This window comes from Carassius auratus, chromosome 29 (genome assembly GCF_003368295.1).
Source record: "Carassius auratus strain Wakin chromosome 29, ASM336829v1, whole genome shotgun sequence".
Lineage (NCBI taxonomy): Eukaryota > Metazoa > Chordata > Actinopteri > Cypriniformes > Cyprinidae > Carassius > Carassius auratus.
The window spans coordinates 18186860-18258948 of NC_039271.1; the positions used below are offsets into that span (position 1 = coordinate 18186860).

The following is a 72089-nucleotide window of genomic DNA, read 5'->3' on the forward strand; positions in this document are numbered from 1 at the left end:
TTATGATCATTTATTGTTTTAATCAAATTTTAATAGATGCTTATAATTGTTTGTACATGAGTTTTATAGTGTTTGAGTCTAAAATTTGAAACTCTGGTTAATATGTGATAGAACTTTTTATTTGGTAAGAAATAAGTATTTTATGTTCTAACACATTTTATAGATAATTTCAGTAATTATAAACATATATACTTTTTAAATCTGTAATTTGATGATTCATCGAAACAGAGACAGTGTTATTTTAGCATTACCACATTTGTACACTATATTACCATTCAGACTTTTATTACATTTTTTATTTTATGTTTTAGTCATTTTTATGTTCTTTTGTACTTTTTATTAGTTTTTTTTCGCTATCTAATTAAACTTTAATTTATTATTTCAGTTGTACCTACTTCAACTATTATTATTAAGTTGGCTTGAAAAAGCCAACTTACTGATCTACTATTTAATCTTATTATTAGTGGTGCTTGCCGGAGGCAAGGCACTACTATTATTATCTCACATACTTATTATTATTCTTCTTATTCTTATAGATTCCGTACAAATTTCGGCGCGTAACTAGTCCCGCAGCTTTTGTCACAGACCCGCAAAAGTGACATCAAACCGTGCGGCCTATTCGGGAATGGTGTGCTATGACTTTTATAAGCGATCGGGTGTACGATGTTCGTCCGGCGGGCGAAAAATTGGGCGATAAAACCCATAGACTTAACATTGGGGTCAACTTTGACGGAACGTAGCTCTGAGAGAGAATTTCGCAGAAACACGTGAATCACCACATTTGGAGAAGCTATCAGGCTGTGCGAGAACATACCCCGCAGTGGGGTATAAGTTGTACCCCTGGGGCGCAAGAGCCCCCCAAAATTGCCCCTAATACAAAGTATAGGGAGGACTTTTCCTGCTATGGGACATTACAAAGGGATTTTGTATTGAACATAACTCTGGATCACAGTGTCACAGAAACAAGGGGGTGGGCTCATTTGAATCAGGCAACCAATCAGTCTCTCAGGATCACTGTGAATCTATCAAGCCACGCCCTAGCAACCATATAGAGCACCATAGCAACAAGCCCCATAGACTTCCATTGAAAAAGATCAAATGAATAACTTTGGATAGAAGTGTCATAGAAACATGAGGGTGGGCTCGTTTGACTCGGGCAGCAAACGGCCAATCATGTATCTCCTTCAAGACAACCTAGCCACGCCCTAGCAACCATTAAGAGCTACCTAGCAACCCAAAGTATAGAGAGATATCTTAACATCTGAAAGACATAGAAGCATGGGGGTTGGTTTATATTAGCAAGCAACCATTGGAGTATCATCATTGGCAGCTGCCAGGCCACTCCCTAGCAACCAAACACAGTACCCTAGCAACCGTTTTGCAAGATCTATATCTCTGCATCAGAACATCGTAGAGGCATGGGGGTTGGTTTATATTGGCGAGCAGCCTTTGGAGTATCACCATTGGCAGCTGCCAAGCCACTCCATAGCAACCAAACGGAGTACCCTAGCAACCGTTTAGCACGACCTATATCTCTGCATCAGAACATCGTACAGACATGGCGGTTGGATTTTTTGACTCATGCTAGCACACTGGACTTCCAACATGCTAGTCATGCTAGCAGTGATTAGCTACATGCTAATAGTGGTTAGCTAAGTGCTCAAATGGGCTAAGAACTCTATAATAACTACATAGTGACCATCTGTGACAACTACCAACCACCTAGTAAGAACATAGCAACCACCCAGGAGACCATAGCAACTGCCTAGCAACCAGCCGAAACACCCTAGCAACCGCCTAGCAACACCTTAGCAACCACCCCAAGTACCATAGCAACTGCCTAGCAACCACCCAGGTTACCATAGCAACCGCCCTAGCAACCACCCCGGTTACCCTAGCAACCACATAGCAACACCCTAGCAACCACCCCAATTACCCTAGCAACCACCCTGGGTACCTTAGCAACGGCCCTAGCAACCATCATGGGGACCCTAACAACCGCCCTAGCAACCACCCCGGGTACCCTAGCAACCGCATAGCAACACCCTAGCAACCACCCCAATTTCCCTAGCAACCACCCTGGGTACCTTAGCAACGGCCCTAGCAACCATCATGGGGACCCTAGCAACCGCCCTAGCAACCACCCCGGGCACCCTAGCAACCACATAGCAACACCCTAGCAACCACCCCGATTACCCTAGCAACGGCCCTAGCAACCATCATGGGGACCCTAGCAACCGCCCTAGCAACCACCCCGGGTACCCTAGCAACCACATAGCAACACCCTAGCAACCACCCCGATTACCCTAGCAACCACCCTAGCAACCATCCAGGGGACCCTAGCAACCACCGAGGGTACCTTAGCAACCATCATGGGGACCCTAGCAACCGCCATAGCAACCACCCAGGGTACCTTAGCAACCACCGTAGCAACCTCATTGCAACAGCGTAGCAACAGAGGGGCGAGTTTTGCCACTGCAAGCACCACTCACATTTTCTTCAGGAAATGTACCTTCTAGTTATTATTATTATTCTTCTGAGCCAAATTTTAAACACTATCTCCTCCTAGAGCTTTCAAGCTAGAACCACCAAACTCGGGTCAGACCTTCAGACTGGTCTGACTCGGGTTGCTATATCTTTTCTAACTGATTCTGCTTATGGTTTTTGTAAACCAGACTACCAAAACCACCTTAAATCCCATAGACTTTCATTGCGGGGGTACAAACTTTTGAAAAATAAGGCTTATAATATATTTAAGCTGTCTACTACCAGGGCAAACCTTAAAAACTCTCTACTGAGAATGCAGCTAAAACCAGCCTAAGCTGATCAGTTGTTTTGGCTAGTCTCCCAAACTGGTTTTTAAGTGGTTTTGACAACTCTCACGCTGGTCTTAGCTGGGTTTTAGCTGGTTTTTACTGAATCCACTGTTTTTAGCTGGTTTTTGCCAGTTTCGCATAGAAACATGCTAACAACATGCTAGTTACTCACTAATCAGACTAGAAACATACTTCTAACAAGTTTTAAAGTGGTTCTGGCCACTGTCACGCTGGCCTTAGCTGGTCTTAGCTGGTTTTAGGAGGTTTTCTTTACTGAATCAAATGGTTTTAGCTAGATTATCATAGAAACATGTTAATACCATGTTAGTAACTTGCTAATCAGACTAGAAACATACTTCTAACATGGTTTAAAGTGGTTTTGGCCACTGTCAAGCTGGCTTTAGCTGGTCTTAGCTGGTTTTAGGTTGTTTTCTTTTACTGAATCAACTGGTTTTAACTAGATTATCATAGAAACATGTTAATAACATGCTAGTAACTTGCTAATCAGACTAGAAACATACTTCTAACATGGTTTAAAGTGGTTTTGGCCACTGTCAAGCTGGTCTTAGCTGGTTTCTAACTGAATCAACTGGTTTTAGCTCGATTATCATAGAAACATGTTAACAACATGTTAGTAACTTGATAATCATGTCAAAAACATGCTTTTAACATGGTTTTAAAGTAGTTTTGGCCACTGTCACGCTGGTCTTAGCTGGTTTCTAACTGAATCAACTGGTTTTACCTGGATTAGAATAGAAACATGTTAGTCACTTGCTAGCCATGCTAGCCACATGCTAGTCACATTTTAATCATGCTAGCAACATGCTAGTTGTATACTAATCATTCTAAAAACATGCTAGAGACATACTAGCAACATGCTAATCATGCTACAAACATGCTAACGACATGCTAGTCACTTGCTAATCATGTTAATAAAATGCTAGCAACATGAAAATCATGCTAGAGACATGCTAGCCACATGCTTATCATGCTACTAAAATGTTAACAACATGCTAATCATGCTACAAACATGCTAGCAACATGCTAATCATGCTAGCAAAATGTTAGCGACATGCTAGCAACATGCTAATCATGCTAGAAACATGCTAACAACATGCTAGAGACATGCTAGCCACATGCTAATCATGCTAGAAACATGTTAGCAACATGCTAATCATGCTACAAACATGCTAGCAACATGCTAATCATGCTAGCAAAATGTTAGCGACATGCTAGCAACATGCTAATCATGCTAGCAAAATGTTAGCGACATGCTAGCAACATGCTAATAATGCTAGAAACATGCTAACAACATGCTAGAGACATGCTAGCCACATGCTAATCATGCTAAAAACATGTTAGCAACATGCTAATCATGCTACAAACATGCTAGCAACATGCTAATCATGCTAGCAAAATGTTAGCGACATGCTAGCAACATGCTAATCATGCTAGAAACATGCTAACAACATGCTAGCCACATGCTAATCATGCTAGAAACATGCTAGCAACATGCTAATCATGCTAGCAACATGCTAATCATGCTAGCAAAATGTTAGCGACATGCTAGCAACATGCTAATCATGCTAGAAACATGCTAACAACATGCTAGAGACATGCTAGCCACATGCTAATCATGCTAGCAAAATGTTAGCGACATGCTAGCAACATGCTAATCATGCTAGAAACATGCTAACAACATGCTAGCCACATGCTAATCATGCTAGAAACATGCTAGCAACATGCTAATCATGCTAGAAACATGCTAGCAACATGCTAATCATGCTAGCAAAATGTTAGCGACATGCTAGCAACATGCTAATCATGCTAGAAACATGCTAACAACATGCTAGAGACATGCTAGCAACATGCTAATCATGCTAGAAACATGCTAACAACATGCTAGAGACATGCTAGCAACATGTTAATCATGCTAATCATGCTAGCAAAATGCTAGAGACATGCTAGCCACATGCTAATCATGCTAAAAACATGTTAGCAACATGCTAATCATGCTACAAACATGCTAGCAACATGCTAATCATGCTAGCAAAATGTTAGCGACATGCTAGCAACATGCTAATCATGCTAGAAACATGCTAACAACATGCTAGCCACATGCTAATCATGCTAGAAACATGCTAGCAACATGCTAATCATGCTAGAAATATGCTAGCAACATGCTAATCATGCTAGCAAAATGTTAGTTACATGCTAACAACATGCTAATCATGCTACAAAAATGCTAGCAACATGCTAGCAACATGCTAATCATACTAGAAACATGTTAGCAAAATGCTAATAATGCTACAAACATGCTAGCGACATGCTAGCAACATGCTAATCATGCTACAAACATATTAGCAACATGCTAATCATGCTAGCAAAATGCTAGCAAAATGCTAATCATGCTACAAACATGCTAGTGGAATGCTAGCAACATGCTAATCATGCTATCAAAATGCTAGCAAAATGCTAATCATGCTACAAACATGCTAACGACATGCTAGTCACTTGCTAATCATGTTAATAAAATGCTAGCAACATGAAAATCATGCTAGAAACATGTTAGCCACATGCTAATCATGCTACTAAAATGTTAACAAAATGCTAATCATGCTACAAACATGCTAACAACATGCTAATCATGCTAGCAAAATGTTAGCGACATACTAGCAACATGCTAATCATGCTCGAAACATGCTAACAACATGCTAGCCACATGCTAATCATGCTAGAAACATGTTAGCAACATGCTAATCATGCTACAAACATGCTAGCAACATGCTAATCATGCTAGCAAAATGTTAGCGACATGCTAGCAACATGCTAATCATGCTAGAAACATGCTAGCCACATGCTAATCATGCTAAAATCATGCTCTCAACATGCTAGAAACATGTTAACAACTTTGCTAATCATGCTAACGACATGGTAGTCACTTGCTTATAATGCTAGTAATATGTTAATCACTTTCTTTTTTAAACTTCTTAACTTTTCAAACTTTTACATTTTTAAAACTTTTTAAGCTTTTCAAACTTTCTACATTTTTCTAACTTTCTGGCCAGGCTTTTTCAAGCCAACTTAAAGTTTGAAAACAAACTTTACTATCTAGTTATTATTTAACATAGTTGTTAAGGCGACATTTCAAAATTTATGTTCAAGCTAAGTTTTCATCTTAGTTTATTTCAGCTTCATTTCGATTAATGATAATGATTTTAATTGAACTTTAATGGGTTTAGTTTTTTAACAATAGCAACACTGAAGCCTAAATCTTAAATTTAAACTTCAAAATAATTCACCCTTAAATAAGATTCAGCATTATTAAATGCATACTTGCTTGTTCAATACTTTTGTGATTTATAATATATATATATATATATATATATATATATATATATATATATATATATATATATATATTGAAAAAGAAGGGGAAAAATAATATAGTGCCATAAAATTTGCAAATACTGTTTTTGATAAGAATAACAGTAACAATAGTGACATTTTGTCTGTTGATTTTTTTAAATATAAACTACATTATGCAAACATAGGGATATTTAATAAGATGTCTCATGTCCATATTTATGTGTAATATCAGAATATATTTTAAATACAATTATACGTTTTTAAAAATCCTAACTTTTTTATTTAACTTTTTATTTATTTTTTATATCTACTGATGACTGGAGCGATAATATTTGCCCAGCTGTAGTACCTCCCTAAATGGCTGTGACGTAGTGACGAACTCGCGTCCGGCTCCTCCCTCCTTTTCTCTCTCTCTTTGTTTCTCTCTCTCTCACCAGATAAATATGCATGAGGGTTGAGTTACTCAGTGAGTGAATGTGCGTCGCGCAGATTACAAAGAGGAATCCACGGACCGAGAGCGCGCGGCGGCGCCCCGCAACCCGCGACACAATGGTGCAGACCGTACCGCCGCAATCTCACACTGGAGTACAGTTTGTCCGGACCGAAGTGAACTGAATTATGCCCAGCGCCGAGAGAACTTTACCTGAACTCAAGAGGAACTCTTTCTTACATTGCAAAATGGTAGTTATTCTTGAGTCTTTTTAATCCATCCATGCAGCATGTTATCTAACCCTTACACTCTACATGATATGTGTGGATATCATATGATCAATGTGTTTCTGCTCTTCCTGAGAAGATGTTTTTCTTGTTTATCAGTCTCGTGCTTCACCGCTATCTAATTTTACTACAGTAATTCTACAGTAACCACTATTCTTTTGATGTAAACAATGCGGTTTTGCTTCACGTACAGCGATCTTATTTTTATTTACATACATGATAATGCACTGCTGCCATGTTGTTTTAATTGCATAGTTATCATTAGATTATTGTGGTTTTTACAATGTTTACATTTATTAACCGTCTTTTATTAATGCTCATTGGTTCTAAAATGTAACTTATATATTTATGTGTGTATATATATAGTAACTTATATAGTGATGTGTGTGTATATATAGTGATGTATATAAAACCTAATATAATGTCTCTGTTAAATATTTAAAAATGGCAACATATACCTAAAAAAGTATATATTTACCGCTATTTTCCGAAACATTGGGGCTCACTCTCCTAAATGTTTTCAAAATAGAGCTTTAATTTTAATATTATAGTTTGTATACCTTATTAAAATGACATTTACCTCAAGATTAGCTGACATCCTGTAGCATGCTACGTTACCATTCAAAAGTTTGGGATCAGTAAGATTTAAAAAACAGTAATTACTACTTCAGATGAAATAAATTGATAAGAAATACTTTTCTTTTGAACTTTCCATTCATCGATGAATCCAGAAAAAAAAGTATCACGTTTTTTTTCACAAAATATTAGTCAGAGCAACTGTTGATAAGCAGAAATGCTCATTGAATCTCAAATCCGCTTATTAGAAAGATTTCTGAAGTATCATGGTGAAAAGACTGCTGAAAATTCAGCTTTGCCATTAAAAGAATAGATTACATAAAAAAATATCTAATATAGAAAACAAATATGTTAAATTTCATAAAACTTTTTACAGAAATTTTCATCAAATAAATGCACAAGAGACTTTTGAAAATCTATTACCGACCCCACATTTTTGAACAGTAGTGTTCAAGCACCAGACATTTCAGTTATTTACATGATCTACGCATGTTTCTGGAGTATTCCTCTAAAATAAAGAAATAAATAGCATATAAATCCAAAATGAATGGCAATAGAATTTCTATCATAATTTGGAACCTTTCCTAGAAGTGTTAGATCAGATTCTACTTTATTTTTTTAAATCCTTGTTTATTATCGCTTTAAAATTGGTTTTCAAATTTTAATTGAACTTTTTTTGTGTCTAGGTCTGTTATAAACCTCATCGAAAATATAAGTTGAATAGTAAAGTACTTCTCTCTCCAGTGCTCAAACACCGTTGGATTAAATAATAATGATACTGAACACCAGTTTGACTGGTTACACTGGTGTTTACCATAAAGGAAAGAGTTAATGGTGATGCTTCAGCATTCTCATTAATGAAAATTCCAAGTATTTGTTGCACACACGCCTAATCCACATTGAAATGCATTGGAAACACTGGGGTGATGGTGGCGTGCTGGGGCATGTGCTTGGGTCTTGAGTCGGGCTGTTGTAAGCAGAACAATTGTTTCTGTGTCCGATGTACACGTGTGTGTGTGTGTGTGAGTGTGTGTAGACCGCCCCGACCCCTGGCACTAAAACAATGTGTGTACCAGACTGATGCTGTGCCACTTTGCTTTTTTAATGCGAGTAACCCCTGCTTTGTTTAAAAGAATGTGTTGGTTTGTCATTAACCTCAAGTGTGAACTTTTAAGTGAAGAAAACGAGTGCATTAGCAGCACTGCGTCAGTCTGTGTGTTTAAATGAGGCTCTTGGAGGAAACGCATTCACATGCTGTGTGTTAGCACAGAAGTGTGATTTAGTGAATGGAGGGGTCTCTGATAAACTCAATTGTTTTGAATGTGTCTGCCAATGCATTATTAAGCCTGGTGCTAATGGAGAGAGAGAATGTAAAACACATTCGATCGGCCTTCCGTAATTGAATTTCTTTTGCGTGTAGGGTTTGTTGTATCCTAAACGTGTTGTGTTAGTGAAGCTGCCTTTATGGATCTCCCCATTGGATGAAGTGATGCAGTACTGATTAAATGACCGATCAAATGGAAACATACACTGAGTTCTTATGACTAATACAGACCATTCTAAAGTGATGCTAAGCTTTGTATTTTGCCACCTTTGGATGCCTAAAAAACATACACTCATTTATAGATCTATCATCAACCCGTGTTGCATTTATATGCATTTTCTAACTTTTCAAAATTAAAATTAGATTTTCTCTTAACATTTCTTGGTTGATTTCTGCTCGACTAGCTTTAACCATATAATGATCTAGCTGGCAGATAGATGTTTTGTGGTAATAGCAAGAATGACTTGTGATAGTCTTGAGCACATTTCACACTGCACGTCGGACCAGTCATATTGCCGGAACATTGCAGAGTCGCCGTCTCGCTGACGCCGAGATCGTTCGCTTGCTTCAGTGAAAATATAACGTGCCTAGCGTTTTCGACTCGTACATTACACGTCATGCCCTGATGTCACGTGTTGTTATAGGATCTTTATAGGTTGTGTGTGAAAGCACGCACATATCCCGGGTAATCACTGGCAGTGTGAAAGTGCAAAATCTAGCTAGGATGCCAGAGTGCTGCCATTACTGTTTGCAATGTGTGGAATGATGCGCTGTGATTGGTTAAGTGGATGTATTGCATTTTGCAAAGAAGCGATTTGTCGCATTTGTAGCGGTTTGGAAAGATAGGGAGAAAACATGAACGAATAATAGCGGATATTGCATTTTGCATTTTCAGTACTGATTTTGGCGGAAACTCAATTTTTGAGTTGCCAGATATTTGTATTATATGCACTGTGATATGAGGGTAACAGAATGGAATGTGATGTAACCATCCACAAAATATAAAATAATTCAATTAAAATGATTTGTTTTCAAACATTTTTTTAATATAGATTTTCGGTGTTTGGACCAGTTGAAAATATTGGCAGGGATGTAGGACTTTGGCAGAATATCTCGTTATTGTTATTTTTAATCTTTGAAGATGTCTTCAATGGGAGATTTTTGCCATATTTATTTATTTACTCAACTTCTGGGGACAATATTGTCCACAAACTATAGCTACCACTTGCATGAAAGCGCATTCGAATATAGTTGTTGTTCAAAAGACATTCCTGTTGTTTCCAGGGTCACCCATACATTCCCCTTTCAAGCCCCTCACCAACATGTGAAGCATGTCTGTATATTGGGCTGATGCAATAAAAAACTAGATTGCTCCCATCAGCGGTGGTGTTGACATCAGAGCTTGTTTCGCTAATAGTTATTCGGGTTTCTGTCCCCGTTGAGACACTGTCCGTTGTGGCCATAACTTACTGCTGTAACAGCGTGTGTGTTTGTTCTACAAATAAGATTGTGGAACTGGCTGTGTCCCAGAATGCTCTCTGTGATGACAGGAGATTTGTGGATGAGCGTGCATCTGGTACTTCATCTTCCTGTATTGGAAGAGATGGAAAACAAATTAAAGGAATGTTCCTGGGTTTAATAAAATTGAAGACCCGCGGACAGCATCTATGTGATAACAACTTACTTCCTTTCCTTTATTGTGTACATGCTTATTTGTCACCGACCTATAAATGCTTTAACAACAATTCTGGTGTTGTAACTTGAAGTGCATTATTATGAATGTTTTTACAAACTGATTGACAAATCAGAATTATCAGCAGAGTTGTGTGGAGTCCATTACGTTTATTTTAATGTCACTTGCTTTTATGATGGCGTATAAGAAAGGTTTATTTTCGTTGTAAATGTGCATGTATGAAGCGTTTCAGTTTTTGAGCGACTCCAGATAAGGTACAGGAAGTTTCTCATGACATCATGTCATTGAATCTTTGATGTCTGTGTGCAGCTGCATAGCCATTGTGTGTATGTGAGACATTTACATGTGTGTTGTAGAGACATTCGAGTGCAGTCAAACAGTTCTACAGTGCGTTCTGTTGCTCACACAAACATGTCTTTGCCCTCTGGCCCTTGAGTTTCTAAGTACTTAGTCACATGACAAGCAGACAGAGCAAGTTTCTGCAGGGCCTTCATGCTGGAAACACCCTAGTATTTATATGTCTTCACACAGACACATGTGTTAGAAGTAACAGTATGATAACAGATGGCACTTGAAGTGTTTTCTTTACACAGAATTTAAGGCAGGGTTATTTCTTGTGTGACAGAATGATTATTTTTTTTTGTATTTACAGTTAATTTAAAGTTTTTACTTTTGAGGCTTCAGTTAAATGATCTCTTTAATTTATATGAGCGTGTTTCTCCTTGTGGGATTCAGTGTCAGATCCTGATGAGCTTGTTGAGATGAACTGACCTCATTAACAAGTGATATTTTCTAGCACTGCGTGAGGGAGGGCTTCATACTGCTCGGTATTTCTTTTCTCTACTTTTAACTGTGCAAGAACTGGTACATGTAGGTGGGGGTGTTTTAAATGAGATGTATGTTTGAAAAATGTAAATATATTTGAAGGGGAAAAAAATAGATATCATGCCCATTTAAACGTGATGGTGTTCAGTGCAGATTCCAATGGATTTTAGCAAATTGCAAAATGCAAGTTGACATTTTTATAGTAACAAAAAAAAAAAAAAAATTCATACTGTTACGTGTCTAAATTTAACATTTTCTCACAGTCTGCAGATATTTTACTGCAAAATATATTTGCTAAATAATCTGTTTATTTTTTCCAGCTCTTACAGAGCTATATATTGCAAATATATTATTAAAGTTGACAATTTTAAGATATTATTTATGTAGAGCACCTAGAGATTTATAATACAGCCAAAAATAGGCGCATGACCCCTTTGACCCCATCTTCTAGTCCCAGAAAACTTTTTTTTTTTTACTAATCTGCAAAACTAATCTGGTCCTCAGTTGGATACATTAACATACAAAGGCCTACATTTCCATGTCAACAGCAGCCATTCAGTTCTCAGACAGTGTCTCAACCTACCCAGTGAGGTAATATTCAAGCCCCTTTCACACTGCCATTCCGACAAATACAGGGGTAAAGTGTTCCGGCAATTGTTCCCGGTCGCTAGATTTTGCACTTTCACATTGCCAGTGATGACCCGGTATATGTGCGTGCTTTCACACACAACCCGTAAAGATCCCGTAACGACACGTGACGTGACTGAAGCAAGCGAACGATCTCGGCGTCAGCGCGGAAAGTGAGGAACTAACTGATCTGTGCTTCATTACAGTTTACACATTTTTTCGTCGCGAACGTTGATCTTCCTTCAAAACAGCCGGTAAAAGAGTCGCGCGATAACGCGCGTCATCACTTCGACATGGCATTAGATCTGGCTTTTGTTCACACAGCGCTCGTCCCGGCAATGTTACTATGTCCCCGACCTGGGTTCATTTCGGGAATCGATCCCGGGACGTGGTTGCTTTCACACAGAAGGCGACCTGGCAATGTTTCGGCAATATGACGTGCAGTGTGAAAGGGGCTATAGAGAGTAGGATAGATACTGTGACTTCTAAACACCATAAGATGCTATCATTCTACTCCGCATATGAATACCAATATTTAAGTCATTAAGAAAGTGCCAAACATTATGCTGTTTCTGGCTCCTTGGTTTAAAGACGAGTGGCTGATGTTTGTAAAACTATTTAAACACCGTTAATTCGCCATTTATGCGCATGCCAGAAATGTCAGTGATTGTATACACTCAAATATACAAAGAAAACTTGACATTACAGGAGAACATCTCACTGTAATTAACTGTGATGGTAGTATTCATCTGAATTATGTTAATTTAATTGTGCAGCCTACAGAGGAAAACATCCAGCTGACTTGAATGATACAGTACAAAATTGACTGCAAGACATCTAGTCCAGCAGTGATCTTTCTTCCTGTTACACTAGAGTGAACTTCCTCATTACAACATGTTCCTGCGGCACATTCCAGAGTTGGAGAAGAAAGCCCCAGAGAAACCAAGACCGATAGACATTTCAACGAGGAACTTTTCTGAATGTGAAACTTTCATTCAGAATGCAAGCAGATATAAAACCAGGTTAATGCTTGGCGGCCTTCGCGTGGAAAAAGGATTTGGCTGTGTATGTGGGTTTGCATATGGTTTTATCACATTAACTCTAAAGCAGGGCTCTTTTGACTGGATTAGCACTTGGCCAACACACACACACACACACACACACACACGTTAACACACAGCTGCACAACTCTCTCCCGCCTGGTGTGTGCCTCATTCCTAATGAATTTAAAGAGAGAACAAATCTACTCTGGGGATTTGGAAAAGAAGTCCGTAAGAACACATCCTTTCAGGCTTTTTGTTTGTGTGGGAATTATGCTGTGGACTTTGTTCTTAGCTACTAGGCTTTATGAATATAATCCCACTTCCATAGGTATGTTACGCCAAATCAAACTGAACAAGTGCAACCACAACTGGGTAATACAAAATAATAAAAACGACACATTACCATAAATTCACATCGTATCTTTCTGTTCAAAGACTGCAACCCAATTCAGCTACTTCTCTACTACAGTATGTGAAAAGAGCAGAACGTCTGAATCAAGACCTACTACTTCCAGTGAGACACTAAAGTCTGCTTTCAGTAGACGCATCGAATGAGGCCATAGGAGACGAGCTGGAAATGGCAGTGAAGCAATAAAACTATGTCGGTTATGTGACAATGAGAACATGAAGTCCATTTGTACAAAAGACATTCAGACTTTTGTAACGGTTGCAAAATAAATATTTATTCAAAGGATTAACTTCTTAAGACAGTATGTGATTTCGAATGAATTTGTGTTTGTTTTTTATTATTTGTAATAAACTGTTTTTATTACAATTTCCAGAAACCGTCTTTTAAGAAAACATTGAAATGTTCCAAACAGTGTTGTTTTGTTCAGTATGTAGGATGATACGGACAGAGATTTGTGTAGGAAACCCTCTAAAATATGCGTAGTCACATGGCCTGTGCATGCAGTTTAACCGGTTCAATCTTTTCGTTTATCTTCGGGGATTGCCAATAGAAAATCCTGTTCCACTACAATAGTCCCAGCCTTTAAAACGTATGATTTCCAAAACACTGGCTTTCCTATGAGGGCTTTGTGTTGTGTGTGTGTGTGTGTGTGTTTAAGAAGTTAAATGTCTATGCAACTGCATTTGGGATGTAGTTTAAACATGGTGTTAGTTACTGCCATCCAAGCACTTTGTCATTACAGCTATTTTTTATTTATCTTCTTTCATTTCCTCATTCTCTCCATCTGAAACTTAGACTCTTCACTGTAAAATGCAAACGAGGGCGATTTTCAGGGTTTGCTTATTAGTGTCTAACAAAGAAGTTTTGATTTCAGCTTCATGTAGGTAGTTACATTTCAACAGTATTCTTTTTGTAGACCTCAGCAATATGTAAAGCATGTGAACAGCCTTTTCACTCACACACACAAGGGCTTTTATAAGTCTTCTGTGTACAGAGCTGTTCTCCACTCAAAGGCTAAGAGCTCTTCGCCACATGCTAGCGCTAATCTTTTTGTCTTAACCTCTCTCTCGTAATAATCCAGCGTTGGATTATACAATCTCAGTACACACATTCCTTGTTCAATGAGTTTGGGTGTAAACCGTAGTCGGGCTTTAGTTTAGAAACAAAACAAGATGTACTTTTAATATGGAAACTAACAGGCTCAGTTTGTGAGAGCTGAGAGACATTCTTTGAGTTTCAGTTATGTTTATGTGCATGTGTGATTGGTTGTAACAATTTTTGTTGTCGTTAAGTAAAAAAAAAAAATAACGGGGGTGAGAAATATGAGCCATATATGCTAGACAGGATTAATTTAGCAGCTAATTAAAAAGTAAAATAAAAACCAGACTAATTCCAGATTGCAGAGATCACTGATGACATAAGTCTGGCGCCAGGTGTGTGTATGTCACAGGAAGGTTACCGTAGATTGAGCAGACGGCCTGTTTTTCACGTTTGATCTGACTGACCTTATTCTCCAGAGTAGCATTTCTGCCCTGAAGACACAGATACAGTCTGGTCAAAGTTAGAAGAGGTTCAGAGTCGCTTCAGTGACCCACACGGAAACATGATTGGAGCTCTTTTACATGCATTAATCATTAAATGCCATTTGGCAAGAAAAGCCATGTTCTTTTCACTTGTTATAAAGCAATATATTAGACGGGCCAATGAAGTGGACGGTATTGAGGTGTTTTTTATTGAGATGAATTTTAAGTATGTATTAAAAAATAATGAATGTATCTTGTGCTATCATCTAATTCTGTTTCATTGAATTATGTTGGCATATATTAGGTTTTCTTAACATAAAAGTTAACCCAATGACAGCTATTAAGACACTTTTGGTTTATTTATTTGGATGTATCAAGCTAACTTGCGCTTCCAAGCTGTAATGTTAGCTTTGGGACATTTGAGGCATTCAGAAAAATGTAAAAATAAAAACTTTGAGGCATTTCAAAACTACACATACACAAGACTATAAGATTCACTGACAGTGCAACATTCGTCAAGTTCCACTTCAGTCAACTGTTTCGAAACTCGCACGGTCTTCAAACCAAAGAAATGGTGAAATGAAACTAAGTGAACTGATGTATGACATTTGTTGAGCTTGCAGAAGTCCTTTGCCATCATCACGAAAGCGTCCAGTTTCCTCATATGCTTCCAGTCTCTGGATGTTTTTTATAGATTCGTTTCTATTCAGATTCGTGAACTTGAGTTGACGTGGATTTGCACCATGTGGCTTGCATCTGCTTGTCTTATCTTTCCTCTCCTCCACTGCAGTCAAGTCCTAAAAGCCTGTGTCCCTGATCTCTGTCGGCCTGTTACTGCTTGATGAAGAGCTGCCATGGGAACCGACGCATTTAATTTCATTGCAAGTATCTGACATTTGGACTTCTGAATAAAGTTTTACATGAGGGTACCCAGAAAATCCATCCATAACGGATGATAATAAGTGTTCTGCTCTGAAAAGAGCTCTTCTGAAGCCATATTGAGCGCTCATAACTTTGGAAATTGCAGCCTCCATCTGTCTCCTGTTATTGTTGTTTGGGCGTTTAGAAATGCTAATGTGGCTCTTAGAGAATGGCCTGATGAAAACTAACCATCTTCACAATCAAATAAAAGATTCATTCAGGTTCATTTAAAGGGTTAATTCAACTGAAACTGAACTTAGTGTTATCATCTATTCATCTTCGTGTCATTTCTGTATCTTTCATCTTGTTTTTAATTCATTTCTAGCTTACCCAAAAAATCTAATTTCTGCTTTTCAGGTTCGAAAATGAAATTTAAAAGACGTGAGACCTTTATGTACTACTTTTTATAGTCTTTTTGAGCTTGACAGTTTTAATCACCTGCACCAGTCATACAGTAAATATCTCATTTTGTGTTCTATGGAAGAATAAAGTGGGTTTGACATGATTGAGTAATAGTCAGTCTATCTCAAGATGGTTCCTTGAATTTACTGTTGTTGATGGTTCCTTGAAAAACGTTCCTTGAACTTTTTTTCTAAAATTATTTATCTCTAATTTGCAAAACCTGTATTTTTTATTATTATTAGTTAATTGTTTCAACCACAGCAACTTTCTCTGTGTCATGGTTATACAGAAATGCATGGAAACCTCAAAATCTTTAGCCATTCAAAAAAACAATCTTTAGAGCACATTTCAGAGTACATGTGCATATAAAACATTTTACTTGCATCGACTATAGTGATCAAGACAATTCCACTTTTAATGTGCAGTTGCATCAGTGAAATTTCAGCAAAGGTCAATTTTCACACAAAGCATGCAAGCTTTTGTTTACAGTAGCAAGTTGGCATAGCAACTGTTTTTATCTGTTATTGCATCACGTCTCAAAAGCGTGTCTCAAGCAAGCTACTTGTGTACTGTGCTGCACCTTTTTTTAAAATCCATTCCTCACATTTTAGATGCAAAGGTACTTTTTGTGTGAACGGCCCCTTACACTGTTTGCTCACTCCATGGCTGCAGTGCGCTGTGTTTTACACCAACTGGCAACCTGGAGTGTCAGAATATTATTGGGTTAAATGGCAGTAGACAGAGTAACACAGACCAAAAACTTAACATGTTTCCTAAATATCTGCAAATTTATTTTATGCTTTCGTACGGTCAATAAATTACATACCATCACGGACCTATAAATGTTTTGTTAGTCGGTACCAAAGTACAGTGCACGGTGGTCCATTGGAGCACTTAAAATGGATTGACCTGTAAATTATGATAGTGTTCAATTTTAGATGAACTGCCCTTTTAGTTTGCCTAAATGAATTTGATGTCCTTCAGGACCCTGGGGAATGGCTTATTATTGTCAGCCCATTTCACAGGCGCATTAAGTGACCTTATGAAGGGCTTCATTTATTTCCTCATTCTGAGAGGAATTCCTTCCACTCCATTTGGTCCAGGGCTTATTTCAGTCCAAAAAATGTTGACCCAAATCTTCGTTTACTACTAAGCCACAAAAGAACCATTCTCTTCATCAGTCATTACATTGCATTACATTCAGTGTAAATTATTATTGATAAAGGATAGTTTTTGACAGTAACAAACCAGTTGAGACTAGTGCATCCTGTCTCATGTGAGAGAGACTCTTATGAAAAATCAAAACAAATGAGCCAACAAAAATAATTTTTCAAGGTTACCGTGTATTATTATTCTAATATTATTCTAATGTTTTTTTTTCTTTCCGGACAAGTTAACTTTTTATTACTCCGACGAGTGAATCCTGAATTGTTGTGTAGCTTTTATATTTTTCAGTTCTAGGTGGTGCCATCATGTGACTCTGTGGCTGAAAATAAGTCTCCTTTGTTTATTTCCTGTTCTAATAAAGTATGCCTTCTATTGTCTTATGGTTGCTAAGGCAGTTTAATGCCTGGATATTGTCAAACTGTGTCCCTCTGTTATATCCATTTTAGAACTCCTATAAATATGCATATAAATATTATACATTTCTTATAATCTTGGACGCATGCGTAGCGCAAGAACTTAATAATAAGTGATGACGCTAATGATTTTCTCAACAAGCCTTTTGAAATTATTCACTGAAATGTGCAGTTCAAAAGAACTACTTTGTGGAAATCAAATTCTCAATTTTATCTGCATCGTTGTTGAGGTTTGGATACAGAAGTACATACCTCAAAAGTACAAAACAAAAACAATACTAATATATACTACAAAAATGAACACTTATATTGTATCCGTCCTGAAGTTATTAATTTCATTCTCTCGGTTTCTTCTCAGGCGGAGAAAGGTTGTGATGTGATCACCCTCAGCGTGCCAATGGTCATGCGTAGAGGAGGTTCAGAGACCTGTTTAGATCTGGATTCTGATCCGGTGGTACGGGACACCCCACGATCACGTACTGGTCTGGACACCCTGCAGCAGAAAGTGCTGAAAGTGAAAGAGCAGCTGAGAATTGAACAAAATCTACAGGATGAGAACGTGGCTGAGTATCTCAAACTCATTAACAGTGCCGACAAGCAGCAGAGCAGTCGTATCAAACAGGTGTTTGAGAAGAAGAACCAGAAAACGGCACACAATATCATTCAGCTTCAGAAGAAGCTAGAGCAGTATCAACGCAAGATGAAGGAGTGTGACCTCTCGAACGGGACAAAACACACACCGCCACACTCCAAAGAAAATGAGCTGCACAGATACAACCTCAAGGAAAGTGTAGTCACTGGAAGTGGGCGCCACCCACATTTGGACAAAGCCAAAACGATTGGCCCGGGAGTTTCACTGTCGCCTCCGTTCTTCTTCAGCAAATCCAGAGAGATTGCAAATCTCATTCGCAACAAGTTTGGTAGCGCGGACAACATCGCACACCTGAAGAGCACCATGGAGACGGGAAGTGGGCTGCAGGCGGAAGGGGGAGCCCGAAATCTGAGCGGCAGCGCCACGATAAGCTCTAAACCCAAATACCCAAGCGATGACGAGTGCTCCACAGAGACGTCAGTGTCGATTGAGAGCAACGGTCATGTGACTGGATCAGGTGTGACGGGGCAGCACTGTGTGTCGGGGAGAGAAGGAGGCCACGGGGAACACAGCAGCCGGCTAGTGGAAGCTTGGGAGGAGATCAGGGAGTTGAGAGAGAATCAGACTCTGCTTGCAGAAGACATCGAGACCCTGAAGACCCAGTTTAAATGTGAATTTGAGAATATTACACAAACACTACAAGAGGAGCGGTACAGGTAAATATTCCTTCAATTACATTTTGATATTAACGTTATTATGTCAGATTGAGTTGGACCAAATCAGCCTGCGCCATCTAGAGTTTCATGACAGAACTTCTGATTTATAACGTTGTTGTACATTCATAATGTTATTTCTAAAATTTACTTCAATCTTAAGTGTTCTATTAATTGTTTAGACAAAAGAAATATAAATAGTATACATTTTATACATTTCAACCATTTATCTTTCATCACATATCAGTCCCTCCAGAAAAACGCGTATTTTTTTGTGATTGTTGCGGGCAAAAATCCTTGATTTTGCGGCACGTTTTCTTAAAAAATGCGATGGAATATGCGGGATATTTTTGCAATTTTATGTGATGAAATTGCACGAACTTGCAAAAACTGCGGTTTGAGGAAAAAGAGAAAAAAAGGTGATTTCCCCCAACACCTTTTTCTCAAAATGGCGCTTTACTTGTGTGAAGTAAACTCAATTCTTTTTTACTTTCTGCTAATATGTATGTGAGTTTTTTGCAACGAAAATACAGGGATTATGAAATCATGTTAGCCCCGCATATTTTGCTTTCTGAAATCGGCAATTTATGCGGCAAAAGAGCCGCGTATTTGAAAAAAATGCGACCCCGCATAAATATGCAGCCTTTGGCTGATTATGCATTAAATCAGGCGATCGCATAATCGTGTTTTTCTGGAGGGACTGACATGTCATGCAAGTAATTATCAGCGAATCACTCGAATGTTAAAATATCAATAGGCTCCCACCTGTCTTTTGATCATTTGTGGCATGTTGGGAGATCATGCTGGCAACCAACATAAAAAAATGTAACATAAGCTGGTCTTTTCATCTTGGCAGACAGCGCAATTTCCTCTCTATATCTTTCACACACTTGTTGTTCTTCTGTATCAGGTGTGAGCGGTTGGAGGACCAGCTGAATGACCTCACAGAGCTTCATCAGAACGAGACCGCAAACCTCAAACAAGAACTAGCCAGCGTCGAAGAGAAGATGGCCTATCAGGCTTGCGAACGAGCACGAGATATACAGGTACAGACAAACACACTCACATACACAAGACACATGAAAAACGTATGCAAAGCACTCCATAAATGGAATCCCAGATTCATGTTACTCTGTGTTCTCACCAGCCACAACGTGATAATACATTGAAGGTATCTTTTCCTTTATAAGCTGAGCTTTATTCTAAACCAACCACAACAACCAAAACTAAAATCTCAGTCCACATAACTGTATTTTAGACACCAGATATGATTTGATTTTGAATTCAAATTTAAGACAAATACTTCAGTTTTGATGTGAATCCATACATATATTGAGCATATAACCAAATGCATAGTCAATGAAAGTATACTGAATTGTTATAGCACGCACGTACATATACACAGAATAATTAAGTCTGGAATAATGCAGGCAACAAATTTAATTTCCCTGTTCCAAGTGCTCTAAAATCACTCCAGGTTTCTAGTGGACGTTATATTAAATATCAGCAATTATGGATCAGATATGAGAACTGGAATTTTTGCATCTCTTTCTTTTCCTCTCCGCAGGATGCTTTAGAAGTTTGTCAGACGCGAGTGAGTAAGTTGGAGTTACAGCAGCAGCAACAGCAGGTCTTGCAGTTGGAAAGCGCTGACGCCAAAGTGCTGCTGGGAAAATGCATCAACATCATGTTGGCCATCGTCACCGTGATCCTAGTCTGCGTCTCCACTGCTGCTAAGTTTTCCGCTCCACTAATGCGGAGTCGACTACATATGTTTGGGACTTTTGTATGTGTGTGTCTACTGGTGTATAGCTGGAGCAACTGGGAGCATCTGCAGTGTGCAATAGAACGGATGCTGCTGCCCAGATGAGGGACATGAAACATGCGCCTGCATGCGCGTTCAGTGATGTTCTTGTCAGATAAAGTGCTCCTCCTGGGATATTCCCTTTATAATGTGACTGTCCCAAGATGATGGCTTTACCACTTCCTCTTTTTTTTTTTTTTTGGTCTGTTGTGTTTATGTGAAAGAGTATTCATGATGTACTGTAGAAACGGGTCCATCTCTATAACTGTGTTGTGTTATTTCAAACAGCTTTTGTGATGAAGGTCAACAACCTTTTTACATGCTTCATGTGCTTTTCTTTTAGGTGGAGATGGCTCACAAAAACACACCTTGGTAATATTTCATTCCATGATCATAAGAAAAAACATATTTTGCATAAAGAAAATGAAGACTTGTTAGAGACCACATTGTTTTTGTATTTTATTTTATTATTAATTTTGTATTTTGACATTATTGTCATTACATATTTTCTCATGGGTGTTTTACTTTTGAGTAATTCTCTCATTTATTATTACTATTTTCATTATTCTTGATTAACTCTCAGTAGTTTCTTATTACTGTGATGCATCGCATTCTATTAGGAAACGATTTATGATCATTTTAATAAGTAACTTTCTTTCTTACTTTAATTGCAGTAATGAGAATGTTTGGGAGATTATCATACTGTTAGAATGAAAAAAAAAAAAAAAAAAAAAGTAATGGTCTTAAAAAAAAAATGCTCGATTTTCTTTATGCACTAAAATGTGTACCTGATTTAAAATTTTTGAGTGACATGCAAACACGTTTTAGACATGCTTTGTTAAGTTTCATCCGTTTACTGTTGTTGTTGTTGTTGTTTTTAGCATTATTTGTACTAATGAAATGGCCTGAAGTTCTTTTCACTGGCACTTTAAACCCAGCACCCAGGTTTATGAGAATCTGTGTGTTTTTAATTTTATTTTGTATTCTTTAGTCTGAGCAGTGCTGCTCTGTACTGACCACAAAAGATGGAAACACTGTCTTTTTGTTTATTATGCAATAGAAATGCCTTGGGGTTCTAGAAACTAGCACATGAGACGGAAACAAATGTCTCTGTCAAGTTGATGTAACATTCTGAACTGTTCCTAATGGAAGTTAAAAAGACTATTTTTATATACATTTGCTTTAATGATTCCCACAATGGAAACCGATTTCAGCATTATTACCGTTGTCCCTTTGAGTGCATGCCTACCTGTGGTTTTGACTGAAGATTGTATAAAGCCACAAAATCTGAATTTACCCATCAACCTGAACTAAAATGTGGTGTTGTTTACTAGAGATGTGGCCTTTTACCTGTAAGCATGGGGAAAGTGATTTTATTTGTTTTATTCATGCTTCAGTGTCCATGTGGTAGGAGACTGTACAGGTCTTAAATATTATCTAAACTTAACAATAAACGGCCTCATTTTTACTGAAATTTGACTATTTGTCGATTCTTTATTTAATCAACCACCTAATGCATTTCTCATTAGATGGAAACAATTTTTTTCTTGTATTTTTGTTATGTAGTTGTTGAGTTCATTTTTAAAATATAATCTGTCTTTGTTGTTTGACGTTTGTTACCTGAAAGATAATCCTTCGCGAGACGTGATTCGAGGAATGCCTTTCATGATTTTCAAAGGTCACTGATGACGCTTATTTCAGACTTTCAGATGGGTGTCGCCCTCTTGTGGTTGATGAAGGAAACGGAGTTTGAATTAACTCTGGTATGAAACTACAGGGGGAAAAAGCTTCCATTAATCTCGTCGGACAAGTGGGATGATGAACTTAAACTGATGATACACGGGACAAATTTTGAGCAATGATGCCGGGCAACTTTGGCTAATGCTGTCATCAACGAGCAACCAAGGTAAGGCACAAGACCCACGAATGACTCGGGACCGATCTGAAGTATCCAGTAAGATATTACCCATTCTCAATGGGAAAGTGCCCGAGCAAAATTGCTTAAAAAGTTGCGGATATCATCAGCCTTACAAGCATTAAAGTCCACTCCGCTACATTTTAAAATAACTCCAGGCTAGATACAAATAAATCAGAAAAGACTGCCAAACATCGAATTTACCCCAAACGATTCGGAACTGATTCAGTCTGGTTCAGAGTAAGTTATTGATTAATTTAGCTGTGTGATGTATTCATTGAAGTACCGATTAAAAAATGTGCTAATAGGACATTGCTAGTACGTATTCTAGAAACAATGTTCTAACTCAATGGTTGAATTATTTAATTTTATAATATATATATATATATATATATATATATATATATATATATATATATATATATATATATATTGTACATACAGAGTATCTACTGAAAATATAGATAAGACAGCTAACGTTAATGTTACTTGTAACTTTAGTTAGCTACATTAACGTAACTACACAACGATGTTTAAAGATATTTCAGTCATGAATAGTCAGGACTAGTTCGTTTTTTTGTAAAATTAGTTATTCACGAACCAGTTTTCTTGAATCTTGAGTTAGACTGTCATTGTGTCGGTCGACTTACTTTTTTCAATCTCAAATGTCACTCTGCAGCTTCAACAATGAAATCGATTAAACCGACCGTTAGAGAAGATTGCGTCACAACGTAATTTACATATGAGACCCGAATGAGTTGGAGGTTGGAATGCCTAATTTTGAGCTAGAGGCAAAAAAATTAAACAAAAACAAACAACAAAAAGGGGAAATTGGTTAATTAAGCACTTTTCTAGTAGTCCCAAATGCTCCGAATTATAATTTTAGATGTTTCATTATTTTTATTTGTAGGTTTTCTGAGGCATACTTTTTCTCCGCTTGTTTCTCATGCAGACTGTCTTCCAAAGCGCGCTCGATCACGATAAATACACGTATCATAATAACTACAGTAGTCAAGTATTCACGCAAACATAATCTATTATGAACATTTGGTGAATCTTTGGGGAAAAAACATCTTAAACATTGTATAAGATCCGTGCATACAGTAGTTTAGGTCTTATATAGCCATCTGTCACATTGTTAATAATAAAAGGAAAGAGGGAATCACTTGCTGCTCTTTATTGAACTGCTTTATTTGTAATGAACAGACTTAAGGGATTTTTACATTTGATTACACCTATTTAGTTTTTTCTTTAATGCTTTTGTTTATATGTAAAATGAAAAAAGTAATGCATTATTTGCTTCTACAAAGTTAAAATAAAAAAAATATTGTGATTATTCATTGTAATTATTATTAAGAAAAGAACTGGAGGAAAAGATGCAACGTTGCTCAGTGATTTTGCATCGGCACTTTACTGGGTTCTTCTCAAAATTGACTTTGTTGATTCTATCAACTTAACACAGTGTAGCTCAGTCTCAGTCCATACATCATTCTGAGTCCCATTCAGGACTTTTAATAGAGAATGTGAAAAAAATAACTCCGTTTTGATAGTTTGCTCATTGTGACTCATTTTGCAAGCACAGGTCACATATGCAGTTGACTCAAGCTTTTTATTCTGACTAATAATAAATGGTTATTGTATTATCAATATTAATGCATTTAAATAGTTCATAAACAAGTTGTTTCGATCACTTTGCTGTTTCCACAGTTTTATGAATGTATTAGAAACCAGAAGCCACAGTGGTTTATCGCTTCATCACATAATTTAATGGATTTTTTTATTTTGGCATTTCATTGTTACCATGCTTAGTTTTATCAAGAAGATCCAACCTGATTTGCTGTTCACAACAATGGATGGGGCTTGATATTGCACACTGCAATATTCCTCATAGATATAGGACACAGTTAACTAGATGTGTTTCTTCATAGTTTCATAGAAAAGGCAAATTGACATGGTTGAAATCTGATTAAAGTCTGAGCTTATAACATTATCCATTCATCTTTGATCATATAGTTAAGCGCAGGTGCTGTAGATAGTGATTTTCTGACTGAGATCTTGCAGTACATCTCTGGCCTCACTCTCCAGCCCATCCATCTCCTGAGCTTTCTCCACCAGAATGCGCTGATATGCCACAAATGATTTCTCCAACTCTGGAAGAGTTAAAGAGGAAGAAAAGTGAGGAATCAAAGGCAAGTCTATAATCTAATATTCAAGTCAGTGAGCAGTTTTACCACTCAGTCTCTGTAGTTTCTTTGTGGCATCTTTCAGTAGATCCTTTGCTTCCTGACGGAGTTGCTCAGCTTTCTGATGAGCATTAAACACAGCTGCTCCCTTCTGATCTATGACACCACTGGCCAGTTTGTACTCATGTTGCATGAGTGAGTCAAACTCCTAAAATAGACAAATATACAAATGCTGCGTGTATGGGTCAAAAGCATTTAAGAGTGTCCCAAATAATAAAAATAATAAAATATTATGCCTAACTACTTGATAATGTTTTTTACTTTATTCTTCATGATAATATCAGGACAGTTGTATCACATTTTTTAACTTTATGTCCCCCAAAACATTATCAAAATGTATTTTAATATATACATAAATTGGAAAAATGTTCAAAATATGATTGTGTATTCAAGAATTTGTATTCTGAGTTTGATTTTCACTGCTGTACGTTTCTAGAGTTTTCTGTTGGAGTTCATTAACCTCTCTCTCAATATCCAGAAGTGTTCTTGTGCTCAAGCTCAGTTTGAACTCAGTGGCTTCAGTTTTTGATTGTACCTGTAGACACACATTTCATAAAATAAAATAAATAAAAAACAGATTATGTTTAAAGGACATCAGAGATATAAGAAATGTATATATACTCACATCAGCGATTTGATGTTTTGTTTGGTTTATGCCTTTCTCCACCTCTTTCAGTTTTTCGCTGGCAGCAGTCTGAGCACGCTCAGTATCCTCTAGAGTTTCCTTCACCTCATCAGTGGCCTGTTTCAGTGCAGTAGCTCTCTCACTGTGATACACACACAAAACACACGCCGTTATGTAATAAAGGAGGTTTTTGTGTTGCAGGGGTTTTATTAGAGTACATGTAACAGACTTTATGTGTTTTTGAAGGTCACATTAAAATATTCTTATTATATAGGCCCATAGCCATAATCTAAACATGGAATGAATTGTGAACCATTTCAATATCTACTGAGGGAAAATAATTTATAGAATTTTTACTAGTGCTGTCAAATGTTTAATTTTGTTTACATAATGTGTGTACTGTGTATATTAATTATGTATATATGAATACACACGTGTGAGAATTTTTTTTATGTTTATATATTCAATATATTTATAAATAATATCAATGATAGGAATATAAATATATGCATGTAAATATTTTCTAAATATATACACGAATTTGTGTATATATTTTACACAAATATTTTTATATTTACAGAATATATACACAGTACAGACACATTTATTATGTAAACAAAAACTTTTATTTTGAATGCGATTAATCGGTTGAGCGCACAGATTATGATTGTCCCTTAGATCCTGCATCATTTAGCCAAACAGACAGCAGAAGAGCATGCTTCAGGTCAAATAAGGGACTTATAAATCAATAAATCATCACTGAATAATATTTTTTATTAGTGCGTCATTTACAATCAAGCTGTAGTAGTCCTAAAATTAGTCATATTCAGTTATATTTGTCATGTTAACGTGAGACACTGCAGGTGAATAGGGTAAAAAAAAAAAAAAACTAATAGTTATCACCTTACTTAATCGGTTGATTACACTGATAACTGCAAACATTTATTTTGTACTGAATTACAAGTTTTAAAAAATGTTATGTTCAAATATGCAAATGAGGCATTGTTTAATAAGAAAATATGCACTAATTTGCATACATTTCTAGTTCAAAAATCTGAACACTGGAAGAAGTCAATTTCAAAATGTCTTTACACATGGAATTCTGGGTATCTCTTTTTGTCACTCCATAATTCAGAAAATACTTTGAACAGCCAGAAAACAATATATTTTCTTTTTTTTTTGGGGGGGGGGGGGGTGTAAAATTTTGTATATAATCAAGAAAATTATGTATAAACAAATCCCTCTGTAAAAACCTTCAGAATGTAGACAAGAATAAACGTAAAGTTTAGTGTGTGCAATTATTTGGGGGAATAAAATGTATATAATCAAGAAAATGATATATGAAAAAATCCCTCCGTAAAAACCTTCAGAATATAGACAGGAATAAACATGTAAAGTTTGGTGTGTGTAAGTGCCACTTAAGTGGAGATTTATGGCTCAATGTATGAGAAAAAAACTCATTATGAGAAAATGGCCTTTAGAAATGTGTAGTGTAACTGAAATCTGTTGACACAACTAGATAAAGTGCTATAAAAGAAACACTTAACAGTGTCTTTTGGATGTTTCTTTCCATGAGTCTGAAAAAATAAAAACTTTATTTAAAGCCAAAACGCCAAAAATCAAAAAATAGACAGGTGCATGAAAAAACTGTTTTTGCCTGCAGTGTCCCCCTTAAAAAGGTGAACCTAAAAAAAAACTAAAATTGAGATTTATTTTTATAATAACTAGCGGTACCGCAGGTAGATATCATCATACAATAGATAGCGCCTCTTTCTTGGACAAAACAGGGCCCTGGAGTCAAAAAGGCTGACAATCTTGTTTTGTATCTGTTTACATTTTGCATCTGTTTATTATTGTTAGTGTTTTAAAAGTATATTTTTGAAACTTCAATGTCTAAAAGTGTGTGATTACTCACTCGGCAGCCTCTGTGCAGTGTGTGCGTTCTCTGCCGTCTGGGCCAGAATATCATCCACCTGGGTCAGTCTGGCCACATGCTCGCGGATCTCTGTGGTCACGTTCTTCAGAGCACCAGGCACTGACACTGGCAAACTCAGTTTCATCAACTCATCAGCTACTTCCTCTATACGCTTTGGATCAGTTTCGTCTACACACACATGATATAATCAGTTATATATGATCTACCATGGTCTGATAGTAGTACTGTATATATCAATGGTTTGTAGCAAAAAGACAGTTGGTATAAGTTATACTTTTGACAAATATAGTGGTGTGTCATATAGATCTGCATACCTTGCAGACTATACATTTGTGTGTTTGAAGAAAGTCTGTTAGTATGCTATTCTGGACATAGCCAAAGTGTGAGTGTTTACTATATGTGACAATTCATACTTGTGAGGAAGTCTCGTATTTGCTGAATGAGGTCTCTGAGCTCCTCATTGGTCTGTTCCACTCGTGCCTTGCTCTGATTGGCTCTCACTAACACATCCTGAGCATTAAGCTTGGCCTTATCTGCATGTCCTTGAGCATCTGACACCTGCAAGAAACACCCATGCATGTCCTTATATGCACGTCCATACTTAAAATCGAAGTTATTATGAAAATTGAAAACAATTTTGCTAATTAATATTTTTGTGGAAACGTGATCTGTTTTTCAGGTCAAAGCCAATGTAAAAGTCTTTACTGTCACTTTTGATCAATTTAATACTTTTTTCGAAATAAAAGTATTAATTAAAAAAAAGTACTAACCCAAAACTTTCAAATAGAAATGTGTGTGTTTATATATATTTATATATACACACACGTTATATTTTTTAATTATTATTATTATTTTTTTATGTAGTTAAATTACCCGATGGCTTAGTTGTGAAAGGTCTGTGGAGTCCATTTCAGATCCAATTTTGTCCAGCCTCTGTAAATGCAGCTGATGCCTCCAGGTAAAATTCTTCCTCTTTGCTTTCTAGTTTGGTCTCAGCAGCTTTCTGTATCTGAGCAGATTCTTCAACCGTACTTTTTGGGTCAGAGACAGCTTTATTGACACAGAACTCTGCCTCGCCAGATTCCTTGCTATACTCTCTGATGCTGTCCGCCGCACCTACAGGAGATGATCACCACACACTTCAGATACAGCATGTGTGTGTTGAATTTAAACCTGTAGGTGTGTGTGCTCTGCTCACCTCTGGGATCTGAATGTTTGATTCTCAGAACCTGCTGCTGTTTATCAGAGGAGATCTCTTGTAGGTTTTGGGCCTCCTCTGTCAGGTTTTTAAGGCTCTCCAGAGCGTGCTGATGGTGAGCAGATACATTCTCCAGAACTTTTTCAGATCGGTCTATAGACATTCTCAGGACTGATGCCGTCTCACTAAGATCAGGAGAAAGAAACTGAAATATCTAAACGTGAATAGTCTGAAGAAAAAAAAAACCTTCGCATTCACACTGTCCCTGGTCTTGAAAGCAGACTTAGATTAGTTGTGATTGGGATTCAGTCCACGTTCCATTCACAATGTTGTTTTCACAAATGAAGATCAATGAAATATTAGTTAATAATTGCATATTTTCAAAATCAACTAGTCGGTGGGTTGCCTGGATGGATTTGAGTTAAACTGGCCCCAGTCTGAACCCAAGAAAAAATGTTTGTGTGACAATATTTTTAAATACCGTGCATGTCATATTAGTTACATTTATGTCACTTCTTTAAAGCTATTCCACAAAGGAATTCCACTGTTTAAATAAGGCAGACTGACAGCTTCAACAAAAGCATATATTACTGATTAACAACTTTGTAACTCTCAGCAAGTCTATCTTTAACAGTTTATAAGTTCTATTTAAAAATAAATGAAAATTTATTCATTTTTTTCTTTTGGAACCAGACTGCTGCACTGTGTTTTGAAGAAGAAAGGAAATCATTTTGCTTTGGAATAACATAAGGGTTAATACATTTTGTTAGAATGTTATTTTTTTTGTTGAACCACTCCTTTAAAAGATAGAGGAGAGTGCAGTATATATAAACACATGCAGAGGATGCTGCAGCAAGCCATGTATGTATTACACATTCACATACATATCACTCAATTGTTTTCTTTATATATATGTGTATATATACTTGACTTGCTGCAGCATCCTCTGCATGTGTGTGAGCATTTGCTGAACCTTGTCATCTTCCAGAATCTGTCTGAGCTGCCTGGTTTCATCATCCAGACTTGATATGATGTCTTAATAGGGCGTAGCCACACCAGTCTCTTTCATTTCCTCAACTGTATCCACCAGTTTCTGCGTGCGATTGGTCAGCTCTCCTACATTAACATCCCATTCGCCGAAACAATGATGACAGGGCTCGCAGTCAGGAAAGGTCCCAACGTAGCCACGTCTACATGAGTCACACCTCCAGCCGGCTACAGCCTCTACACACACACATTCGCCAGTCATCTTATCACACTGTTGAGTGGCAATGCCTCGTGGATCACAGTCACATGCTGGAACACAAACAGGCACAAATTATTTAAAAAATGAAATGATGCAAAAATTCTTACGGTTTAATCAATTGAATGAAATTGAATTAATGAAATTAGATTAATTGTAGATTGCAGAAATTAGAATCTAATAAGAGAAGTCATGGAGGAGAACCACAAAAACTCATTACAATGATGAGAATTTGGGGGTAAAATGTGTGTTGTGTTTGGTTCATAACAGAGGATTTTTTATTTTTTTTTTTGGCATTAAGAGAGCTAGTGTAACTGGAATTTCCTGGAAACATAAACACGATATTTTAGCTGTATATCAGGTTTATGATCTTTCTCCGATAAAAGAACTGCTTATTCGACCGAATTGAAAATTGCACATGTAAACGCAGTCATTATTGCCAAACCATTATAATACACTTGAATTAGTGTTCACTTAAGAGTGATAAAAATCAGGAAAAGACAAAAAAGAGAGAGTTGGTTATAGTTCAATAGGAATACTACAAACTTATGCTTAAAGTAACAGCAGACACTTATTTAAATAAATTCTGGGTCTCTTGAACTCTATCTGTAGAATGTCAGAGAGAAGAGAATAAATCACACTGACACAAATAAACACATATGCATATACTTTACAATCAGTTTAAACATTCTGGGAGTCTATTGCGTGCATGTATTTTTTGTAGCAGCCCAGTCTCACAAGGAAAACTTAGTCAGCTTACCACGGAAACATTGTCTGGGAACATTTTAGCCATGCATTGGAGGAATCCATTAAAGGGTTAGTTCACCCAAAAATGAAAATTATGTCATTAATAACTCACCCTTACGCTGTTCCAAACATGTAAGACCTCCTTTTGTCTTCGGAACACAGTTTAAGATATTTTAGATTTAGTCCGAGAGCTCTGAGTCCCTCCATTGAAGCTGTGTGTACAGTATACTGTCCATGTCCAGAAAGGTAAGTAAAACATCATCAAAGTAGTCCATGTGACATCAGAGGGTCAGTTAGACTTTTTTGAAGCATTGAAAATACATTTTGGTCCAAAAATAGCAAAAACAACGACTTTATTCAGCCATGTCTTCTCTTCCGTGTCTGTTGTGAGAGAGAGTTCAAATCAAAGCAGTCTGAATATCCGGTTCGCGAATGAATCATTCAGTTCACCAAATCGAACTGAATCATTTTAAACTTAGTATGACACCATGGTATAATGAGCATACTCGCACCCTTAAGAGAGCAGCCCGAAAAATGGAGCGCAGCTGGAGGAAAACAAAACTAGAGGTATTTCGTATTGCTTGGCGGGGAAAGTAGCATATCCTATAGAAAAGCATTAAAAACTGCTAGATCTGATTACTTTTCTTCTCTTTTAGAAGAAAACAAACATAACCCCAGGTATTTATTCAATACAGTGGCTAAATTAACGAAAAATAAAGCCTCAACAAGTGTTGACATTTCCCAACACCACAACAGTTATGACTTTATGAACTACTTTACTTCTAAAATCGATACTATTAGAGATAAAATTGCAACCATTCAGCCGTCAGCTACAGTATCACATTAGACAGTGCACTATAGACCCCCTGAGGAACAGTTCCACTCATTCTCTACTATAGGAGAGGAAGAATTGTATAAACTTGTTAAATCATCTAAACCAACAACATATATGTTAGACCCTATACCATCTAAGCTCCTAAAAGAGGTGCTTCCAGAAGTCATAGGTCCTCTTCTGACTATTATTAATTCCTCTTTGTCATAAGGATATGTCCCCAAAACCTTCAAACTGGCTGTTATTAAGCCTCTCATAAAAAAAAAACACAACTTGACCCCAGAGAACTTGTTAATTATAGACCAATCTCGAATCTCCCTTTTCTGTCCAAGATACTAGAAAAGGTGGTATCTTCACAATTATATTCCTTCTTAGTGAAAAATGGTATATGTGAGGATTTCCAGTCAGGATTTAGACCGTATCATAGTACTGAGACTGCTCTCCTTAGAGTTACAAACGATCTGCTCTTATCATCTGATCGTGGGTGTATCTCTCTATTAGTTTTATTGGATCTTAGTGCTGCATTTGACACAATTGACCACAACATTCTTTTGCATAGACTTGAACACTTTGTTGGCATCAGTGGAAGTGCATTAGCATGGTTTAAATCGTACTTATATGACTGCCATCAGTTCGTAGCAGTGAATGAAGATGTATCATATCGATCACAAGTGCAGTACCTCAAGGCTCAGTTCTAGGGTCGCTACTCTTCACGCTTTATATGTTACCCTTGGGAGATATCATCAGGAAACATGGTGTTAGCTTTCATTGTTATGCTGATGATACTCAGCTCTATATTTCCTCACAGCCCGGTGAAACACACCAATTTGAAAAACTAATGGAATGCATAGTCGATATAAAAAATTGGATGACGAGTAATTTCTTACTGCTAAATTCAGAAAAAACAGAGGTGTTAATCACAGGGCCTAAAATCTCTGCTTGTAAGAACCTAGAACACTGTCTAAGACTTGATGGTTGCTCTGTCAATTCTTCGTCATCAGTTAGGAACCTAGGTGTTCTACTTGATCGCAATCTTTCCTTAGAAAGCCAAGTTTCTAGCATTTGTAAAACTTCATTTTTCCATCTCAAAAATATATCTAAATTATGGCCTATGCTCTCAATGTCAAATGCAGAAATGTTAATCCATGCGTTTATGACTATTGTAATGCTTTATTGGGTGGTAGTTCTGCACGCTTGGTAAACAAACTACAGCTAGTCCAAAATGCAGCAGCAAGAGTTCTTACTAGAACCAGGAAGTATGACCATATTAGCCCGGTCCTGTAATCGCTGCACTGGCTCCCTATCAAATATCGTATAGATTTTTAAATATTGCTTATTACTTATAAAGCCCTGAATGGTTTAGCACCTCAGTATTTGAATGACCTCCTTTTACATTATACTCCTCTACGTCCGCTACGTTCTCAAAACTCAAAATCAACTGCGGGCGGCAGATCCTTTTCCTATTTGGCGCCTAAACTCTGGAATAACCTACCTTACATTGTTCGGGAGGCAGACACACTCTTGCAGTTTAAATCTAGATTAAAGACCCATCTCTTTAACCTGGCATACACATAACATACTAATATGCTTTTAATATCCAAATCCGTTAAAGGATTTTTAGGCTGCAATAATTAGGTAAACCGGAACCGGAAATACTTATAACACCGTACTTTCTACATCATTAGAAGAATGGCATCTACGCTAATATTTGTCTGTTTCTCTCTTGTTCCGAGGTCACCGTGGCCACCAGATCCAGTCTGTATCCAGATCAGAGGGTCACTGCAGTCGCCCGGATCCAGTATGTATCCAGACCAGATGGTGGATCAGCACCTAGAAAGGACCTCTACTGCCCTGAAAGACAGCGGAGACCAGGACAACTAGAGCCTCAGATACAGATCCCCTGTAAAGACCTCGTCTCAGAGGACCACCAGGACAAGACCACAGGAAACAGATGATTCTTCTGCACAATCTGACTTTGCTGCAGCCTGGAATTTAACTACTGGTTTCGTCTGGTCAGAGGAGAACTGACCCCCCAACTGAGCCTGGTTTCTCCCAAGGTTTTTTTCTCCATTCTGTCACCGATGGAGTTTTGGTTCCTTGCCGCTGTCGCCTCTGGCTTGCTTAGTTGGGGTCACTTCATCTACAGCGATATCATTGACTTGATTGCAAATAAATGCACAGACACTATTTAAACTGAACAGAGATGACATAACTGAATTCAATGATGAACTGCCTTTAACTATCATTTTGCATTATTGAGACACTGTTTTCCAAATGAATGTTGTTCAGTGCTTTGACGCAATGTATTTTGTTTAAAGCACTATATAAAGGTGATTGATTGATTGATTGATTGATGAAACTCCGCCTCGCCAGATTCCTTGTTATACTCTCTGATGCTGTCCGCCGCACCTACAGGAGATGATCACCACACACTTCAGATACAGCATGTGTGTGTTGAATTTAAACCTGTAGGTGTGTGTGCTCTGCTCACCTCTGGGATCTGAATGTTTGATTCTCAGAACCTGCTGCTGTTTATCAGAGGAGATCTCTTGTAGGTTTTGGGCCTCCTCTGTCAGGTTTTTAAGGCTCTCCAGAGCGTGCAGATTGTCAGCAGATACATTCTCCAGAACTTTTTCAGATCGGTCTATAGACATTCTCAGGACTGATGCCGTCTCACTAAGATCAGGAGAAAGAAACTGAAATATCTAAACGTGAATAGTTTTTAAAAAAAAAACCCCGTAGCATTCACACTGTCCCTGGTCTTGAACGCAGACTTAGATTAGTTGTGATTGGGATTCAGTCCACGTTCCATTCACAATTTTGTTTTCACACATGAAGATCAATGAAATATTAGTTAATAATTGCATATTGGATATAAGATGCATAAATCACAACTAAATGTTACTTAATATAATATATATGTTTCTGAGTAAAGTTACTCATTAATTACAATTTTCAAAAGCAATTATTAAAATTAATAAATGAGTTATAACAAGTAAACAATACATGAATAAATGAACAATGAATAAATTAAATGAAAAATGAAATAAACTGTATTATTAACATATTAATCTTCCTTTTATAAACACACACAAAACATTCCTCTTCAAAATAAAATTCAACATTGTGTCAGTTTTGACCTTTTGATGAATTCATGTAAATTTTATTATGGAAATAAATTTTCATTTAAATAAACGTATAATATAAACAATTATGATTACACAATTATGATTAACCTATGAAGCTTACAACAGAACAAAGCAGCAACTTAAAATTTTTCAAGGCACCTTAAATGCACTTGCAGGACGCATTTTAAATAATTGGCTTGTCAGAGTCCACTGAACTTTTGAATAAATATACAGCACACAGTGAGCATGCAACTTGTTTAAAAAACTGCTCGTCTTTCTGTTAAAATGTTGCACTTGCTCTCTTTTGAAACAACAACAATAATCAAAAATCACTTGATCACTATTTTACTTTTTTTTCCTCACTGTTTTGCTCAGACAAGTAGATTAAGTATGAGTAAACATGAATATTGAATGATTAAAGGACTAAGGTAGTTTATGATTGGTTGTGCTTTGCTAAACCACCCACTATAACATTTTCATTCTTTATACTGTATTTTTGATACCAAAATTTAGTGTTAAAGCCAGAAAAGTCTTGCTAACTGGTCTGGAGTAGGTTTTCACAATTAAAAGGTAAAATCCAGTCTTTACTGTGGATTTAAAAATATGTTAACCTAAGGTTAAATGTAGTGTGAAAAATAATTTGCCATCTAAGTGGCATTATACCACCAAATCATATTTATCAGACATTAAACAATATGTTTTTCTCTCTTACCTCTCACAGTTGTGGCCTGTGGTGTGACCCCTGCAGTTCAGACACTCGCCCGTAACCAGTTTGCCCGACTTACAGTTGCCACATTGGTGCCCATATGCCCCTGGCACACATAAACATTGGCCCGTCGTGGGGTGGCAGAAAGGGTTCTGAGAGCCAAGTGGGTTACAGTCACACCCTGATGATCAAAAAAACATTGTTAATGTTATTCTATGCATATGGCTATGCTGGTGTTCATTGTTTGTGTATATGTGCATATACATAGAGTTCACTAACGTCTACATCCTGAGGGTCCAAATAGGTAGGTGTCCGCGGCACAGGTGTCCCAGTTCCTACCTATAATATTGGGTCGACACTGACACTGTCCACCGATATTGTCACACACTGTGCTCAGAGAACCTTGGGGGTCACACTTACACTCTGCCAATGATAAATAATTGAGAGACAAATGGCATTTATTCAGCAAAACTATGATAAGTTTCCAGTCGATGCCTACTTTAATTAGAAAATTGGCTGAAGGAAAAAAAGTTTTAAAATAATGTACTTTTACAGCTGAAGTCTGCAATTTCTTCACCACCAACATTACCAAACTAAACAGCAAAATATTGATTGCTTTAAAACAGAATTCCCAAAGCAAATATTTGTGGGAAAAATAACCTCTAAATGCATAAACATGTATTACATAAAACATAAAACCTCTATTACTTGCTTAGTTTTACAATTGTAATTCTTCTGTCTTTCTTACCAAGAGCTCCATTGTGCAGTAGTGCCGACACACTGAAGATAAAATCTTTGCAAATATCCGTTAAGGGGATTTTAATAACACCCTGAGTGCGTTCCATACATCGGTATTTCTGGAACATCTCCCAGTTTTCCCACTGCTGGGCTCCACCAGAAAATAGATCCAGGTCTTGCACCTCTGGCAAAAGCACCATCTACAGATGTCCGAGGACAAGGTCAAAGTCACTGGTCATAAATATGGCAACAAACCGCTATGCTGTAAATGCAGAGCTAGAGGAAAAACTGATTTGCATTATGTGTAATTGCATATATGAGTTGGTTTATATTCTCTTTCATAGGTTCACTCAATGCTGCATAACTATGACACAATGGGAGCACCCCTTGGGTATGTAATGGTCCAATCATGCCAGTTCATTGGCTGATGGCGTGGGCATGGGCACCACTCTCTAATACTAGTGACCGCCCCTTAGATTTCCTTCCTTCAGAAGCAGTCATTAAAGCTTCAGGCTTTCTCCCCTCATAACCCATTTCCATTACGGGTGCTGCTTACATGATGGGAGATGCTTGCGGCATTCTCCATGCATCAGCCACCCTTACTCATAACCAGACCATGCCCCTACTCCAGTTTTCATGAGCCAACCCATCACCACAAGCCCTCTTCTGCCGCTGTTAATTCCATGCCCGTGTACACAGGTGCATGACCATCTTGGGGACCTGGCACTAGCAAACCCACTGGACTGCACCCATATACAGCCTCTATCATAATACCTACATGATGGAGGAGTGTTGACTTGGATTCTCCACATAATCCAATTCACAATCCCCCGTTTCGATAAGGTTCAACTTACTGCGGTAAAGAGGGCCTCAGAGGCTTCTGTTCTCCCGCAGGAAGTCTCCTCACTCCTCCTCAAGGGTTCGATAGAGGAGGTCTCTACAAAAGACTTGAATCACTTCTTCAGATGCTATTTCCTCCTTCTGAAAAAGGATAGCAGTCTGAGATATTATAGATATGCGCTGGCTGATTTTTTCTCTTTACAAAGCGATATTCAAAATGCTAACGTTGAAGGCTATTCTGGCTCATGTTCATGCGGGGGATTGGTTCATTACTGTAGACCTGAAGGATGCTTACTTTCATATTCAAGTTGTTAGTTTCTCATGTTTGTCTTTGGAGGAAAGGTGTACGAGTACAGGATTCTTCACTTCGGTCTGGCTTTGGCTCCATGGATGTTCACAAAGTGCATGGATGATGTTCTGGCCCCATTGAGGGACCAGAGCATTGGTCTGCTCAACTACCTGTACAAATGGCTAATCTTGACCCATTTCAAGGAAATGGTGAGTTGTCACAGAGACATTCTTCTTCACCAGCTTTGATCTCTTGGCCTCAGGTTCAACAGTAAGAAGTGTGCTCTCACACTTTCTCAGCGAACCATTTTCTTGGGGGTCCAGCTTGATTTAATTTCGATGGAGGACCACTTGTCTCCTGTTCGGATTTCCAGTATAAAAACTTATTGTGGCCACTTCAAGCAAGGCAATCATGTTTTGGTGAGAATGTCACAGACTCCGTGTCATGCTGTCTGGTCTCTGTATGTCCCTGGGTGTCCACTAGTGGTCTCACTTCCCCTTAGGCAGCTCACCGTAGGCACTACAATTCCCACTAGCCTTATCCCTTCATCACAGTAATTGCACTCCTTTTAATTGCACCTGGTGCCTTCACTTATTAGTCATTAGCCTCCCTATATTAACCAGTGTTTTACTGTTGTCTGCATTGAGTCCTTTCCTTCCGTACCCAGTCTTCTCATCATCCGAGTTCCTCGCATTCCGATTTCCTGTTCCCATTCCTGTTCCTTCTTTGCTTGTTTATTTGGATTGTTTTCAGGTTTTGACCCCAGCTTGTTGGATTACGATTTGGATTACCCTAAATAAACATTAATGCAATTGGATCTCTCGTTCCCTGTGTTTCACTGGGTCTCCGAACGTCACAGAAGGACTCCATCAAGCTAAGATCCAGCGATATGTTTTTTGATGTTTCCTCCCCAGCCACTGAGCGGGAGAGAAAGAGTGGTTTTGAGGGAACCCGCCTGGTCGTTTTTCGTGGGACCAGGGGAGGTCACAGAGGAGTGAGTGGTCGAGTGGAGGACTAGCATCGCTCTCCACCATGGCCCCCCTTCGACCCTGGGCTCGTGAGGGACGGATCGGAGCCGCCGTCTCACCATTGCGGATGGATGGGAGAGGAGGCGCACGTCTGCCAGCCCAGCGCCGCTGCACAAGATGGCCGCCAGCCCAGCGCCGCTTCGCAGAATGGCCGCTGGCCCATCACCGCTACCCAGGATGGCCACCAGCCCAAAGCCACTGCCCAGGATGGACGCCGGCCCAGTGCCACTGCCTAAAATGGCCAACAGTCCAGTGCCATGGCCCAAGATGGCCACCGGTCCAGAGTTATGGCACGAGATGAATGCTTGTTCAGCGCCTCTGCACAGAACGACAGCTACAGTTGACCTTCCAGAGTTGAGTCAGGTTCCCGTTGACCCTCCAGAGTCGAGTTAGGTTCCCGTTGACCATCCAGAGTTGAGTCAGGTTCCCGTTGACCCTCCAGAGTCAAGTCAGGTTCCCGTTGACCCTCCAGAGTCAAGTCAGGTTCCCGTTGACCCTCCAGAGTCGAGTAAGGTTCCTGTGGACCCTCCAGAGTCGAGTCACGTGCTCGAGGACCCTCCAGAGTCGAGTCATGTGCTCAGTGACCCTCCAGAGTCAGGGTTAGTCACCGTTGACCTTCCTGAGTCAGGGCTAGTCACCATTGACCTTCCAGAGTCAGGGCTAGTCACCGTTGAATTTCATGGACAAGGGCAAGTCACCAATGATCTTCATGGGCAAAGTCCAGTCACCAGTATTCTTCATGAACAAAGTCAAGTCACCAGTGATCTTCATGGGCAAGGTCAAGTCACCAATGTTCTTCATGGGCAAGGTCAAGTCACCGACTATCTTCATGGGCAAAGGCAATCACCATTAGCCGTGTTTCCACTATCGAGCTAAGACCGGGCGTGCTAGTGCGTGCCAGGGCCAGTCGCGTTTCCACTGTCACTTCCGGGGCTTGATCGTGCCTCGCCGGGGCTTCCTCGGGGCCAATGGCCAGGGCCAAAACCTTGGGCCAAAGCGGGCCAGCTGGGGCTAGAGGAGGGGTTAAGAACAAAGGCGGAGTTTCTCCGCGTCTGGAGAGCGTCAGCGCAGATCATTTCAGAAAGATAACAGCTTTAACACCAGTATTAAAGACGTTTTAAAATAAGTTGAGCTCAAAACTCACTCTTAGTCAGCAGCAAGTGTTTGAAATAACTTGATCCGATGTGGATTATAGAATCACTAAACATGGCAGAAATATTTATAAGCGATGTAAAAGACTATGCACGCTAAACATTAACGTTACCATATAAACATGGTAAATACGACCGCTTGGATAAATCAGACGTCAGCTTCTTATTCTTTATCACAATTGTGTATTTATTAAGTAACATATCTGTCGTCTTGTTTCGTGAGTTTAGATCCACGTTGCATATCATCAAAATATAATAATGATTTTTGTTTGGGAGCTTTTATAAAACTAGAGAGTCTGCACTGCGGATCATTTCAGAAAGATTTCATTTCAGCTTTAACACCAGCATTAAACACTTTTTTTTTTAAATAAGTTGAGCTCAAAATTCAGTTTCAGTCAGCAGCGAGTTTTTGAAATAACTTGATCCAAAGTGGATTATAGAATCCAAGATTATAGAATTATAGAATATAGCCTAATAATGTTTTTTGTTCGGGAGCTTTTACAAAAATAGAGATATTATCATTCATTCTAAATATGACGGCTACTGTGGCTAATAAACAGAAACAGACTCGACTGAATAAGCAGGCTATTTTCATGACCGTTAAAAATAAATAAATAAAATAGAAATAAGTGTATTTATGTGTGATTAATTTTGAGTCCTGATAAATTAAATCAATATGATCAATGTATCATGTTGTAACATTGAGTCAGAGACGTTGTGATCCATAAGCAGCTTTATTTCAATAATCCACAGAGTAAACAGAAACAGGTCAATCAGGGGCGTTAGATACCACGTAGACAAATCAGAATCATAAACCTTGACAGAGCGTAGAATCAGGGCTGGCAGCTGGCAGGCAGAGGCGAGAGAACAAGGCAGAGGTCGATAAGGCAGGCGGCAGAGAATCAGAGTCCAATAATCAGTCCAGGTCATACACGGAAGATCCAACAGTGGGAAAACGCTCGGTAATGTCTGCATGGGCAAAACAAGACTTCGCGTTTGAGTGAACAGGGTGAGTTCCTTAAATAGGGGATGAAGATGAGCGACACCTGTGCAGGTAATCAGCCCAGGTACGGGGTGTATGGGAAATGTAGTTTGAAGGAGGTTAATACTCAGGTGACGGTTCCCTCTGGTGGTGATCGGAGAGAGCCACAGAGGCTGTGTTTGTGACAGAGCCCTCCCCCTGCGAGCGGCTCCTGACGCGATGAGGTGATCGTCGCCGGGGTCTTCCTCGGGGTCTAGGAGCGGGTCTGTCTGGATGATCTCGATGGAAGTCCGTGATAAGAATGGGATCCAGTATGTCATCAGCATTGACCCAGGACCTTTCCTCCGGACCGTACCCCTCCCAATCGACCAGATACTGTAGGACTCGGCCCCGGCGACGTGAATTCAGGATTTCGTGTACCTGATAGGCCTCCTGGCCATCGATGATGAGGGGAGGCGCTCTCTGGTCACCAGCCTCCTCTAGGTTCTCCGATCCTCTCGGTCCACCAGCGGGCTTGAGCAAGGAGACATGAAAAGTGGGTGAGATACGGTAATGAGATGGGAGAGATAGTCTAAATGATACTGGGGTGATTTGACAGAGGATTTTGAAAGGACCCACATACCTGGGACTAAGTTTCTTGGATGGTAGCCTTAGGCGAAGATCCCGTGTGGACAGCCAAACCCATTGTCCGGGCTGGTAATCGGGATGAGCTCTGCGGTGTCGGTTGGCCTGAGTTCTGGTCCGACGAACTGCTCGGAGAAGGTGAACATGAGCGCTGTTCCAGGTCTCCTCACAGCGTCTCAGCCAAGCATCCACTGCAGGTAATTCAGATGGTTCGCCAGACCATGGGAAGAGAGGAGGTTGGAATCCTAGGATGCACTGGAAGGGAGTCATGCCAGTGGAAGGTTTTTGAAGGGAATTTTGTGCGTACTCGGCCCAGAGCAGGAAGCGGCTCCAATCATTTTGATTCAGATTGCAGTAGGAGCGGAGGAAACGGGAGAGCTCTTGGTTGAGGCGTTCGACCTGTCCGTTGGATTGTGGGTGGTAACCTGATGTGAGACTAACATTGATGCCCAACTGTTTGCAGAATGCCGACCATACCCTGGAGGTAAATTGGGGACCCCTATCGGAGACAATGTCCTCCGGGAGGCCATAGAACCGGAACACATTCTCACAAAGTGCCTCTGCTGTTTCGAAGGCTGTTGGGAGTTTGGGTAATGGGATGAAGCGGCAGGCTTTGGAGAAGCGGTCGATCACGGATAGGATTGTGGTTTTACCCTGTGAGAGAGGCAGATCAGTCACGAAGTCGATGGCTATGTGGGACCAAGGACGTTGAGGAATGGGTAATGGTTGAAGAAGACCAGCGGGTAATTGACGGGAGGATTTGTTAGTGTTGCAAGTGATACAGTTTCTAATGAAATTGATGGTGTCAGTTTGCATTGAGGACCACCAGAAGCGGTTAGATAGGAGCTGGATGGTGGCGGTTATACCCGGGTGTCCTGAGCTTGGGGTAGAGTGGACCTGATGTAGTACTCGTTGTCTCAGTGTTTGAGGGACGAATGTGCGGTTCTGGGGAGTCTCAGGAGGTGGAGGTTCGATGCGTTGGGCCTCAATGATCTCGGTCATAATGTCCCATTGGATGGGTCCAAGAATGATCGTGGAAGGAATGATGGGTTCGTGGTCTGGAGTTTGGTTGTTGGATTCGTAGAGACGAGAGAGTGCATCTGCTTTGGTGTTCTGGGAACCCGGACGATAAGTGACTTGAAAATTAAATCTTGTGAAGAAGAGTGACCACCTGGCTTGTCGGTGATTCAAGCGTTTGGCAGACCGGAGGTATTCTAGGTTGCGGTGATCCGTAAGGACTGTGAAAGTGTGTTTAGCCCCCTCTAGCCAGTGCCTCCATTCCTCGAAAGCTGCTTTCATAGCCAGGAGCTCGCGATCTCCAACATCATAATTCCTCTCGGCTGCGTTTAGTTTTCGAGAATAAAAGGCACATGTGTATAATTTAGGTGGATCTCCCTGACGTTGTGAGAGTACAGCCCCGAGACCTGAACTTGAAGCGTCGACTTCCACAATGAATTCCTGCTCTGGATCAGGATGATGTAAGATGGGTGCTGTGGTGAATCTATCCTTGAGGGCCTGGAAGGCGTTGAGGGCGGCGGAGGCCCAGTGGAGACGTTGAGAGCCCTTCTTAACCATCGAAGTCATTGGTGCTGCGATGGAGCTGAAGTCGCGGATGAACCTTCTATAGAAGTTAGCGAAGCCCAGAAAGCGTTGTAGTTCCTTGAGAGTCTGGGGTAGGGGCCAATCAACTACAGCGCGAACCTTCCCCTCCTCCATGGCTACTCCTCCAGCGCTGATTACATAACCCAAGAAGGAGATAGTCTGCTTGTGGAACTCACATTTCTCCAGTTTAGCATACAGTTGGTGCTGGATTAGGCGTATGTCATTCACAAAGGCTTGAAACACGGAAGGACTGTTGGCAAGGCCGAACGGCATGACCCGGTATTCGTAGTGCCCAGTGGTGGTTGAAAAGGCCGTCTTCCACTCATCCCCTTCTCGAATTCGGATCAGGTTGTAGGCGCTTCTGAGGTCCAACTTCGTGAAGTACTTTGCTCGGCGTAGTTGTTCTAGAGCCGCTGGGACGAGTGGCAAGGGATATCGGTACTTCACCGTAACGTCGTTGAGGCCACGGTAATCTATACAAGGGCGGAGGCCTCCGTCCTTCTTTTTCACGAAGAAGAATCCTGCAGAAGCTGGTGAAGTGGAAGGTCGGATGAATCCCTTGGCTAATTCCTCCTCGATATATTCCTTCATGGCTGTGGCTTCGGGTTGAGATAACGGAAATACTCGGCCCTTGGGTGGTTGAGCGCCTGGTATCAGTTCAATGGCGCAATCGCCAGGTCGATGAGGAGGTAGCTGCGCAGCTTTGGTTTTACTGAAAGCCTCCTTGAGATCGTCATACTCTGGAGGCAGTGGAGAGGCCGATGGGGAAGTATGAGTGATCGTGGGTCGGGTGCAGGATTGGAGACAATGTTTTTTGCAATAATCTGACCATTGTGATATCTGTTTCGTGGACCAGGTGATGATTGGATTGTGTTTTTCCAGCCAGGGCAGTCCCAAGATGATGGGGTTATGAGGAGATTGGAAGCTGTAGAGGTGGATCTTTTCAGAATGGAGAGCCCCGACGGTGAGTTCTAACTCCTCAGTGATGGTTTGGATGCGGCCGGAGCCCAGCGGTCGTCCATCTAGGGCTGCCACTGCCAAGTGAGAAGTACACGGGATACAAGGGATGTTATGAGTCTCCATGAAAGTGGTATCAATAAAATTTCCTGCAGCTCCAGAATCAATCAAAGCCCTCACCTCGATGTTAACTCCCTTAACATATACCCTGACTGGTATTTCTAACATGGAAGGAGAGTTAGAGGGATAACTCACCGCAGCTGGATGTTGCGACGGTCGAGTGGGGCATAAAGTCCGTAGATGTCCAGCCAAGCCACAGTATAAACACAGGTTGTGCTGTCGCCTGCGTGACTTTTCCTCCTCGCTTAATCGGGTAACTCCGATTTGCATGGGTTCTGGATCCGGGTTTGAATTGTTGACCGGGGTGAATGATGAGGTGCGGTAACGTGGCCGACGTGCCCGAATCAGATTGTCTACCTTGATGGACAGATCGATGAGTTGTTCGAGGGTTTTGCCTTCGTCTCGGCAGGCTAGTTCGGTCTGCAGCTCAGCATCCAGTCCCCTCCTGAAGTGCAGGCGTAACGGGTCGTCTGGCCAGCCAGTTTGTGCAGCTAGGGTGCGGAATGAGAGGGCATAATCTGCGGCCGATCTTCCTCCTTGACGGAGTGCGATAAGCTGTTCACCAACCTCCTTTCCTCCCGCGGGGTGGTCGAAAACCTCTCTGAATCGGAGTAGAAATGCTGAAAAGGTGGTGAAAAGTGATCGATCACCGTTCCAGATAGCTGTGGCCCACTCTAGTGCTCTCCCCGTGAGCAAAGAACACACAAACGAAATTCGGCTGTCCTCCGTGGGATATAACGAGGGCTGCTGGTTAACGAACATAGAACATTGTAATAGGAACCCCTTGCATCTGGCTGGTGAGCCATCGAACTTCTCTGGGAACGCCAAGCGCGGGCTTATTGAAGCGGGAGGTGTGACTACGGCGGCGGCCATTTGCTGAGGTTGAAGTGCGGCTGGAATGTTTCCCTCCGGGGCTTGCAGGCGGAGTGATTGGAGGGTTCGGATCATCTCTTCGGTGAGAGAGGTGAGTCGATTCAGCTGCTGCTGCTGTGCTGTCAGCGCCGCGGCTTGAGCGGATACTTCTGCCGTGATCTGGAAGAAAGCCGCTGGATCAATATCTGGCGAAGTCTTCTGTAACATTGAGTCAGAGACGTTGTGATCCATAAGCAGCTTTATTTCAATAATCCACAGAGTAAACAGAAACAGGTCAATCAGGGGCGTTAGATACCACGTAGACAAATCAGAATCATAAACCTTGACAGAGCGTAGAATCAGGGCTGGCGGCTGGCAGGCAGAGGCGAGAGAACAAGGCAGAGGTCGATAAGGCAGGCGGCAGAGAATCAGAGTCCAATAATCAGTCCAGGTCATACACGGAAGATCCAACAGTGGGAAAACGCTCGGTAATGTCTGCATGGGCAAAACAAGACTTCGCGTTTGAGTGAACAGGGTGAGTTCCTTAAATAGGGGATGAAGATGAGCGACACCTGTGCAGGTAATCAGCCCAGGTACGGGGTGTATGGGAAATGTAGTTTGAAGGAGGTTAATACTCAGGTGACGGTTCCCTCTGGTGGTGATCGGAGAGAGCCACAGAGGCTGTGTTTGTGACACATGTATTCTATAGTTAAAACATCAATGCTTTTGAATTTGAATATATAACAAAGCATGCAAACAAACGGCCTCTTTTATCATGTTCGTTTTGTGATCGCACATGTTCCAGTGACTTATTTCTTAGTTTTCTGATAACTTCTCTTTGATGGTGAAATTTTGAGGTTGCATAACGTTGTTCTGAGAGGCGTGTAAAGGGCGTGTTTTAGTGACGAGCAGCGGTGCTTCAAGCTCCACTGTGGAAACCCTGCGCTATGAACCCCGCCCGGCCCGCTTTAAGCCCTGGCTCGCACTGGCCCGACAGTGGAAAAGCGGCTATTGATCTTCATGAACAAATGCAAGTCACCAGTGAGCTTCATGAACAAATACAAGTCACCAATGATCTTCATGAACAAATGCAAGTCACCAATGATCTTAATGAGCAGTGTCAGGCCACCAATGAGCAGAGTCAAGCATTGATCTTCTGGAATCCAGTCTAAACACTGTGGGATCACCAGAGTCTGTCCACGTCTCTGTGGAACTACCAGAGCCTCTCCACGTCTCTGCTGAACTAACAGAGCCTCTCCACGCCTCTGCTGAACTACCAGAGCCTCTCCACGTCTCTGCTGAACTACTAGAGCCTCTCCTCATCTCGGCTGAACTACCAGAGTCTGTCCTCGCCTCAGCGGAACTTCCAGAGCCTCGTCACATCTCAGCCGAATTCTCTGAGCGCTCGACTTATCCTGTCATGGCCACGGAGGCTAACCTTAACTTGTTCATGTTCTCTGTCTTCTGCTCCGCCCTGGTGGGTTTCACGTTATGTCCATCCTGGACTTGTGTTTTGTTGTTGTTGTTTTTTTTTTTTGCTCCTCTTCTATCTGTTTTCATCTATGGACCTGGCCCTCCATCCCTCCTCCTGATCCTCCGCCGGTCCACCTCCCTCTTGGGGTCCTTGTATTTGTCTTTCTCTCTATTTCCCTCTAAGGACCTGGCCCTCCGTCCCTCCCCACATCCTCCGCCGGTCCACCTCCCTTCTGGGCTCCTTGTTTTTGTGTTTGCACTTCTTGTCTCTTTTTTTTTTTTTTCATTTTACCTGGTTTTCTTGTCTCTGTTTCCCCATTTTTCCTGGCCCTCTGTCCCTCCCCCTGATGTCGATGTGATGTCGATGTGTAGTCCGCGCCATTTGCCAGTGAATTGACGTGATTCCATATGTGCTTCAGACAATCGGCACACCCAAGGGGCATTCTTGTTGAGTAATAGCTACTGAGCATCACATTCCCTGTTCAGAAAACAAAGGTCTTGTGTATCCTGAGCTGTTTCTTTATATTTATTTGTGAATTGTTGCGTGAAAATAGTTCAAAGTAAAATGGCCACATTTAAAATTTCAATCAGCTTTATATAATTATAATGTCTTATGTCAGATCTAAAACTACTAGCTGCATTTGTTAGGCATTTGCATTTGGCTGCCTTTAGGCTTAATAAAAGTTAAGTTTCAATTAAAATTAAAAATGCAACAACATGTCTGGGTTTGTTTTGGTGATAGAGGTTAACAAAATATCAATAAAACCACTTAAAGTTAACGGAAAGTCATTACCATAACATAAATTTGTTTATTTATTTTATTTTACCTGACCATTTGATTGGTACAGTACATAATTTGTAAAGTACATCATGTTTTTGATTTAATTCTAAAAAAGCTGTTAATTAATACAAGCAATTAATAAATTAATACTTAATATATAAATTAAATAAACTTACTGAATCAACAAGTGTGTGAGGAGAAGTGTGATAGCTGTATGATGAGTACTGGCGGAAGTTAATCTTTACTGTGTAATTCTGACCCTTCTCCAAGCACAATGGACCAGGCAGAACTACATATCTGAAACACAGAAACACACAATCAGCAGTTAAATACACATAAACAAAACTTCACACACACTAATCCAACCTTACCTGGATCCAGGGTGCAGTGAGATGGTCTGCTCATCACTATATGTAGAAGTGCAGTGTGCTGATGGGTAAGTGTCCCTGGGGCACCCTATCTGTACTACAACCTTCTCCCATTCATCTGGTAACTATTTCAATTCAATTCAATTCAAGTTTATTTGTATAGCGCTTTTTACAAAATAAATCGTTACAAAGCAACTTTACAGAAAATTATGTTTCTACAATATTTAGTAGTAGCTAGTAGTTTGTGCACATTTGACAGGATTTTAGAAAAAATAATAATAATAATACAAGACGTAGTCAGCTAGACGATGAACTATCAATATTATTAATTAAGTTATTATATGATTCAGTCACACATTTAGCAATAATTGTTAGTTCTGTTTGTTGATTCAAGGTTAGCATCATCTGGGGTCCTCTGAGGGTCAGCATCATCTCTTCTACAATAAATGCATTGAACACATGCATTTACTTGTGTCTGCTTCTTGTGTCACAGATAAGTTTTAAACTGAATATAGTATTTGTGCTTATTACCAGTGGTTCATAGTGGATCATTAAGTTGTATTCCATAGATCGTGGTAAATTGTAAATGTTTAACCTCAGTGTTTCACCCTCTGCTATATTCACAAATCCATTACCCGTCCAGGTAGGTTTACGATCCAAAGGTAACGCTCTTTGAACCACTTTTACTTCCTGCATAAAATCAGTAAACACTTATCATAAAATATGGTGAACTCAAACACTCATTGGACATCTCTTATGGAAAAGTATAAAAAAAACTTCTGTGTATATCCTTTATAAAACAATTTTTCAAATTTTCTCAGTTTTCTCATGTATTCATAAAACCAAACATGCATTTGCTGCCCTAAATTTGTTCATAAAGCCATTCAAACAGCATTCAAATTGTGTAAATTATCGCTATTACCGGTAGTTTGTAAATCCATTCTTACAAAAACAAACCAATTTAATGTGTATTGAAAAATATACTTAAGTAAATTATTGCGCATAATTGGTTTATAAAATTCTTATTGTAAATTTTACAATCACAATTTACAGTCACAATCAATTAGTTTGTGAAGCCATTCTTATATAAATTATAGCATTCAGTTAATTTGTAAAAGCATTTTTACGTAAGACTGTCACTTACAGTTTGTTCACTGTTACACAAATTTTCACATTCATGAAAAAGTAAATTGTCATATGCATTCTTTTTCAAAATTCTTTGTTATATAAATTGTCAGATTCAATAAATTCATTAAACTATATTACCGGTATGTAAATTTTAAAATGCTACATTGAAAAAAAAAAAAATATATATATATACTTATGTTGGATGAATGAAGTCCAATGTTACACTTAGTGGTCCAAACGAAGCATTCCTCAACTTCATAAATATAGTGGTGTCGGAATGTAGTACCCGGAATGTAGTACCCAGAATGCACCTGGTCACAATGCCTACCAAACATATGTCTCTTACATGCACACTGCCCTGTCTCCCTAGAACAACTACAGAGCGAACAAAAATATAAGAAAGGATGTTAACTAAGACTGGAGAAAAACATTAGAAATTAATTTACAAAGTTATGAAAATCAATTAATTTTTCCAAAGCTGATATGGGTACTTACTTATTATTCAAAGCCCCACCTACGTCACAGTCACAAGGTCTGCAGCCATCCATATCCTTACTGAGACCCCAGTGCTGTGGCTGAAAGGGAAAGCTGTGTTACACACACACACGCACAAATACACAAACCAGATTACACAAACATATAATAACACTCTTTTACCAGACACAGGTCACAGTTTAGTCCGGTCACAAGAAGTTTGCAGTAGCAACTTCCTGTCTGTATATTACAGGGGCTTCCTTTTGGGAATGTACCTAGAGGATTACAGCTGCATGCTGGGTCGACCAAAACACAAACAATAAAAGCGTAAGATGAACATGATCATGCTCACTGACAATAGACAAGCAGGAAGCCAGAGGTCAAAGCCTTGAAAGAACATGAACAAAGCTGCTGGTGTGAATATGTGTGTGTTTACGCACGCTGACAGCCTAATGGGTCGTCACTGAGGCCATAGTGTCCCTTTTTACAGTGGTCACAATGTTGTCCCTCCACATTTGCAACAACACTGTCCGGCAATCATATCTCTTAGAACATGTGTAGCACTGTCACATAAGCCTCCGTTCAGAGAACCACGTGGGTCACAATCACAGGCTAAAATATAACAAAATAATTCAATTACTTTTCTTTTATCCCATTTTAATATGCAGAACAAGTTTACTATTATTTTTTAAGTCATAAGTCAGAATGAAGTTACTGAATTGTAATTAACCCACAACATGCGTTCAAGTAATGCATATCATAAAAAGATTAACAGCATCCCTTCTACATTGTATCAAAACATAATCTATCCACTTGAAAGAGTTAAACACACTTACGCTCACAGATCCTAGGGTCTCTGATGTCCCTGCCAGGGTGCTTGTAGTAAAAGGGATTGCAGTTCTCACACCACTGGCCCTCTGTGTTGTGCTGACAGTCATCACACACTCCTCCACTTCTATTTCCCGATGACAGATACGCCGCCATGTCGAAATGACAGGAATGCGAGTGATGGTTACACTCACATCCTGAGAGAAAGTAAAAAGACGATTGAACTAAGCAAATTTAAAGTATTTAATTTCAGAAGGCAGAAATGGCAGTGGGAAATAATGTTATGTTTTGTAATTAACTGTGGGCCATCATACTCTTGCAAGCATTTGTCTCTCGGCCCACTGCTGGTCTCCAGGGCAGATCTTGGTAAAAGTCCTCACACTCTTGACAGTTCAGTCCAGTGGTGTGGTGATTACACATGCAAATGACTATGAACCTGCACACACAGACACAAGTGAGCAGTGCAAATTAATCTCCATTGTCACTGTTGTTATTGTTTTTACTCACCATGCCCTCGACCCCTGGCTCATCGCCGACTGGCGCACACTTAGAGGTGTGGCCATAGCAGAAACAGTTTCCACGGACAACCATGTCATATAGAGCATAATAGTATTTCTTGTTCACCCCCTCTCGCTCATCAAACAGATCATCATCTAAAGTTTGCAACTTTTCCATCCGTATCCGCAAGTTTGTGATCTTCAGTAAGTCTACAGGCATGTAATACACACAGGCAAACAAATATCAGTAGTCACACCACAAATATATACACACACTAAAAGACAACAAATAGTATTTTTTTCTAATTCACTTCACACTATTTAATCAATTTAACTATAAATGTAAAATAAATAAATAAATAAATACATTTTTAAATGTTTGCTTTTTATTTGAATATCATTCTATTCCTCACCATTACATTTTTTTTATGTAAAAAATAAATAAATATTCAAAGTCTACCTAAATGTTCCTTTAGTTAAAATTGAAATATTATCCTTTCACTATGAAGTTTTTTTTTTTTTAAATGATTCACATTTTTTTTATATGATAAAGGCTTATTTTCTTTGTCCCTGACCTGGTGTTCGATGCTTTTATGCCATTGTGGCGGGGGAGGCGTGGTTTAGCGAAGTCTGCAACGGGAGAGCGAATGAAGAGACGAGCGGTGGTAAGTGGTTCAGATGAGAGACAATTAACAGCTGGGTCTCATTGCAGTGATTGGCATGGGTAACTGGTATTTAAGCCGCACGACATCCGGAGAAGGGCGAGAGAGCTGAGGACTCGTGGGGAATCAGAGCAGAGACGAGCTGGAGAAACCTCGAAGCAGACAGCAGTAATGTATGAGTGAAAAGACGTTTGAACGTGTGCGCATGTGGCGCGACTTTATTTTCTATGTCATTTTATGTTGTTCAATAAATACCCACGAGCCTCAGAACGCCGACCCCGCTCTATTTCCTTACTACACTGGTAACGAAACCCGGGTGGAAGGAGAACACTTCCACCATGCAGTCTCCGTCAGGACCATCGCCTACGCCATTTGCAGACATTTTAACATCACAAGGCCCTGCTGGATCTGCGAGCCGACCATGACCATCGCTTCCAGGCCATGATGCAGGTCCAACAGGAGGACCGCGAGCTGTTCCGGGGCTTGCTGGCCCGGGAGGGTTGGAGCCATCCTCCAGAGGGTCGGTCTCAGCCCCGAACAACACACGCAGCACTTCTGGTCGCTGGACCTGAGCGAAGTGGGCCGGCCCTTTGTATTGGCACAGCAGCTCCGAGACTCGTGCCGCAAGTAGCTGTTGGCCGGAGGCAGCGACGCCAAGACCATCATCAATGCGGTGGTGCTGGAGAAGTTCATCTCTCGCCTTCCAAAGAAGACCGCCCAGTGGGTCCAGTGCCACCTCCCGGCGTCATTGGATCTGACCATCCAACTGGCGGAAGACCAGCTGGCGGCGTGCTCCGGGGTCGGCGAGCCCCTTCCTTTTGTCTCTCTCTCTCTCTCTTCCCCTGTCTCCCCCTCCCCCCCACCCCGAAATCTGTCCCTCTCCCTAGGTCCCGTTGGGTGGGGCCACCAAGGCCCGGCCTCCGCTGGAGGATGAGGATAAAGCCCGCAGCTGGGGCACGAGGCCCTGAGCGCAGAATGGCTGCACCCCAACGAAGGGGGACGGAGGAGCCCCTCTGCTGCTTCCCCACGCCAATTCCCCGACCCACTTCCGGTCACTAGGGTGGCGGGGAGGCCTGGGCTGACCTGCTGGCGTTGCGGGGATCCGGGCCACTTTGTGGATAGGTTCCCGGTCATGGAGGTGGGGACACTGGTCTGGATTCCGGATGACCCGCAGGCCGCCCCCGATCAAGCCGGCTGTACCAAATACCCGTGAGTATTAAGGGGGGTCCTTATCAGGCTTTGGTGGATTCAGGTTGTAACCTGGCCTCCCTCCATCAAAGCCTGATACAGTCCGGGGCATTGGATACGGGCCGCATGGTTAAGGTAAGGTGTGTGCACGGGGATATAGTGGAATACCCCGTAAAGGGCATAGCCATTAAATTTAGGGGCCAAAAGCATAATGTGGAGGTGGCCGTTAGTCCGCGCCTCCAGCATCCGCTAATCTTGGGAACTAATTGGCCAGCGTTTCAGAAATTATTGGGGTGTTTAACAATGGATGCTGTCGGGGGGAAGAACCAGCCGGGGGGCGTGGCGAGCGCTCAGGTGGGAGAATCTGTACCAGGACCTAGCGGGGCAGTCTCAGGGGATCCGAGCGGCGTGGTGAGGCTAAACCTTTCCAGTCGCGATGACTTTCCCCTGGAACAATCCCAAGACGAGACACGCAAACATGCGTTCGAGCAGGTCCGTTCTATCGATGGGCAGGTCCTCCATCCTGGGCGCCCGCTAGCCCATCCGTATTTTGCCATTATTAAGGATCGGTTGTATCTAATGACCCGCGACGCTCAGACAAAAGAAGATACAACCCAATTGTTAGTACCTTGGAGCCGTCGGAAAATGCTTTTCCAGACGGCACACTGTAATCCTATGGTGGGACACTTAGGAGTAACGGCAACACTGAATTGACTAACGACCCGATTCTTTTGGCCGGGCATTCACGAGAACGTGTGCAGGTGGTGCGCGTGTTGTCGGGAATGTCAGCTGGTAAACCCACCGGCCACCCCAAAAGCGCCATTGCGCCCTATTCCCCTAGACGCGTCGGACAGGGGGCTGGGCACGGTCCTGTCCCAGGAGGTGGAGGGGGACGACCGCCCGGTGCTGTACATTAGTCGAAATCTCTCGAAGAGAGAGACTAAGTACAGCACCATAGAGAAGGAGTGTTTGGCCATCAGGTGGGCGGTTCTCACCCTTCGCGATTACCTCCTGGGATGGGAGTTCACTCTCTGTTCGGACCACGCACCCCTCCAGTGGCTCCACCGCATGAAGGATACCAACGCCACTTTACAGCCATTTAAGTTCAAGGTGATTCACAGGCCGGGGGCACAGATGGCTGTGGCCGACTTCCTCTCCAGGAATGGGGGGGGGGTCTGCAGGCTGGATGGGGGGGAGGCGTGGTTTAACGAAGTCTGCAACGGGAGAGCGAATGAAGAGACGAGCGGTGGTAAGTGGTTCAGGTGAGAGACGATTAACAGCTGGGTCTCATTGCAGTGATTGGCGTGGGGAACTGGTATTTAAGCCGCACGACATCCGGAGAAGGGCGAGAGAGCTGGGGACTCTATAAACACCCACAAGCCTCAGAACGCCGACCTCGGTCTCCTTCCTCTTTGATCGTTGAACCTTACTACGGCCGTTCTTCACTTTTTTTCACTTTTAAGAATCTTTCTTTCATAATAATTAAGCAAATACTACACCTGAACCTTTCTTAACATACTTGTACACTACTTAATAAGCAGAAATAAGTGAAATAAAGTTTCAAAACAAAACTAAAACCCTTGAATAAAGATAGGAAGTCCACTTCTAGCTATTCTGTAGCTCTTTCGAAATCTGCCCAGGTACCTTACAAAACACCGATCTTGTGTAAAAACAACCTATTTCTGTGTCACCATCAAACTCCAAGTCAAAAATAAACTGTACTATACATGAAAATAAGTGTCTGTTATTTACGTTGTGAATGGATGATACTGATAAACAAAACTTACATATAGTAAGAGCTGTGATCTGGATAATCCACATTGTTGCTCTCGTTCTCCATCAGTGTTTTCCAGAGCTGATTAACAGTGTGTGTGGAGCGTGGGAGAAGCGAGGAGAAGCTCCCGCCCATGACTTTAAACAACACTGATTCTCGCCTGAAGTGCTGCTACAAACACTGTATCACGCCAAACAATCTGACGGGGTCTCAAATCCTTGTGAGATGCTTAATAAGACAGTACTTTGGGACATCCTTTTAGAATAAACGTGATTTTATGACGCATCATGCAGGCGTGGTGCCAAACTACGTTTTAACTTAAACTACTTTTTAAAAACAGTTTTGCAAAAACAACAACAGCAACAAAATTAAATAAATAAAACTGCCTCTTAAATATTTTTCTGTCTGGCGTATGAACAATGTAAAACATTAATAATTATCCTATAGGCTAGTTCTCAGGCAATGTTAACGGCATAAAATTGTAAGAAAATTCTAGTATTTTTTTAATAAGAAAAAATTTACATATAATAATTGCTTCATCATTAACATTTGACATTGAACTTTATGGTGCAAAAATTAATTAATTAATTAATCAAATAAATAAATAAACTTATATTTGTAATTACTTCAACAAAAGCCTAAGTAATACACGCTAACGTAGGCTAAATAAAAAAATAAAGAAAATTGAAAGGATTTTTAAAGTATATTTGTTTATTAATTAGGCTATATATATATATATATATATATATATATATATACACACACACACACATATATATATATATATATATATATATATATATATATATATATATATATATATATATATATATATATATATATATATATATATACACACACACACACACACACACACACACACACACACACACACACACACAGGTGCTGGCCATAGACTGTGTGGTGCTGGCGCAGAAATGCTCAAATCTTCTCCCAAGCGTCCTCCTGTGCGTATGTGCACGGTTTAGTCTGTCCACCCCCACAGCATCACAAATGGGGCAACAACACCACATTCAGGTGATAGGTACATGCACATACAACCAGACATTTAAGAAGGTCTAAATATATTGATCCTATTATGAAAAATGCATGCTTACCCTTCTCTTTTATATCCTGCAGGATGAAGTTAGTTGCTCGGAAGTGAGGTGAGTACGGAGGTTCAATTAGATGACCAGCGCCAGGATATGTCAGGACCTTCAACAGGTGTTGATTTCCTACCTTCTCCATCATCTTCACCATCGAGGTGTAAAAGACCCATAACAAAGATCCAATTCAGATCAGAGGACTTCAGTCATAGGTGAGAACACTACACCAATATTAACTGCTGTAATTCAATTTAAAGGGACAGTTCAACCAAAAATATAAATTAAACTATTTATTTTATTACCTTGTGTGACTCTAAATGAAAAATACATTATTGCTTTGTTGTTCTTTTTTATATGGACTGGCATTTTTAAGTATTACCGAAAATCTTGACATCTATGTCAGCTTTCTCTGCCACATTCACATGATGTAATGATAGTAGTGTGGAAGAATCTTTCTATTAAGAATGTTCTTTTTGTGTGAATCAGTTGATCCATTTCACAAAATCAGTTAATGATCTCGTCACAGCTTATTTGGATAAGAATAACACATTTAAATTTGTTCCTCATAAAAAATGGTGTGACCTTTAATTTTTTTTCATATTTTAATGCATTGTTCATGTCCTTTTTGAAGGTTGAAGCTTATTCACCCATTCGCTGTAAATGTATTTCAAGTCCTAAACAGATTTTGTATTTAAAGTGTTAGTGGCACCTAGTGGTCAAGGTTGATACCGCATGTTAAAAGGACAGTTCAAAATATGAAAATTCCGTTATCATATATATTCACCCCCATGATGTACCAAACATGTACAGTGGGGAAAATATTTATTTGATCCGTTGCTGATTTTGTTATTTTTCCCCACTTACAAAGAAATGAATGGTCACTAAAATCGAATTTTATATTTTATTTAGGCTTTCATTAACACTTTTAGTAATCAATGATGCGCCCGAAGGTGGGTGTTGAAGACCCAGTCAGTGACGTCACGATATGCTAATTTGTTTAAATTCATACCGACGTCATCACAATCACAAAAATTTAATTTTTTTTTTTTTGAAACTTAAAAAAAAAGATATATATATAGGCCGACCTACCGACCCTTATTTAATAAAACAATTATTGTTACTGCAAACCAAAATATTTTTAAGGATGGCCTTAATATTCAAGTTCACAGCATGGCTAGCATGAGCATCATCAAGAGTGAGCAGCAGACATTCAAACAAACTGTTTAAACGTTACTACGGTTAAAAAATATATATAATTAGAAAGTGAATACTGCATCGTGTTAAATTTCAAATAATTTAAAACAGGTAAGGTTATATTAGATTTTAACAGTTAACGTTACCTTAGACCACCTCTGAGACTGTTTTTGAGATAATTGACGAAACAGAGCATTTATTTATTAAATTGAATGAGAAAACCTACAAAATACAAAACACTACTCCTCTTTGATGGCATTTAACATTATATCAGTTAAAATCCATGAATAAAAGTAGATTTATAGCGCTTACCTTTCCACCGTGACCATCCGCTGGAAGTTGACCATTACAAAATGATGGGCACGCGCACATCGCGCACTTCATTAAGAAAGTGTAGTGCGCTGCTAGTTTAAGGTTTAAATGTTCATTTGTCCTGTACTCTCTTTCATTAATAAACATTATCACCATTTGCTAAGTAAATTAATTATTTTTTTTGTTTGTTCTTAAACTGATGACAAATATATATATATATATATACATGATAGGTAAAAATTTCTTTATTTATGCATTAAATGCATAAATTTAATTTAATATACATACATATATATATATATATATATAAATTCATGCCATCTTTTAACATGCTTGATTAATTTTTTGTATAACTTATTTTCCAAAAAAATAGGCTGTTCAAAATGTATCTTAATAATAATAATAATACATGTATTGCAATAATATTAAAAGTTATCTGAAGACCAAATGACCACGTAGCTACAACGTCCCCAATCGGACTAACTAGCGACGTCTTTTGAGGACGTGCCCACAACGTTTCTGGGAAGTTAGCCGAGATTCCACAAAATGGAACTTTACCACGACGTCCTCACAACGTCGCCATAAAGTAATGACCAAATGACGACTAACTGAAGATGTCCTCACAATGTTCTGTTTTTGCTGGGTTATTTATGTTCTAATTCTGTTTTCTTTTTTTTCAGGACCATGTGGCAGCTGCTGTTTCTCTCTCTCGCATCGTGCGTTCTCTCTCGCACATTATTTGAATTTAAAAAAAATGTTTCTAAAATAGTTTTATTTCTTTTTTAATTAAAGCATTTTCTATTTCACAATGTTACTAAAATAAAGTGCTGATTTACATATTCACAAGTGTTATGGTATTTTATTCCCTTTTCTATTTTACATTAACAGGGCTCTTAGTAACCTGGGTTACATCGGCATCTTGAGTTGGATGATTATCCTCATGGTGAACCAGTCAATAAATCACATGTCATCAGAGAATCCTTGTGCTCATGAAATTCTAATTAATTAGAAATACTTTTTTAAAAGCATGATATTAATTGGCATTTACTGACATTATAAGGACAAGCAGGTAAAAAAAAAAGGATATACAGCATTAGAACACAAGTGTGAGTAAATGGTGACTTAAAAGGTTAGTTCACCCAAAAACTTAAACTACCCCATGATTTACTTACCCTCAATGTATCCAAGGTGTATATGACTTTTTTATTTCAGAGGAATTCAGACAGTTATATAAAAATGTCCTGGCTCTTCCAAGCTTTATAATTGCAGTGTGTGGATGTTTCTGTTTAACAGTCCAAAAGAAGTGAAATAAAGTGCATCCTTCCATAATAAAACGTTTCTCTAGCTTGCACTAAATGTTGTGCGTGGAAGACCTTCCAGGCGGATGACGTAGGACGTTGATGAAGCGCATGCATGGTGAGAAGTGACGTACACGGAAGAGTGGAGGAGAGATCAAAATGAGTGAATCCCTAATTAGAAATACAAATTACATATTTTAAATATAAAAACACTTAATTTCGGATTTTCCCATTTTGAAAAAAAGTCCTCGTCTGTTCCGCATTGTGAGTGAAAGGAAATGTCTCTGTGAAACGTTTAGGAGCATACAGCACATAAATATTGTTATAAAATGATATGATATTACAAAAGACATTTTATAAGACTAAACACTTTATTTTGCTGATTTACATTACTATACGCTTTGCATCGAGAGCAAAGAAAATGGCGTCTTTGAAAAGTATTTCAGATGGGTTAGGCTCACACATGAGAAAATGTCCCAAATGTGACTTATAAGACTCAACATTGTTAATAAGGGTTACTCTCCATTTTTACTCAGGCAAGAGGTGCCATTTACACCAGCTCGCATTAATAGTTTGAAAAACTCTTTACTCTGAGATTTTACTGTGTACTATATAATTTTTATTACTATAATATACTATTATAATTACACTGTACACAGCAAAAAGTCCATGTTAAATTAACTCTCACACAGTTATATATAGCTCCACACTCTCTGGAGTTAAAATAACACTTTCAAAATAGTTAGATATTTAACACAATGCCAGAGTTCCTAATTTGATTCCAAAAAAAGGTTACTGTCTGGTTGAGCAGTTTGGCTCTCAAATCTCTAACCCTGGGAGGCTCCTTCATTTTAACTACATCAATGTGTAAGTTCAGAAGTGCACTATCATAGGACAAATTGAACAAAATGTGCCCTGGAAAGTTCATCAGAGGCAAGTATAGTAAATAACATTTTAAAGTATCACATTAGACTCTGGTAACATAAATACAGGTAAGTACAGTGCAAACTCTATACTTAAACATTGAAAGTTACAATTTAGTATATAGCTACATTACTTCATTTATGAGTTGTATAAACTTTTCTTATTGCTCTTTTTATCATTTTATTAATTACTTTAAATCACAGTTTTAACCCAATAACGGTTTCTATATTGAGAGTGAGGAGTTGACGTCATAGCACAGAGCCCCTCCCCTCGATATCACAGTCTCTGCCATGTTGGCAGGATACTGGCAGCGAAAAATGATTGTTTACGTGTGTTGTTAACTCGGTAGTAGAGGAGGTTCTCGCAATTTTGCACTGTTTTACCATGCCTGGAAGTTACTGCTGCTTTAAAAACTGCTCCAGTACCTCACACGATACATATGGAACACATAGGAACAACGGAATACAGTTTTTTTTAGGTTACACCAAGCACAAAACAGCGGTATTTGGAGAAGCTCTCAGGCATCCAAAATATCGACGCTTACGAGCTCCCTGCAGCAGCACAGAGACCTGGACCATACCTCCACGCACATATAGGGACATTGTGAATTATCTTGTTTTTGGTACAAGTTACTACAAAATTCAGGAGTTTAAAAGCCACAAGTCTTTGGAAAGTTACGAGGGTTTCTGCTGTGGGTGAGTGCAGAATTTGGTCATCTACATGCCTCCAGGTGGTGAAAACTGCGTTATACTGTGTACTGTGCGACAGTGTTTTCTCTACTTCCTGTTGGCCTTCTGTAGCAAATCGTAGCTCCGTGTAGCTGTTATTTTATTTTTTTCTCTAGAATCTTTATCTTACTATCACTCTCTGTTTTTTAAAGTGGTAAAATATAACTTAATTCACACCATATTTCTGATATTATCGATCAATCTTATCAGATTAACATTGATTGTTCACTTTTATTTTATATCCGTGAGTGCAGTACACCTGCAAAGCGTTAGCACTAGTTAGCTTGTCATTAGCATTTTCATTCGAACCTATCGCTGTTTTTCTTTTCTCCTCTCCTCTCTCTCGCTCCAGTTTTTCACAAGTTGATCAAACAACCGCAGTAAGAATATTGGACCCACTTTATATTAAGTGGCCTTAACTACTAGGTACTTACATTTTAATTAATAATTTAGTACAATGTACTTATTGTGTACATACGTGTTTTTACATTGTACTTATATTTAAAAAAAACTACATGTAATTACATCAGTATTTAATTTCTGTAATTACATTTATAATTACACTGTTGACCCATACTTTACACCTTAACCCACCCTTAAACTTTAAAATCGATACTATTAGAGATAAAATTCACCCACTGTGACAGGGGTCTTCTCCTTTAATGCCTGCACCGGAGCCATCTCTGCAGGGTCCATTGTATAACCCTCTCCTGTCACCAACTTGCCAAGAAACTTCACACTCGATTTAAACAGCTCACATTTCTTTGGGGTCAGTGTAAGGGAAACAGGTCAATTGAACAGAATCACTGTTTCACGGCTGATCACTGAGACGCCCTGCGATTCACTGAACGAGCCGTTTAACATCAAATCTGCGCTGGATATTAATATCCAAACTATAGTGAAAACACTATCAATTAGTACAGTAACAAGATCGGCAGTTTAAGACATTGACTTGTAAGCACAAAACACAAGATACTTCTCTTTTCAATATGAATAAGGCTTTATTAGATAAATCTAAGACATATAAACTAATCTAACACACAAACGCACGCACTCACACATTCACACAAGTTGCAGGAAGATCGAAAGTTAGGGAAAAATGAGTTTAAGAGAATGGAAATGTGGAATCCCAAGTTTACAGCAATACGTTAAATTGCATAGACATGAACAACCATCAATCACGTAACTAGCCCTCGCATTGAGTTCCTCAATGAGGTTAAAATTATATTAGATACACCATGAAAGGTCACAGTCTGGAGGTAAAGTTACTTGCGTCTCCTGTGAAAAGGGTGTCCCCTTTGTTGTCATTGAAAGGGGTATCGTCCCCTTGGAATTATAAGGATCTATCTGCGTTCTGAGTAGTTTTGAGATATTGAGCTTTAACGTTTTTGTGTTCCATTGACTTCTGTAGATAGAACCTTTTTGTTTTTTCAATAAAAAATCCCAAAATGTACACAACTTTAAAAAAATCATCACATAATGTAAATAAATTGTCACAGAATAAGAATATGTGAATAACTCAATTTTGACAAAAATGTCAGATAGACCTTATAACTCCAAGGGGACGGTAATCCTGATGTCGCTGATTGGCTGGATTGGCTCAGTAGTCGCTGAAGTGACGTCTTGGGAAGCCCGTGGTTGGGTGTTGGCTGAAGCTGAACTCGACGTTACAAAACTTAACTCAGAACACAAAACTCTCAAACGGAAAAGAAAATAAATAAAGGTTTACGAGACTAGGTGGTGTTTCTTCTCATCGTGGCTAAGTAGCAGCAGGCGTGCACGCCAAAGCACGCTGGAACTGCGGTCAAAGAACAGCTAACAGTGATGACTTAAAGCATGACTAAAGGCTAAAGCTAGGTAGCAAAGCTACAAGCTAAAACCTAAAAACAAACAAAAAGCATACTAAAAGCTGGCATGACTGATAGCAAAAGCAAGACTAGAACTAAAAGCTAAAAGCTGGCATGACTAGTAGCAGAAGCAAAGCTAACAACTAAAAAGCAAGATTTTATGGTGTCCTAAATTTTTAAACTGGCCTGTTGGCCACACCTCAAATGTTGTCTTGACCAATCAGATATTGTCTTGGCTCGGGGGTATCATAAATCTTAAGTTATCTTACCAAGCATGTGGTCCGAATTTTCCCGCTCTTGCAGGGTCTAATTTTGGACATGATTCCTATAACAAGAATATGATACAAATAACTGATGGTCAGGACTATTTCAAGCAAGCAGATTCGATTACATTGATACTAGACATGAATATGTATCCTTAAGCTATCCCATAGTTATTAAAAGACATACACAAAAAGTGATTATAAAATGATAGTCAAATGTGTGGGTTACATATAAATGAATATGGAGTGAAGCGATGGTTTGATATTCATTTATAAGTAATTTTGAGTTCATTTTGGTCCATATATATCTAGAAAAGACAGTTTCTGTGGAGACCAGAGGTTACAAGCCACCCCCCCCCCCCCCCCTTAGGAATTTCAGTCTGGTTCTGCTATGCGGGGGAAGTGTTTAAGGAAGTGTTTAACTCTCGTGGGTTTACATGTGATGTCCGGCATTGCATTTCAATTACGAACAAAATTGCCAATAATTGTTCTAGTGGTGTTAATGTTGGAAGCATTGGTTGGTTGGTTATCTTGCTTGGGACTAGTGGCACAGAATGTTTTATGACTTCCTGTTGCCTTACTGAGGAATTTGGCTCATGTTTCAGCCACAGCCCTGATCGACTCTTTAACTGGTCTGGTTCGAGTCATTTCTGCTACTTCAGCTTCACCCCATGTTCCTTATAATGCTGGAGAACAAGACGGATGTGCTCCACGTGCTCCTCGAAGCTACAACTGTGTACCAGGTTGTCATCGAGGTATGGGGGACAACTCGTGTCTCTCAGCCCAGTCAAACAATGCTCCATGCTCCTCTGAAACTCTGCGGGTGCCGAACTCAGGCCAAAGGGTATGCACACCCATTCATAGAGCCCCCAGGGTGTGATGAAAGCTGTCCAGAGAACCCTGGTGGTACGCTTTACCCTGATCTAAGACTGAGAACCACGAGCTCCCACCTAGAGTATCCAACATGTCGGTCGGGACTGACTTACGATTCAGTTCTCTGAAGTCAACACAGAGACGAAGACTACCGTCCTAATTCCGGACACACACCACTGGCGATGAATAAGGGGATTAAGAAGGTGTGATCCACGCTCTTCTCAACAAATCCTGTAGATACTCCTTAACTTCATTGTGAAGAGGCTTTGGAAAGGACATGTAGGTCTTTTGAACAGGACTCGTATCATGGAGAGTGATATGCATCTTGGGTGATGGTATACACCCCACATCGTCACTGTCAAAGGAAAATGCCTCACATTCCTCCCACAACATCCTCCTCATCACCTCTTGCTGTCCTTCTGAGAAATGGCAGAAATCCACAGGAGGGTCCCATGAGATTGGTCTACGTGTTTGAGTGTTATCTGGTTGTGGTGTGTTACTTGCTGAAGCTTTGTCACTGTGCTGTCCTTCATTTCAGCTCCTGTATCATTCTCATTAATTTGTATAGGTGCTGTGTATACGGTCTTGACTGGTTCCAGATATCCAATCACACTGTGACGGTCCGGACAGATGGTGTGATCAGTCGTGTTGGTCATGGAGATGGGTATGTATGTAACTCTCCTTTCTGGGATCTGCACCAGTACATCATTGTAAATAATGCCTTTTGGGGGAGGATTAAGTAAGTCAGGTGAAAAGAAGATATGTTGGCCTTGGGCTTGTGAACTCACATGTGCTCTTATATAGACAGTGGTGACTTGGTTAGCTGGTAAGGGCACTCTTTTTCCACAGGTATGAACTACACCTTTTAACTTTTAACTATAACTTTTCACTGTTATTGCAAGGGCTCTACTTACTTTCTATGACAACTGCTTTCTTTCCCTTTTCGTCTTTTCCTCATTTCTGTTAATGATGGCCTCAATGACGTTGTAGCCGATGATGGGGTCACTGGCAACTGCTGGGTCACTGGACACAAGCATTGGGACTTGTACTTCATTCATTTTGGTGGGGTCACTGCCTAATCTGAAACTGACTTCAATCCCGCTGATATATGGAATGGGCGTGTCATTGGCAGCAAAGACTGTCAGTGTCTCATCCCCCAACAACTCTGAGATGGGTTTTACAATGGTGTGGGGGAGGTGGTTCAGTCGCCAGAGGTCATCCACAGGGCTCTAACTGGGCGATTGTCTATGACACAGTCCACTATACATTGGCTTCCTACAAGGCTTACTAACTGTGGCTGGTATTGAGGTGGTATATAGTTAACTACACTTACAGCTGATGAGGCACCAGATGCTCTCTTTCCAAGGGCTGTTGTAGTTTGAATGACTGGGCTGGGTGGTGGCTGCTCGTTTTGGGGCGCTGTTTCTTGGACTACTACTGGCCCCATCTCAGTAGTCCTTGCCCGTTTCCCGACGATGCTCTGCATCCGTGAGATAAATGAACTTCCTGCCCACATTTGAAACCCACCTGTCCCCTCATCCCTGCATTTCCTTTGTGCAACACATTTATTTCTGTATGAAAGTATGAGAAAGACAGTTTAGATCGGGAACACTCGAGCGTGTGCACTCAAACTCACTCGTTACATACTGATCGCTCTTTCACTCTACCAGCGTTAGTGATCAATCCTCAGCCTAGTGTACAGCTAAGGGTGCCCTCTATTGGTGAAGTTAAGTTTCACAACAGTAACACTTTTTCTAAAAATACATCACAACAGTATTATCACCAAATATCACCGTAATTCGTATCATCCAACATGATCTCATGAGAATACGTGTGTATTTTTACGTCAAATGTGGTTCTACATAAAAACGTACAACTTAGACATATTTATAGCAGTAAAACATACAAATACTTATGTGTTAGCAGCAGCTAAAAAAACTTAAATAATCTAACGTAAAGTGTGAATTTATATGAATTCCCATGTATTAATATTAAATTCATGGCTTTAATGATTTAAATCTGTTGTATTTAATTGTCATATCAATAAATGTTTTTATTGAATTTATTGAAAGCAGTTTACTCATCTACTTAATAGGAAATAACATTTCTGTGCATGCTGCAAACCATAGATACACAAAAGCACAGCATAAAATTACAAATCACATCCATTTTATTTGTTTGCTGTACTCCATATCTTTAGAATCCAGATGTTTGCAAGGAAAATATCCATATCAATCGATCTTCATCTTCATTCTCAGCAACAGCGTCCGTCAAAGCCCGCGCTCGTTATGATTTGAATTTGAAAATAGCACCAGTGCACCACAGGAACGTTACGACATGGTTTACGGCACTGATATCGAACTCTCATTGGTTCTCACACAATTCGTCACAGATTGCGACATGTCGTGTTTCAGTTGATAGACATTTGAAATCAGTACTGCGCCAGTGCGCCTTCACGGAGAGAAGACAGATTCCTAATTTCTCGGATTAATAAATCAAATTCTGCTCTGTACCCTATAAAAACTATTACCTCCAGAGAGGACTGCGACTGAAACTCATTATCATTTGAATTACTTTTGGTACCACTTTTGATATTTTTTCGCAAAAAATAAATGATTAACATTATGTTTGTTTGTCTGTTATTTGTTTATTTACAACAGTAATGTTATGTAGTTTTAAGAAATGGTTATGGGTAGGTTTATGGGTAGGTGTAAGATTAACGTTAGTGGCTCAAAATAACATTTTAATGTTATATTTTTACTAAAATTGTGTTTTATTATGTTTTATTCTTTTAACATTCTGTATAAAATGGGTAGGTTTAGGTTCGGGTGAGGTATAGGGATCTTACATTTATCAAAAAAAAAATTATAAAAAGGGAAAATATACATAAATATAAAAAAAAAATAATCCGCTACGCATTGAAAAGCAGCTTCATGAGCAAATTTCTATGGATAACTGACTGGTCAGAGAACATGTTCTATCTGTACGTATTTGAGGTTGTTTTTATGGCGTTATTTCCCTGTCAAATGTAGAGAGTGCATAATTGTAGAGCGAAAGTACATTAATATGATGCGCAAGCGTGAATCTCTCTGCTCGTGCGCGGATTATAATAATTGTAAGAATTTTTACTCTTCAATTTCTTTCTCTTTGCTCTTGGCACAAACGCTGTCAAAACGGCAACAACCAATCAGAAAAAGGCTTCAACGACTTCCCATGAAAATGCAACATAGTAGCCTACATGGAATCTTATTGGTTGATGTGCAATCAATACCTGTGCTCTCGACATTTGACAGGGAAATAACGCCATAGTTTTTACGTAAATTTCGATATGTATCGAACCTGTAATTACATCCAGATAATACGTAAATGACACTGTAAACACGTAAAGGCACATACGTATTGGACAGTTTTAATTTACGTCTAAATATGTAAGTTTTGATTTTGAGATCAGGCTGTTTGTCAATGGGTGATTCTGCATATTTGACACTTTCTCTGGTATGCAGATGGTTTAGGGATGTGGTCACTCAAGAAGTTTTTCGGAAAGTGGCACACTTTGCCTGGCTAGACAGTAAGATTTCCCCCTGTTTAATGCACATTCTCCAATTTAATTTTGTAGTACGAAGCTGTTAAACTTTTTTTATTATTATTATCTTTCCTGTATTTTGTCTTTGCGCTATAATTTGTGGCCAGCTGGAAGAATTTTACTCTGGTCTACCGGAACGAGTTCAGATGGATGAACAGCATCAGGGAATGCTTGCAGTGCAGAGCCCTTTTCAAGTCATACTCACCTGGGAACAGGGAAGATGCCAGCGTGGTGAACTTCTGGGCTTTTCCTCCAATGTTTACACAGGATTTCGTTCCAAGGACAGTTTTTTTTTTGGCATAATGAAACACATTGGTGTGTTAAGTTCATAGAAGGGAAAGAGAGAATGAACTGATATCAACTGGTTTTGATGTATTAATTGATGTCATTTAAAGTTTAACTTTGCAGTGTATAGTGTTTTAATAAAAAAGAAGAATATAGAAGCATATTGTAATAATAAAACCTTCATAATCATCGGCAAGAAGGAGGCGGGAACCGGCGGACAATCCAAATTAAATTTTAATTACAAAAATAAACACAAAACAGTGCATCAGCCCCTCAAGGACGACTGATTCGCACAAATAAAAACCAAAACACAACTAAAAGCCCAGGCCTGGTCCTCTCTCGTCCTTCACTGTCGTCGCTCCAGTGTTATATCCTTCCATCTCCTCTGTGGGACTCGAGACCGGTGGTGGGTCGCAGGTGTTGCTCATTTCCCCAACACTCCACCGGCCTCGCTCGTTCCCACATCCCTCGGCCCCGCCCCACTCGTCACACACACACACAAACACACACACACACACACACACACACACACACACACACACACACACACATATATATATATATGCATACAAAAACACAACATTTACATTTGCTTTTTAATTTATATTAAAAGTTTGGTAACACTTTAGAATAAGGTTCCATTAGTTAATGTTAGTTAACTACTTTCGTTAACATGAACTAAGCAAGAACAATCCTTCTACAGCATTTATAAGTCTTAGTTCATGTTAATTTCAACATTTACTAATGCATTATTTAAATCAAAAGTTGTGCTTGTTAACATCAGTTAATGCACTGTGAATTACCATGAACTAACAATGAATAACTGTATTTTCATTAACTAACATTAACGACGATGAATAAATACAGTAATAAATGTATTATTCATTGTTTGTTCATGTTAATTAATACATTAACTAACATTAACTAATGGAACCTTATTCTAAAGTGTTACCAAAAGTTTATTCATTTGAATTTCTACTTCCGCATTCCAATCCTGCTCACAGCGTCATAATTCTCTATACCAATAAGCTGTAAAATCGTCACTTATCTGTACACCAATAAGCTCATCTTAATCATAAACCAATAACCGCTGAGCTGGGTGGGGCGACAGTACCAGAACCCTCCCAAATATGTTTGCTTTGCCTTTAGGTACAGATTATATAAAGTACAAAGTATACTATGACATTTCTTAGGTGGAGTTTGACCTGTATTTTGGAGCAATACCTACAGTTTTTTTTATGAATAATTATGGTTTATAAAACATCATGTCTTAATATAATATATTTGTTTACTGCTATGTGATTGTCACAATTTAGGCTTTGAGTGGTTTGGATTACAATATTTATAGTATGAGAGATAAATAAGTTTACGTTCATTATTAATGTTTAATTATTGTTTAGTTAAATGGATAATTGTTGTCAAGTTAATTGACTGAGTTTATTGAATAAATTCAGTTGCAAATTTGAGCATATGGCAACAACACTGCTTATACATTCATCTAAACATTTATTTACTTCACTTTGGCAAAAACGAGAAGAATCAAAAATAAGAATCATATAAATAAAATGTTGTTGTAATGGCATCTTTTTATATTATTCCTAGAGCATTATTTTGTCCAACTTTAAATTTTGCATTTAAAAGTTTCTCCAAATTGTGTTTTATTGAATAGTTTCGCTTGCACTCACATCTTGGCTGGCCCAGAGACATAGCGCCTTCATTTGGCTCTCCGTTTTGGCTATTATTGTGTTTCACTCTGAATCGTGTCTCTTCTTTTGTCAGCGGTGGCAGTTGTGGTCTAATGGTTGAGTTGGACTTGTAACCTGAAAATGGCAGGTTTGAGTCTTGGTGCTGGCAAAGGTGTTGTAGGGGGGAGTGAATGAACAGTGCTTTCTTCCACCGTCAATACCCATTGCCCGGGTGCTGGATATAACTGCCCACTCCTTCGGGTTCATGGTGTGTTCACTATTGTGTCTGTGCAATTGGATGGGTTAAATGGACAGAACCAATTCTGAGTATGGGTTACCATACTTGGCAGATGTCAAGATTTTCACTTTATTTTTATGTTATTTCTGCCACTTCTGAGCAGGGAACTCAATTTTCTACAATTGATTTACCATGCCATACCTGCTGGTGTATTATCTTTGGGGCAGTGATGCACAAGTGCTTGTTCTCTCTGTTTTATCTCAGTATTTTCACTATTACTATTTTCTTTTAGCATATACCCTAATTGTCTAAAGCTAAATGTAGACTTTTCCATCTGTTCAGATGTTTTGCTTCTCATCATGCTCAGACACAGACCTTCACAGACTGAAGTGAGTTTGATGTCTTTTGTAGGTCTCACTTTGCTGCTCCCCGGGCGCCGCAGCATAAATGGCTGCCCACTGCTCCATGTGTGTGTTCACTGTGTGTGTGTGTGTGTTCACTGCTCTGTGTGTGTGCACTTCGGATGGGTTAAATGCAGAGCACAAATTCTGAGTATGGGTCACCATACTTGGCTGAATGTCACGTCACTTTCACTTTCACTTTACAACACTGTCTTTAATAAAAGCTCAAATTGGGGAATATCCTTTTGTAAAATTCTTGTAAAATGCTTGTAGCTTAAATTATTGGAGTAGTCAAAATAAAATGTTCTGTCATTGTCTCTCATGACACTCTAAACCCATATAATTTTTGTGGAGCACAAAAGGAGGAGCTGGTTGCCTTTTCCAGTTATTCTAAAAGTACTTAATAGGAGTACTAGTCCATAGGACTAACATGTTTGTGAAGAGTCTGCATTTGTGTGGGATAATGGAAGCTGCTTATTGCATGTACACGTTAGTTAATAAAACTGCTAACAGCATATAAACACAAATGCCATTTTCTTATGCAAATTTCTTGCAAAAAAGTTTTTATTGTAAACATTGTAAACACTACTCAGTGTTTCGGGCTCAGTGGCTCTCAAGTAAACATCTGAACTACTTACATTTTGTTCTTAATGTCACATTAATCTATAACATATAAAAATGTGGAAGAAGTACTTGTATGCTGCTTATGCAGTCTTTATGATGATCAATAGATCATTGTGTTCACATGAGTAAGAGTGACCAGTAAAGAGTTGTGTTCCAAAGAAGAATGAGAGAAATGCAGATTTTTTTAAAAGGAACATGAAATTTATTAAATGATGACAGAATTTTAAATATTTGGGCCAACTAAACATGTTTAGAGCTATTTTAATGTATTACTGTTATTATAAAAATGCATGATCCTGTCTCTTGTGGAAATTCAGTATCTTTCCTTGACTTCTGTGCCTCTCCTTTTCTTTTGGTACTTCTACCGTAACTTTAGGCTTCATTCTGCTGTACTCCTTTCTGCCCCACAAGGAGCTCCATTTCATCATCTACACCAGTAGTTTTCAACCTGTTGGCCGCGGCCCCTTAGTGGGTCGCGGTGGTATTGCAGGTGGGCCAGTTACTATTAAAAGAAATAATAATATTGTTTATATATGTAAAAATATCTGAGTCATAACATCATTTAATATAATTAAATAACAAAAAATAATTTTAAACTGTAACTAAGCTTCCACTATTCAAGTTTGATGATTGGTTTAAGAATAAACTGCCAATTTATCTTAGATATTTTTGCTGCATATACTACAGAACAACAGCAGTTGTGCCAAGCGGTGCCATGCAGCCCTAGTTATTTTCTCTTCATTGCCAGTTCATTCAATAAAGACAGTTAACAATCTAGCTTCTGAGTACCAAGTTATTATCCCAACAATAGCAGGGTCAGTTAATTTTGTTGCAGTGGGCCGCACAAACATATGTGTTGAAAAAGGTTGGGAACCACTGATCTACACCTTCCTTATGTTCAACATTATTGCCGCCTGCGTCTGTTCCTACATGTAAGTTGAACATATTTTGACAGAAAATATAGATTTGAATTTCCCTGCATGAAACCCATTTTACTTCCGTAATGTGATGTATTTCAGAGTTAAACAGAATAGTGAAAAAAAAAACACCATTAAGATGAGATTTTATTTTAAACCTTTGAGAATTTTGATAGGAAGATAAAAAAATTGGGTGTACCTAATTAGAGCTAGACTGAATAAGAGTTTGTTGAAACATGAGAGTAAAAGGAAAGAAATGTAAAAAGAAATGTACCACAGTCCCTTAGTAGCAAGCCATACACAACACTGACAAAACATAACACAGACAAAATACCTATGATTTTTAAATGTACGAGAAAGAAACTATTACAATCCAAAACTCACCTGGAAAGCCTTATCATTGACACAAGATGTCCTGCTAACTGAATATGTAAGAACATTGGAATTTTTTTTTTTTTTTGATTTACAAAAAAGATTAAAGGGGTAATGAACTGCTTTTTTTTATCATTATTATAATGTTGAAATATAATGTTTTTTATAATCTTAAAGGTACTCAGGGCTTGAACTTCATTGTGGAATTTGAAATATTGCACATCATTTTTTTCCCTTTGTGTTCCATGCATCAAATATGATCAAACAGATTTATGTAATATGTAATTTGAAATCTTTCTGTCAGACTGTAAATTCATAAACATTTTTTTTTTTAACAACAAACTCTGCAAACTTTATGAACTAACCTCTAGAAACATATTTTCACCTGTGATCGGTGTAATGTTGGGGTCATATTCAGATGTACTTTTCCACAAAATGGTTTAATGCTTTTATGCATTGACGAATCGAGCCAGTGACTAAATGTCCAACTACACAAAGTTCCCTTAGTTGTGTGTAAACCATCTGTTAACTATAGGACTGTTGTGTTTTTTTTAAATATATACATAAATATGAAATATGTAATTTGAAATTCTTCTGTCAGACTGTAAGTTCATAAACAATTTTCAACAACAAATTCTGTAAACTTTATAAACAAACCTCTAGAAACATATTTTCACCTGTGATCGGTGTAATGTTGGGGTCATATTCAGATGTTCTTTTCCAAAAAATGGTTTAATGATTTTATGCATTGTCGAATCAAGCCAGTGACTAAATGTTCATCTACACACAGTTCCTGTTAGCTGCATGAAAACTGTCTGTTAACTTATATGGCATTTGTGATTTTTTTTTTTTTGTGATTATAAAGACAGAAAAATCCTTGTCTTTATAATCACTGGGGCAGTGCAAGTCTATCAGTATATGAATTCTGTATTTTCATCAAACTCTCATTAAAATCAACTTGACAGGTTATACCCTTTAACAAATCTTTTTTTCACTGTTAGTTATAGCAGCAACAAATGGGACAGACAAAAACTCTGATGTCAAAATGTGTAAATTCAGACTGATAGACTTACTACTTGTTCTATATAATGAGTTTATTTTATTCATTTTATTAAATATATATTTTTAATCATTTTACAGCTAATGTAAAGCATTACAGCATTTGCTTAATTGAAAAATATTTGAAGCTAAATGCTGATTTAATGTATTATTTACTTAATTACCCTTAATATATTTTCATTTTCAAGTAGTTTTCAAATAGAACCTTATTTAACCATTAAACTTCATTTGAACTTCATTCTACTTCAAGCTGCAAATTGAAGCTTGCTGGATGACACCGTCTCAGACTCAGGCAGCCTGAACTGGCTGTTTGTTTTCTTTTCAGCTTTTCTGAGCTGGCAAACATTCAAGAAACCAATATAAATGCAAAAATATTTATTACATTTCCCCTTTAAGTGGTTCTGATGTTACCCATTGTGCACATCCCTATTTAAAACCTGTATTACATTCATCTGTAAAACACAAAATAGACAATTATAGAATACATTAGAGTACATTATCTTGTTCATTTGTATAC

At 39.2% G+C, this 72089-nt stretch overlaps 1 protein-coding gene, 1 long non-coding RNA gene and 2 pseudogenes across 2 annotated transcripts; 2 read left to right on the top strand and 2 right to left on the bottom strand.

Moving 5' to 3' along the window:
* Positions 1 to 6623: 6623 nt before the first annotated feature.
* Positions 6624 to 22408, top strand: tmcc3 (transmembrane and coiled-coil domain family 3). The gene is made up of 4 exons (XM_026209975.1): positions 6624 to 6866; positions 18184 to 19133; positions 20041 to 20176; positions 20698 to 22408. Exons 1-4 carry the CDS (start codon positions 6804 to 6806, stop codon positions 20998 to 21000), a joined length of 1452 nt encoding a protein of 483 aa, XP_026065760.1. The 5' UTR covers positions 6624 to 6803; the 3' UTR covers positions 21001 to 22408.
* LOC113048266 (uncharacterized) lies at positions 9459 to 23609 on the bottom strand. Its single transcript, XR_003276431.1, has 3 exons — positions 23500 to 23609; positions 22555 to 22705; positions 9459 to 10391 (listed from the first exon to the last, which is right to left on the bottom strand). It is a non-coding gene; the product is annotated as an uncharacterized LOC113048266 (long non-coding RNA).
* A 1008-nt stretch (positions 23610 to 24617) lies between these two features.
* LOC113047752 (laminin subunit beta-1-like) lies at positions 24618 to 55123 on the bottom strand (annotated as a pseudogene).
* Positions 55124 to 69596: 14473 nt separating this feature from the next.
* The window catches only part of LOC113048631 (dol-P-Man:Man(7)GlcNAc(2)-PP-Dol alpha-1,6-mannosyltransferase-like), a 5224-nt pseudogene continuing 2731 nt past the window's right edge, over positions 69597 to 72089 (top strand).

Excerpts from the sequence above, each read along its gene's own strand:
- tmcc3 (XM_026209975.1), top strand. The coding sequence starts at position 6,804 with ATGCCCAGCGCCGAGAGAACTTTACCTGAACTCAAGAGGAACTCTTTC. Across the intron at positions 6,867-18,183 it reads CTTTCTTACATTGCAAAATG|GCGGAGAAAGGTTGTGATGT; the intron begins GTAGTTATTCTT and ends GTTTCTTCTCAG. Across the intron at positions 19,134-20,040 it reads CTACAAGAGGAGCGGTACAG|GTGTGAGCGGTTGGAGGACC; the intron begins GTAAATATTCCT and ends CTTCTGTATCAG.